The 72,089-nt window shown below is 39.2% G+C and overlaps 1 protein-coding gene across 4 annotated transcripts; it reads right to left on the reverse strand.

Annotated features, from left to right (window-relative positions):
- Positions 1–14,585: 14,585 nt before the first annotated feature.
- WDR11 (WD repeat domain 11) lies at positions 14,586–53,247 on the reverse strand. Of its 4 annotated transcripts, none has more exons than XM_064663641.1 (29): positions 53,043–53,247; positions 51,274–51,385; positions 47,447–47,600; positions 45,461–45,634; positions 44,353–44,539; positions 42,396–42,561; positions 41,914–42,028; positions 40,806–41,001; positions 39,679–39,782; positions 38,397–38,576; positions 37,045–37,129; positions 32,335–32,441; positions 30,471–30,546; positions 28,955–29,063; positions 28,522–28,646; positions 27,975–28,122; positions 27,059–27,165; positions 26,493–26,607; positions 25,432–25,603; positions 23,874–23,982; positions 23,057–23,119; positions 22,101–22,166; positions 21,228–21,399; positions 20,869–20,964; positions 20,354–20,519; positions 19,288–19,385; positions 18,267–18,412; positions 17,758–17,837; positions 14,586–16,726 (listed from the first exon to the last, which is right to left on the reverse strand). In XM_064663641.1, exons 1-29 carry the CDS (start codon positions 53,126–53,128, stop codon positions 16,569–16,571), a joined length of 3,672 nt encoding a protein of 1,223 aa, XP_064519711.1. In that variant the 5' UTR covers positions 53,129–53,247; the 3' UTR covers positions 14,586–16,568. The 4 variants fall into 4 exon arrangements, with proteins under 4 accessions (XP_064519711.1, XP_064519713.1, XP_064519712.1 ...); XM_064663643.1 differs by having other exon boundaries at positions 38,397–38,573; positions 53,043–53,226; XM_064663642.1 differs by having other exon boundaries at positions 16,485–16,723; positions 17,755–17,837; positions 38,397–38,573; positions 53,043–53,226.
- Between the last annotated feature and the right edge of the window lie 18,842 nt (positions 53,248–72,089).

Genomic DNA, 72,089 nt, shown 5'->3' on the forward strand with positions numbered 1-72,089 from the left:
GGTCCTTAGTTAATGATTGCAGATAACAGAGATCTCCATACTGTATCTAAATGGTTGTTGCCAAAATCACCTAACTCACAATGGTTGCATCTTTTGGAAGAGTCCCAGCACAGGAAGGACATGGACCTGCTGGAGCCAGTCCAGAGGAGACCACAAAGGTGCTCAAAGGGCTGAAACATCTTTGCTGTGGAGACACTCTGAGAGAGCTGGGGTCGTCCAACCTGGAGAAGAGAAGGTTTTGGGGAGACCTTAGAGCCCCTTCCAGAGCCTAAAGGGGCTCCAAGAGAGCTGGAGAGGGACTTTGGACAAGGGCCTGCGGGGACAGGACACGGGGGAATGGCTTCAAATAAAACAAGAGTAGATTTAGTTTAGATATTAGGGAGAAGTTCTTCCCTGTGAGGGTGAGGAGGCCCTGGCACAGGTTGCCCAGAGAAGCTGTGGCTGCCCCAGCCCTGGAAGTGTCCAAGGCCAGGTTGGATGGGGCTTGGAGCAACCTGGGCTAGTGGGAGGTGTCCCTGCCCATGGCAGGGAGTGGGACTGGTTTGTCTTTCAGGTCCCTTCCAACCCAAACCATTTTGTGATTTTAAGATTTCACCTGAGAGGAACAACCACAATGGGGACCAAACAACTCCTCTCAAAATCTCCTCGGCCACAGCCCTGACTGCCTCCCCCTTTCCTTTTAGCTGCAGGAGGTTTGTGCTCCTGGCTGCACAATAATTCACCTTCCACAGGAGAGATGGATGAAACCTCAGCACAGAAAAGCCAAGAGCCTGGAGGGACCTGCACAATTCTGGGAGAGCATGGAAGTGTGCAGGAAAGAAAGCCTGGCTCACCTCCCTCTCACCTGGTGCAGTGATGATGAGTCAGCCATGGAAAAGATGAGTGTTGGTGACACTGGTCACAGCTTTAGGAGACACAGTGCCATCCCAGGAGGAGGGAAGAGCTCCATGGAGACAGCCTGGACAGTTAATTTTCAGAACCTGAGCAAAGGCACAATAGACAGGAACATGCTATCCAATCCCTTTCTTGGTACAGGTGTCTAATTTCCAGGGATATGCCATTTTAAGTATCTAAATTTCCCCCTAAATATTGCCTTCAAGAGTCTTCAAAATGACTTCTTGGAAATACAGTCATAAACATATTAGAAGCCATTTCATTGCTCAGACTAAACTTCAGTATTTTTTATTTTACATTTTGTCTTGAGACCTTAGCCTTCTCTTGATGATGAAAGACATTGAAAAATTTGGGGGTTGTTTTTATTTTTTTTTTTAAAGAATATACTCTAACCTATGGTTACTTCACCTGACAGTGTTCAAAGGAAGTGGAAAGTATCTGTTATACAGTGGGTTATTACAAGCTAGGGTAAGTATGCTTCAAATACTACCAATAGAGAAAGAAAAATAAGCTGAGAACAGCAAACATTTCCAGTAAATTATAAATATACTTTAGGATGTCTTGAATAACATTTCAAAGTACTCAGAATATTCTCCCACTAAATCAAGTATTTACTCTGGATCCAGTCTTGCAACCTTCAGTCATATGAGAGGTCTCACCCATAGTAACTGGTCTGTGAAGGTAAAGACCACTCAGTTGAATACACATTTTTAGAGGCTGATGTTATTCCCCTTAATGATTTAAAATTAAAATTTTCCATTTACAATAGCATTTCGTATGAAAAACAGGTTTTAAAACATCAGTATCCATCATAAATCCAGCTTTTACCCCTGGTAAATATTTAGCTTTTTCAACAGTCTTTCTTAAAGTGTTTGAAAAAAGAAATTGTGCTTTGTGTAATAAATAATAAAAATCAGGTTTTTTGTAAGAAATAATAAAAATCATTATATACTATGCATAGAGAAGAGCATAAAAATAAGCCATCACATTGCAACACTTTATATTCAGAATACCTCCTCAAATAATTTATTAGAGAGCCATAAAATCTAATCACTGTTAGGTATTAAAAAGAAAATATTATTTTGGATACATAGATGCTACTTCTAAAGACCCCAAAGATGTCAGTAACAGCAAGTAAATAAACTCAAAACTTCTCCCTCCTACATTCCCACGGACAAATAAACATTGATATTTGTATACAGTCTGTTAAACTGAATTCTAAGAGAAGCATAAACAAAGGAAAAAAAGAAAACCCCGGGGGACTTATCAACACAGCTCAAATTACTTCCAGATATCCAGTATTAATAACACACACACGTATTTTAACAGGTATCAACAGGAGATGTGGTTATACAATATGCAGAGTTCTTGGCTTTGGTCAGCCACATGGTTAAATAGATGCTTAAATGGAGTGTGTGAGGAGTGGTGCTGGAACGCTCTGTGTGCCAAAGACTCGAGCTCTACAGGCTGCTGCTCCAGATCACAACTTTCATAAAATCATGGAATCCCAGAATCAGCTGGGTTGGAAGGGACCTCTGATATCATCAAGTCCAACCCTTGATCCAACCCCACTGTGGTTCCCAGCCCATGGCACTGATGCCACATCCAGTCTGTCCTTAAACACCTCCAGGGATGGAGAATCCACCCCTTCCCTGGGCAGCCCATTCCAATGGCTCAGCACCCTCTCTGCAAAGAAATTCTTCCTGATATCCAACCTAAACCTCCCCTGGCACAGCTGCAGACCCAGCCCTCTTGTCTTGCTGATGGTTCCTGGGAAAAGAGACCAACCCCCCCTGGCTCCCCCCTCCTGTCAGGGAGTTGCAGAGAGTGAGGAGGTCTCCCCTGAGCCTCCTCTTCTCCAGGCTGAACAGCCCCAGCTCCCTCAGCCTCTCCTCATAGGACTTGTGCTCAAGTCCCTTCACCAGCCTTGTTGCCCTCCTCTGGACCTGCTCTTCAGCTGTTCTCAGGGTTTAAAGTTGAAACCTGGGCACAGTTTCCATCCTTTGCTGCATCTTTGTAGCACAGGGAGGTGAAACAAAGAGGGAACCTCTCCTCTGTTGTGCCCTGTGGGCTCCAAGACCCAGCCCCAAAACTCCCAGCTGGTAGCTCATGGAAAGCCCAGGCTTAGAGCCTTTAACACCCTGATCAGCTGCTCTGTGGTCCTGAAGGCACCTGACACCCTTGAGTCCTTGAGCTCCTTGAGTCTAGACAGGAACCAGACTGTGAAAGCTCCATCTGGCACCATGAGCCAGCTCCTCTTTGTCCCTGCCCTACCTGCTGGGCTCCATCCAACAAGCAGTAGCCCCCCTCCCAGGTGAGATACCACGTGGGATATTGCAAAGAAAAACACCAGCAAGAATTCCTGCCTGCTGCCTTCCTACAGGGGTCCAACCAACAGAACCCTGCTTGCTTTACCACCCACATCAGCTGGAGTAGCTCCACTGGGACAGGTGGGATAAATACTCTCCCAAAACAGTGTGGTCTAGTGACAAAGTTCTGCCCCCAAAAACCAAAGGTGTACATTCCTCTTTTCACAGGAAGGGAATTGTCTCAAAGGCCACTACTGGTCACATTGTCTCGTGATTTCAAATACCCAGACTCGAGTGGCTTCACATGCTGGCAGAAATCCTTCCCTCGTGGGGCCAGTGGAGCAGGTTGCCCCAAGAGGCTGCAAGTCTCCATCCTTTGAGGTTTCCAAGACCAGACCAGGAAGCCCTGCACAACCTGGTGTGATCCCAGAGCTGACCCTCTCAGAGCAGAAGGTTGGACTAGAGCTCTACTAAGGTCCCTCCCAGCCAGAATTACCCTGCAGAGCTAAGAAATCATTCTCCCTCCCTCCCTTGTACTCCTTCTGCCCCCCCAAATCAAGCTTTCTCCAGAAATATTTTCATTTGTGCCTTAATATTTTCTTCAGAAAGCTGCTGACACTAAATTAAAAGTTCAGTTTAGAGAGAATCACATCTTTATGAATACTGCCAGCCATCTCACACATCCACTGCTGCTTCACTACTGTCAAAGCCACAACCATTCTCCCCCCCAAAGTGAGAGCTGCCAGCTGCAGCTTCCAAGTGACCATTGTGATGAAACATTTGATTTTCAAACGTGTTATTTATAGAAGCAGGAAATGTTTTGTCACCTCCTGAACTTTCCAATAGCTCAGGAGCATATTTTTTTTCCCCCTCTTAACAAAAGCTTTTAATAGTTCAGATGTGTGATCTGTGTGGAGGAGTTCGTGGCTGGAATACCTGGATGCCAATTGAAACTCAAAAGGCAACGTCTCTTAAGATAAACTGGAGAGTGTAATTTATGCAGGCAGTGAAAATATATTTTGCAGACATAAAACCAGAGTGTAAGAGATCATGAGATGCCAGTCACTTAACCTTCTGCCCTTGGACAATCAATCTGTGCTGTTCTCAGCACACGTGTACCTTAGTTTCCTTAAAAATAAAACATCTCTGATATAGATTCAAAAAATCTCTCTTAGCAATTTTTGATTCAAGATGTTAAATGACAAGGACATTATAACATGCTCTGATGGTTTGGGCTTTTGTTATTTGATGTGTGTCTTGGTTTTGCTCTAATTTTTAGGTTTTTTCTGTCACGTGCTTGGACACCAACCAACCCTGTGCTAAATAAATGTGTTTACACATCACCTCACTGGCCCAGAGGTGTGAGGAAACCTATTCTCTGACAGCCTGGCAGTTGTTGTCTCTTGACCACTAAGAGCTGAACATTCATTTAGCAGGAGATCACTAGCACTGACAAGTAGGGGCAAGTAATCAGCCACAGACACAAAAATGCACCCAACTTGTTGAAGCACGAGTTACTGTTGCTCTAGGACTGCATTAGCTCACACATTCCTCTCTTGAAAGCTTCTTTTTAATAAATACACACTGTGGATGCCCTGAAGTCAGCACTCCCTTTTTGGCTTCCTCCGATTTGGAGCAGGAATAAACCACTTGAGAGAGAACTTTTTTTGGAGATGATAAAGCAGTATTGGCCAATGCCTTGTGCTCTCTACCTTAACCTGCTGGCCCAGTGCTAGCTCAGAGTCTGGTGACCTGGTTGCCTTATTGCATGACATATATATATATATTATATATAACCAGACGTTGCAAAGGTCTCTTGTGAGATACTGAGTCAGCAACTGAATTGAGCTGTATTATAACCACTGATACCCATTAAAAATAAGAGATGAAGCTGCTGTTTCTGTATAGAAATGCCACTGAAATGTGTGGCCAAAGACATGTTAGTGATCACTCTTTATCCATCAGCAGCATGGGAAATATTTTTAGCATATCCATGTCTGGATTTTTTCTACTTTGGGCAGGTAACTTGCCTGATATTGTAAAATGATTAAACTGTGTGTGCAGGGGGGACAGCAGTGACAACCCTGGGGTGTGGGTCCGTCCTGCTGTGCCCACGTGATGTGTCCTCTCTGCCAGGGAGCTGGGGGACCCTGGCAGTGCCAGGCACTGTCCCACTCAATCCCCCTGGCCCAGGGGCTGGACCTGGCTGGCACCCAGCAGCTCCCCCCTGGCTTTGGCACACAGAACACCCCCAGCCTGCCTTCATGGCTAAAAGCTGAATTTGGGTCAATTCAGTCTGGAAATACAGCACATGGATTTTTAGCAGAAGTTGAAATTTTAAATGAGGCTCTAAATCTGGAGAGGGCATCTAAGAGCTGACCTCCTGCCTTACCAGAGACCATGGGGCACATCACATGGCATCTCGGGAGACAAGCTGGCTTTTCTGCCTTAAGAATTCATGTATATCAAATATGAACTTCATTTTTATCCTCTCCCACTGTCCAGAGATGTCAGAAATCAGGATAATTGCACAGACTGTCAAGACTCCCTGGGAATTATGTGTATTTTCTCTCTCTCACACAGAGAATCCATCTTTTTTCCCTGAATAATTCCTGCCAGAGCTGAATCAGAACCTGCCAAACTCGCAGAAAAGAATCCAACCCTTTTCTACAAACTTTCAAAGGAAATATGACTTCTCTTTGCTGACTTTTTTTTTTTTTTTTACATCCACTGCCATTTGATTCTTTTTGAATAACTTGGATGAATTTAGGGAAGGCGTGGTACACAAGGAATCTTTGGGCAGCCCCTCAGCTGGTGTGCAATTGGAAAGCTCTGCTCAGTCACATCCTAAAGATGCATCACAGAGAATTTGAAAAGCTCTCTTGGAGATTATTCACCTCGTGTGAATGCAACTGTTCCCATCAGCTATGTCATTTTAAGGATTTTAACTATTAGGTCAGAGGACAGACAATAGGATGGGATAGAGCCCAAGCAATTAACTCTTCACTTGGTTTTGTTACTGAATCCTGACCTGGACTCCCACAGGGAACCTGTGACACTGCTAGTAGAAGAGAAAAGAGCAAAACTTCAAATAATTAAAAGTTTGGAAGACAAAATTAAACAGCAGCCCACGATTTGCACACAGAAACTTAAAACAAACAAAAAAAAACCCAACAAAAAAACCAAACCAAAAGGACATTAATTGAAATCATTAATCCCAACAAAGTATTCATTCTGAGATAATTGCTGCCATGAAACTCTCTGCCACAGAGACAGTGACAAGAAAACTGTCTTCAACAGTGACATACATAAGCAGCATGGAACTTGAGAGAAGAGCTGGCAAGGCTGAAATCCTACAGAGACATGAAAAGAAGGAAAGATTTTGGAGGGAATCGAGCCTTTCAGTGTAAGTCATTCCTCTGGGAAAACATGTTATCATTTCTAAGGGACTGAAAGAGGAAAAGGCTGGGGAAGATCTGCCAGGAGAAAGCCAGTTCCTCTTATTCATAAGAAACCAGTGAGTAAAAAAAAAAAATCAATAGCAACCAAGTGGATCTCGAAAAGCAGTTGAGATACTTGTCAGCAATAAGGTGATTAAAACTGAAATCACACATTCTGAATACTGAGAGTCAGAAAAATGGGGGGAAAAATCATCTATATTGTCAGGTTTTTCTTGCCTTAGTAGAGTATTTTTCAGAGTAACTAAATGTAACTTTTAGAGAACTACCCCTCTGTATGTGACTGTTGAAAAAGAGAAATAAAAAAAATTTGGTGGGTTTTTTTCCTTTTTTTTTTTTTTTGTCATCAAGTCTAATTTTATACTTTAGAAGTCACATAAATATTTGATATACGGAGGGGTAGTTCTCTAAAAGTTACATTTGGTTACTCTGAAAAATACTCTACTAAGGCAAAAAAATACTGACACTGTCCCACCATGCTCATGCATCAGACACAGTGCTCAAGCAGCTCCATGCATCCAGCATTAGCTATGGTGTTCCAGCTTGGTTTAATTGGTTCTGTGGAAGTGTCAGGAACTGATTTTTAATCAGGCTGCTTGTCTTCATGAGCATTCTGGCCTTTCCAGCACTCAAGGATGAACAGTGACATTTTTGCTTACCTGTGAATAAATCTACCAAAAAGGCCTCTTTAGAAGTGCCCACCAACAGAGCAGGAAACCACGAGAGATACTTTAAAAAGAAAATTAAATGGACACTTTCAGAACAGATATTCCTGATTCACATGAGGATAAACAACAAAACCCCAGAAAGAGCCAGACCTATAAGCACAGAGCAGGGAAACTGGTGTAGCCCTGCCCTGTGGCCCAACTTTGCTTTTGGGAGAGGGAAAATCACCTCTCAGACCTCTTGGAACAGGAGAGTTGAGCAAAGGCTGCATTAGTGAACCCAGAATTGCTTTTGGGAGGGAGCTCCCCTGGCATTGCCAGTGCTTGCATCATCTTTATTTATGTAAGCAATTTATCCCTGTCCTGGGGTGCAGCTGCTGTCAGGCTGAGCTGCCTTCAAGGCTCAGTAACCCTCATCACCCAGAGCACCTTTCTACCTGCTCAGACTCCTGGGAAAACAAGCCCAAGGCAAGAACAGCTCCCAGGAGCTGAGACAAAGCAGCCCCCAAACCCATGGGCACGGGGGCATCTTTTGGGGCAGCTCCAGCCAACAGCCACAGAAGCCCAGAACTCCCAGCACTGCCCCCTGCCACCCCCCAGCCCTGGGGCAGACACCAAACAGGAGCCCAGAGCCAAATACAAACTGGGAGGGGGCCAATTCAATAAGGACTGTGAGCTCCTTATATATATAATCACTTTTTAAATCCCTAGGTTCAGGCTGTGAGCACGAGCAGGCCTGTGCTTTAAAATAAAATTATTTGCTTCATAAAATACATCACCTGTATCTGAAGAAAGCATCAGCCAATATTCACCTTCCTGTTTGTCACAAACCCTTCTTTTGTAAAGACACTGCACAATGTGTGTCCTCAGGGGTTTTGGTGCATCTTCTTCCTGACAAGCTGTGCTCTTTTTTTGAGAAATGATGTCAGTGATGTTCAAGGTACAAACATACCTTCCTGGTCCACAAACCCATATAATTCATGAGCCTGCAATACAGAAAGAGTAAGGAAATTAGGAAGTTCAGGAGAGGTGGGAGGATCAGAGAATCATAAAATGGTTTGGGTTAGAAGGGACCTTAAACATCAAACAACCTTTTTCTGTGTTTGTTTTCCAGCTGAAAATGCAGAGATTTCTTCCTGCTAAACTGAAACCGCTCTGGGCTCAGAGTTATCTCAAGTAGGGCTTTAAGCACCATGACAAATATAAACTGAAAAAGAAATTGTTCAGTTTGGTATCCCCTCAGAGGGGATGCTGTGAAGCTGATAGGAGAGTTTCATGTGTCAATCAAGAGTTAGAAGCTTTAATAACAATAATAAAAGATTATTCCAGCATATCTGTTGTCCCAACACCAGTGCCTCTGGCCAGTTGTGCTCCCAGTGCTTTTTAGTTTACTTAAATATGCTAAAATCATACTAAAATTCACAAACAATTTGCTGCTCACCAGGAACAGCCATACCAGCAAGTGCTGAGGGATGTGTCTTCAAAAACCATCAGAGAGATCTTCTCCTGTCTTAAATTTTCTCTGCTCATTTCTTCTTCCTACACATAAACACAAAGAACAAGGTCCTGTGATCACTGAAAAGCTGCCAGCAAGTTACTGGGGATTATGGGCACAACCATCCTCTGATCCTCCAGGTAACTGCAGGAACAGTTCACTTCTGCTGCTTGAACATAGGACACACTTTGAAATTTCTGTGTGTGCATTAAATCTTCTCTCAGTACTTTCTAGGAAGAAAATCTCCCCTTTACTGTAAATAATTGAGAGGAAATCCTTCAGCATAAAAATAAACTGAACAAGACTTGACCACAACAAGCCACCAAGCAAAAAAAAAGCAAACCCTACCCTTCAGGCATTAGATGCAAAATAATGTTTTAACTCATACTTATTAATGCATTTTCAAGCATTTCTTACTTGCTAAATCAGACCAGATTTCAAGTGGTTGTGTTTAATAACGACCTGAACTCCTACTTATAAGAAAACTGGACAACCTCAATGCCCTTCTTTCCTTTCCCAACAGTCTGCAGCTATTTACAGCTGCCACTAAAATCTATATCTGCTTGTTTCTGCTTGGCTGGAGCCTGGAAGCTTCCACTCCTTAAGGACTGAATAGAAGGAAAGGAAAAACTCGAGCCCTTGGTTCAGTTTGTTTCCCTGTGCAAGTGGCCCCAAACCTCTCCATTTGCTGATCTCTGCTGCCCTCTCCTGCAGGAGCTGGAAACTCTCCTTCCAGGATTTTAATGGAATAACACGTTATTAGGGCTGTTAATGGTGAGTTTAAAGCCAGAGGGGATGGGGAAGGAGTCTTAGGACAAGGGAAAACTGAAGCTGTAGAGGGAAGCTGCTCGTGACAGATTACTGAGGGCAGTAAGGGGGAAATAATGATAAAACAATAATGTTAATAACAATAATAATTATATCAATAATAATAATAATAATAATAATAATGATAATAATGGTAATAAATTAAATAATCATGGAATCATTAAGGTTGAGAAAATACCTTCAAGATCAAGTCCACCCTTCGACCTGACACCACCATGCCCACTAAACCATATTGTGAAGTGCCACATCCACTTGTTTTTTGAAGCCTTCCAGGGATGGTGACTCCTCCACTTCACTGAGGAGACTCTTCCAGTGAACAAATTTTTCCTGCTATCCAACCTGAACCTTCCCTGTTGCAACGTGAGGTTGTTTTCCCTTGTCCTATCACTTGTTACCTGGGAGAAGAGCCCAAACCCCACCTGGCCACAACCCCCTCTCAGGGAGTTGCAGAGGGTCACAAGGTCTCCCCTGAGCCTTCTTTTCTTCAGACAGAACAACCTCAGCTCCCTCAGCTGCTCCTCACAGGACTTATGTTCCTGAAGTCACACCAGATATCACCACAAAGCACTGGAATTTCACAGAAACACAAACACTTCAAAAGCCCATCAAACGTGAAAATGTAGTGGAACGGGAAAGAGAAAAACATACTTTGCAAACACTCTTGTGGCTGAGGAATTTGCCTGCAAAGCAGTCAGAAAGGATAAACAGATGATTTCAGTTCAGTTCAAAGAATGTGTCTTGGCTTTTTGATGAGATGGTTGTGGCACAGAATAATAATAAACTCCCCACACACTGGCTTAGTCCTACAGGGAGAAAAAGCTGCTACCAGAAAACATCACATCCAGGACCAGGTGATCTCTGACAAATTACCTTCCTGCTCTCTTTTCCTATTAGCAAGGCTGCTTTTCCTTGCAATGCATTAATCTGCCTTTCAGCTGGCTTTTAATCAAAGCCAGGCTTAGCTTTGCAGTGGAAAAAGAAAGCAGATGCTGAGGTAAACCACAGAGTAGAACTGGAAGAAACAGTCAGAAAGAAAAGTCTCCGTGGCTTGATAAGCATTTAAGAACTATTTTTCTAGGGGTAAGAGAGAAAGAAAATACTCCACTTTGCTCCAGTTTGGAAAAATGGCTATGCCTGCCTTCTTTTCCCAAATGTAGCTGGTTTGTATAGTATTTTGTAGGCATTTTTTGTATAGTATTTTGCAGGTGTTATTTGTATAGTATTTTGCAGGTGTTATTTGTATAGTATTTTGCAGTTATTTGTATAGTATTTTGCAGTGTTATTTGTATTGTATTTTGCAATATTTAGCTGTGCAACAGAGAAAAAGCAAAAAAACCCGACACTGATAATTTGCAAATCAATCCTCTCAGACTGTGGAAAGAGAATTTCTGGTCTGTCAGGAACTAAGAAACAAGCAAACAAGTACTGCAAACCAATCAGTTGTGCCAGGGAAAGATGGTATGCAAGCAAGAAGATATCAAGATACAGTATTGCCATGACTAGAGATACCAATTAAAATTTCAGGGGCAAGAAATTACTGAACTAGAACATGGCAGGATAGAAAAGACTCAGATATTTGCAATTTGCACTTTGGGTATTTTTATTGTTGCTGTTGTTTGGTTGGTTGGGTTGGATTTTGTGTGTGTGTGTGTTTTGGGATTGTCTTTTCCCTTTTAATGATTTCCTGCTGCTGATGACTCTGCCACACAAGCACCAGCACCACGTGAGTGGGGATGTTGGAGAGGAGTGTGGGTGTGAGGGAGGTGAAGGAGGGCAGGAGAGCACATCCCACATGGATCAAGCTCCAGAGGGGCTGGAGGAGCCCTGTGCAACTACAGAGGTCCTAGCTGAGAGATGGACAGTACACACTCCCTTATTCAAAAAAAGACATTAGGGACAGCAAAAAAGCTGCAAAAATGTGCCAGGTTATTCGAAGAATTAAGAGCAGAAAAGGCATTTGGGGGAATTCTCCTATGAGTCAAGGGTAAAAGATAATTAATACTGCTGATATCTGAGAGGAGAACTGGCTTACCTTAACTTGTTTAGAAGAAGCTGCAGAGTAATGACAGGGATGATCTTGGCTCAGCAGTGATGTGGATGCTCAGAGAAACCTTCCTTCAGCACGTGGCTTTGGCTGCAGGTGGAAACCCTTCCAGCCAGAGCAGTCCAGCCAAGTCTCCTCTCTCCAGCCACAAACCTCTCCAGCCAGGACCTCTTTAATTAGAAAACCCCTGCCTGGTCCTCCTGAGAGGCCAAGAAAAGGCTTTCTGATTTTGTTCTCAGTCAACACAGGCCAAAAATAACTCAGAAGTCCTTCTGATTATGAAGAAAGATCAAATTATTCTTAAAATACAAGCTTATGTTCATATGGCTTTCAACACTCATAATTCTCTGGTTACAAAGACACTTTATCTGGCAGAAAAAGAAGTAGAATTCTTGTGCAACAAGAATCCAAACTGCTGTATTAATGGCTGTATACTAGTGCCCAGGATGCTCTTATCCCCCAGAAATTCATTTGGAATAGCTACTTTGCAAGGACTTTCTAAGGCAAATGAAATTCTATTAAAGAGGACCATTATTATTATTATTATTGTTATTGTTATTATTACCGTATTTTCCACCCCAAGGATCCCCAGTTGTTCTCCAAACATTGGGTCCATTGCTTCAACACGTGTTCCCTTGGTCCCAAGGCAATTCTGTTCTGCAAAAAGAGCTGGTTACCAAGCATCAGGAAAAATTCATTTGGGAGACAAGAAGAACAAAAGCTGGTCTTGGAAAACGACACCTGCAGCAGCAATCTTGCTAGTTTTCCCTAACACAAGAAAATGCTAGAGCTGAAGCAATAGAAAAGAATTGCATAGTAAATCCAGATGGGATACAGAGTCTGGAGAAGATGCATTCTATGGAAACTATCACCAAAACTTTCTGACATAGTTTGGATATAAAGAATACATGCCAGTTCTGCAAGGTACATAAAACACCAGGTGAATTTGCTGCTGGTATAAAGTATTACCAGAGACAGAAATCAAGAGGAGGAAAAAAAAAGGTATGTCTAAAAGTGGCAGGTGTAGAAACTTTGAGAAGGAGAACATGAGTATTTGCTGATTGCTGTTATCTGGCATATTAAAAAAAAAATAAATCTGTCTCAGTTGTACAACACTCTGATGTAGCTGGGGAGGCTCAGAGACTCCCTGACAGGAGGTTGTAGCCAGGTGGGGTCAGGCTCTTCTCCCAGGATGAGAGGAAATGGCCTCAAGCTGGGATAGGAGAGGTTTAGTTTGGATATTAAGGAATATTTCTTCAGTGAAAGGGCTGTCCAGCCCTGGCACAGCTGCCCAGGGCAGTGGTGGAGTCCCCATCCCTGGAGGGATTTAAAACCTGTGTGGATGTGTCACTTGGGGACATGGGTTAGGGGTGGCCTTGGCAGTGCTGGGGGAACAGTGGGACTCAATGGTCTTAGAGGGCTTTCCCAACCTAAATAATGCTATGATTCACCAAGAGGGAATTCTGAATATTTTATATCAGACCACCAAGGAACTCTGACCTGTGAACACATACACTGGGCATGGTTTTTTTTCTGAGTAACAGTCTCTGACTCTCACAAGCTGTTGTAAAAAATCATTCACAAACAATGCTGGAAAAAATATCCCAGAATCACAGAATATGCCAAGTTGGAAAGGACCCGTGAGGATCATCAAGTCCAACTCCTGGCCCTGCACAGCATCATCCCCAAGAGTCACACCCTGTGTCTGAGAGGATCATCCAAACCAGGGGCTGTGATAATTTCCAAAGGGTCACCTAAATACACTATTACTCATGAATCTGTGGTTGGATTCAAAAAGCAGGCTCAGAGTAAAAAAAGACTGACTCACGAGGCCCATAATACAAAACAAGTGTTTGAAAAAAGTGACCATTCACAAAAAAAAAAGCACAAAGATGACCTCCTTCTTCTTCTTGCAACTGAGATTTGTTGCCTATAGCTTTTTATTAGTTACAGCAAGTGAAATAGGAGCCAGGCAAGTGTAATATAACTCTATTAATCTCCTGCCACACGGGGGTGAAAAGTAATAACACTGCCTTTCTTTTTTAAAAACACCTGTTGGCATCTGGTTTGAACAATGCAGAATATTATCACTCCATAACCCTCTGGAAAGCAGCCACTGAAAGGGAGTTTGTCAGTGGGAACTGCACTGACCTGGAGGAGCATTTGCTCAATGAAGTAGCAGTGACAATGACACGGGAAAAAAAGGTAATTTCAACTTGGGGATGTGATTCCCAAAAAGAAAACCATTAAGTTGGGCCAATAAATAAGTATTTGACAACTTTGCCTTTACCATCTGCTGAGTTTGTCTGACAGACAACCCTGGCTTTCCCTGCTCAGGTGCTGCTCCTCTCCCATCATCCTGGATCCCACATTCTGCTGGTGCAGTCACAGGGAAGGAGAAAACAGAAAAGTGGAAGGGGAATTTTAACCTACAAAAGGGGACCAACAATTTCAACGAATAGCATGGAAATAAACCTAATATCACATAATCATAATCACTCACCTAAGATTTTCAAGACTGAAATAAAACCTCAACTTGCCTTCCTTTCTAAGACTCTTTATGGGGCAGCATAAAAACAGAAAGGGAGGGATTTTCTTTCACTTATTTCCGTGCTTCTCAAAAATCCGGATGTGCAGCCCATGTCCTGCTCTAATTTAACCCACACAAAGTTTATGTTTGCTAGTAAAGCTTGGGAATTAATACTACACAAACACAATGTTTCATTAGTACTAATATGGAAAATGTGACTCAGTTGTACAATCACTTCCCCTGTTAAACCCAGCCCTGAGCATTGTTCCTGTCCTGAAGGCACAATGACAACAGTTACACAATCAACATTCAATCCCAGGGCAGCAGATGATGGTGTTGTGTTAAATCAAGACACACAGAGATTTTAAAAATCTTTTTATTATTGTAGCGAGACTGCAACATTATCTAAATAAACTTTTCAATCACTTTTACACTCCATTTTCATCATCAAGGGGATGGCACACAGTATTCTGCAGCCTGCACACTTTATAGCAACAATCAGTATTAAAAGGCCTTTGAAATGTGTTTCTTTAAAAACATTAATTACAAATCCAAGTGTATATTAAAGCAGATTTATTCCAGAGACTCACTGACAAACAATTGAACGTGATCTGTCACAGAACAAGCCTGTGTGTGCTCACAGTAACTCTGGAGTCACCCTGTCCATGAGCACTGCTGGGAAAAATAAGAGCAGGGATTGAGGAGTACTGGAGTAGTCAATGTGAGACAGAATTTAGGCCACTGGTAATGACAGTCAAATTTTACTTAATTCTGTTTCTCACCAGTTAATACTTAAGGCAAATTTTCTTGTGTACTTATTTTCCCAAGCTACAGTAAGTATATAACACAGTTCACCATACACTGAACAAAGAATTTTATAATCTATGTAAGATGTGGCAGGAGAAAAGAAGATACATTGCCATTATAACTCTCACTTTTCTACTCAGAATGATGAAACTCACATTTTCAATTTATATTCCACAAGATTATTGACAAGTCCAACCTTTCCAGTTTTATTGGAAACGTTATTTTAGATTTGAACCAAAAAGTTTGTGCAGTTAGAGATGTCCCAAAGCTGAAGCTCCTCCAGGAAGAAGTGTAGAACACATACCCACAAATACTCAAACATAAGAAGAATCCAAAGTAGATTGGATTAGATAAGTAGACAAGCCACCAATTACATTCAAAAGAGAGACATTTTACAGTATTTTTTTCACTACAACATATTAAACTTCAGTAGCTCCAAAAAGGTGGAAAAAAGAACTTAATTTTTTAGCCCAGACTATTCTTCCCACGCCACAGTCTTCAATTTGCAAGGGCAATGTCACTTTTACAGCTCCCCAGCTGTAAAATTCCTCATCAGTAACACACAGAAAAGATACATCTGACACAAGAAACAATAATGCAAGCAAGTACTTAAATACTGAAATGCTGGCACACAAATGGGAGAATATGATTTTGCTGGCATCCTTAGGGTTAGAAGGATCTAATGGAAAAGCCAGAATTTTGGCTTTTTGGACTATATTGTTCATCATTCAAATAACAAACAAAACAGTGACAGGGACAGCACCAGCAGTGTCCTGCCTGTCCTGCAGGAGCCCACCCTGCTGCTCCTGGGATACTTCTCCCAGCCTTTGATCCATGAGCCAGGCAACACAAGGCAGAATTTAGTTCCCAAGCTGTGCAGGGAGTGCACACTTCAAAATGACATGGAACAGAACAACACCTTAATTGAAAAAAAAGGACATTTCATGGATTTTTGGAATGTCAGGAGAGTAACATTTGTAAGTGAACCTGTTACAGATTCCATTCCAGACAGTTATGAAATGACATTACAGTGAACTGATCTAAAATAACAGGAATTTTAAACTGAAAAACTGGACTGAGAAAACACAATGTTCCAGGGAAGAACTGTGTGCTTTGTGATCTGTGTTTATTTTTAAATATATTTATAATTTTATAGTACAGGCTCAATCATTTATACATATAAATACAACAGTACTGAAGTACTATAAAGGTTTGATTTTTAGAAGTAAATGGACTGGACTTTTACACAGGTATGCAACTCTTTCAGCACACTTTAAAATCTGATTCCTGCTACAGCTGAAGAAGTTGAAATATTCTTGTATAATTTTATCACAGGCTTCTTTCCCCTCTTGTGAAAGTGGAGACAATTTTATCAAAAAGAAAGAATATCACAGTTCTTAATTCTGACTTCAAACACATTTAACAGTATTGGCTCAAATCACACAAATCAGCTGTTAGAGTGATCCAAGAGAAAGATGTATTTTCACACAGTGGAATCTCAGTGTGACAACCCAGATCAGCTGATAAACATGAAATTCTTACTCCTGTGTCACCTCCTCCTTGGGCTGTTTGAGTTCAGTCAGTAACTCTTTCCCAGCTTCTCCTGCTTTGGAGGCAAAGAGAACAGCTCCCTGTTTGAAGCCCAGCAGCTTCAAGCTTCTGGCATAATCTGCATACACAGCATGGATCAATTTATGTAAATGAAGCATTAAGGAAAACACAAATTAACAGCACAATGAAAAAACTCAGAATCCTTTTTTTTCCTTCTTACTCCCTTGCTCTCCCAGTGTGAAATGCCTGTCAATTCTGTTAATCCAATATTTTTCAGCACAAATAAAGAGAACAAAGTTGCTTTAAATCCTACTGTTGAATGATTATCAAGCAATGTGTAGAGTGATATAAACTACAACAGATACATTTCAGATATGCATAAATACCTACCATGACACAACAGCATAACTTGGAATAGAAATTAAAAAATAAATTAAGGTCAGATTACAGGATTTCTTTGCTAATTAGACTCTGAGTTATCTACATGACTTATTAGTGGCTTTTTTTATTTACAAGCTGACATCAGTGATGACTCCACAAACCAGGATCAGGTATCACATATGTAATATTATTATGCATTATTATTTATTGCATACAGAAAAAAATTTCAGACACTGCTCAGTGTTTCCAGAACACCAGGTCAGATGTGCAGATTTTAGTGAGCAATTCTTCAGACACCTTTTATGATACTTATTGCATTTTCAGCTCATTGATAGTGACCTTTAATTTCTTTGTTTGCACTGTCTCAGAACTGACTCCTTCAGAAAGGATGTCAATCACTGAAACAATATGATGGTGTACAAAGGGGTTCAATAAAGGGTTTTTTTTTTCCTGACATAAAATGTTGAAAAGGTAACTGAACCACTGATTGCACTATACAGGCTGCAGCAATTATTTCCAAGAACATTTTATCATCCCCTCTTTCCTCTCCTATCACTGTATTTTTTTCAGTTTTAGTTTGTATTCCAGACCTCAGACCCCACAGACCATCAGACAAGGTAATAATGGAAATTACACCTTTTTACTTGTTTCTTTATACTTCCCTCAAGCTGCACAACCTGGAAAATAAAAGCTGGAACTCCTATTTCTGGGCAGACTAGTTCATCTAACATTGGCTCACACATACTCACTGTGTATGACCACACAGATGCAGACAGGATTTCAAATAAAGGATATTTGTATCATCATTAACTTCAAATGCCCCGTACTTCAGACAAGCTTCTACAAATAAAGCTGCTCTATCAAAGTACCTCATGCTGAGAAATGGGAAGAAAAAGAGAGAATCATTTGTTAGGATACAAAGCAGGAAAGTATTCCAGGACATTGCACCAAAACACTTGCACAGAGTGCAACTTTCTTACATCTTCCCTTGCACTCAAATAACTTGCATTTGATGCAGTTTGAAAGATCAAGGCTCCAGTTACTCAGAAAAAATCACAGTTACTACAAATCCTTGCTGCTTGGTCAGTGGGTGCTTGCAATCTTAAAGCCTGCAGTAAATTTAAAAATGTATCAGTTGCAGCCTACAGAAATGATGCACTGCTGAGGTTGAAGTTAATTCCAGAAAATCATGCTGAAGGAGAAACAAATGTCAGGAACTGCAGAGCCCCCCTTGATGTCTGAGTCACTACATCTTGTCTGATTTTGGACAAAATTAAATACAGGTTGTGCTGTGTCATCTTTACCTGTGCAACATCTCTGCCACTCTGGTAAAGCATCCAAGTGACAGGAGGACAAGAATGGCCTTGGACTTGTGGTTGACTTGTGGAGAGCAAAGGTGATCCACCCACCGCTTCAGCACGTCAGCACATTCCTCTGAGTTCAAACGGACCTTGGGGAGATGGGAAAGCCAAGGTGTCAGAAGGAAAAGCTGCTGAAACTATCAGTTATTATTAATAGAAAGCACAACTATCCCTTGAATTAATACAACATAAAGGAAGTTGAGAAATATCTAGGTATAAAAGTACTCCCCTCGAGTCACTGAATTTTTACATGTGATTAACATTATTTTTACCCCAAGCTTTTTAAAGTCCCAAGTGTGAAGAAGTTAGAAATCTTCACCCCTTATTGCAGACTTAAGGACAAAACACCTTTATTTTTCTTAAAAGCAGGATTCACTCATTTAGAAAATCTAAGCACAAATTTGCCACGCTTTCTTCAGGAAACATAACAGAAACTTCATCAGAGATAATGAAAAATCCTTACTGACTCCTGCCCATTATAACGTGGGGAGGTAATGCTGTGTCTAGGCAGTCTTACTGTAATTATGTCTGCAAACCAAAACAGGTGGTGATGCAAATTGATGAGTGGTGCTAAGTTTGAAATGAGCACACATCACATGGAGCTCAGCACAAATCCACTGCCTAGTTACTTACTGACTTCCAGAGGTGGATTTGTAGATCATTACAAACTTTGTACTACTGCAGCTATGTGCAGCTTCACAAACCATTGCTCAAAAATTAGAAAATTGAGTATTCCAACCCTTTTTAAGCCCTTTTTGTGGAGTCAAAAGGCTGAAGAACCTGCCAAAGCTGATTCGATGGATTGGCTTGTTGGCACTTAAGACATGGGAAGAACTGATGATGATATTTCAAACCGATTTAACTTTTCAGTTATTTAACTTTGGAGCACTTCAGCACCCTCATCAGCCTTCATCCATATGCTGAGGAGGTAGTTTGGCAAACTGGAAGCTGGGGAATGACACACCTTTGCCAGCCAAGCTGCACGATTCCACTCGCCGTAGGTCTGCAGGTAGCGGCAGGCGTCAGCAGCCTTGTCAATGAGACACAGCAGCTGGACACCCTCTGGAGAACAAAAACCACTCCAGAGAGTAAGTTAGGGGGAAAAAAGTGTGATCAGATCGTTCATCCCCCCCAAAAAAGCATCTCTGTATCCTTATCAGCACACAAAGATGTTGAAAACTCCTAATTTCTGGGTGTTGGCACAGCAGCTGGACACCCTCTGGAGAACAAAAACCACTCCAGAGAGTAAGTTAGGGGGAAAAAAGTGTGATCAGGTCATTCATCCCCCCCAAAAAAGCATCTCTGTATCCTTATCAGAACACAAAGATGTTGAAAACTCCTAATTTCTGGGTGTCAGCTACTGGATCTTTTCACACACAAAGCTCTCATTTGTATTTGCTCTAAACAAAAATGACAAGGGGTTCACAGGATTTCTCATCATAAAGAGATAATGGTCTTTAAATTAAAATAAAGGATTAGCCATGAAATGTATTTACTTAATTTACAATGTTGTCCACAATGTACTGACAGTGAAGTGTTACTTGTCTACTGAGTGGAAAGTATTTTTCCAGACAAGTACAGACATTTGTACTTTCCCTGCATGTCTTTGAGCACTTCAGTCAATTGTTATATGGTGAACAGCTCTTGTTTTGAAACAAGGTCTGAACCAAAAAGGAAATCAAGTCCATATTTCATCTTTGTAACAGGACACCAAATTTTAATCAATGCTTTAACTGGAAAAGTGGAAAATACACACCTTGATGTGCTCAGCCTCTTTTCTGCAAACAACTGCCACAAGATTTACCCCAGAAGTAACTTTTCCAATGAAAATGAATCAAAACCAGTTGAACTTTATAACTGAGTTACTATTTTTGGGCTAACTTGTGTTAACTCAAAAAGGTAGCACAAGCTGTAACATGTGCAGCATATAGATCTACTACAATAAGATTCTCTGCTCTCCTGTTTCTATTGGCAACCTTAATAATGATCAGAATTACCAGTTTATAAGCAAATACAAAGTGATATTTTACCTGCAAGCTTTCCATTGGCTATCATGTTGGTTGCTACCAGTTTAATGGTGCTTTGAGAGGGACCTGATGAGGTGACAGTTGTGACCAAACAAGCTTTGAGTGAATCACAGTAATAATGTGCATTCTCTGAACTGGTTTCTAACAACAGTTGCACTGCTCTGTCAGTCTGGCAAGAGAAAAAACAGAACTTTGACCACAACATATTCACTTCTGTTTAAAAGTCTGTCTACTTTTACCCTTTTTAAGACATTGGAGCTAATGAAAGTTATTCTAAACCAGGCTATAAAAATATCTACTGGTGTAGCAATAATTAAGATTCTATTTCAACAAAGCATCCATAGTAAGGGTAGCACTTAAAACCCATCATGAATATACTGTAAATTAATATTTGGAATTAATTTTTATTTATAGCCATTTATTTCCTTGTTTACTTTTGTAGAGTTATAAAAGAAAGAGGAACATTTAAACAGATAGGGGAAGAAGAAGAATAAAAAATTCAAATATTACCCACAAACCTGGCCCAAGAGGAGAAGTTGATCAGCACATTTCCTGGTATGATCATACGTTGATCTCTTCACTTCCTGGAGATTTACTCTTTCCAGTTGGAATTTCTGGATGAAGGAGGAAAAATATTTTAAATGTAAGTCTACTGTAAGAAATAAAAAAAGCATTTAAAAGACATGTAAGTATTTTGAGAGTTTTTGGAACACTTCCTGTTTTTAAGTAACAGGGAATGACTTAATCTAGAGTGGTATGTCACTAAAAAAACTGAAATATGTCCAGGAAATGCTCTAGGATAAGAGGGTTACAACGCTGAGTGTTTATTGTGCTGATGACATTCTTAATAAATTTGTTTTTGAACTCTTTGAAATACCTGGAAGTAGGAATTTTCACACAGTATGTCATAGCAGATATCCAAAGGATTAACCAGCTGTTCCTGAGGGACTGCTGTGTCTCTTGGTTTCTCAGGTTTTTCCTGGCACAGGCTGTGCAAATAGTGGGCAGCAATAGTCCAGAAATGCAGCTCAGATTCATCCCCATACAGCCTGAGAAGACACAAATCAGGATGTCAAATAGGTTTGTATTTTTTTCATATGTCACATAAAAATACGACACATTTAATTTTTTACAAAAACAGTGCATTCTTGTGGAGATCACAAGTACTTTGCATTAATGGGACAAACTACAAGAGAAGAACAAAGAAAGTTAGAATAGCAATTAAACTCAGGGAATGTTCAGCATAGAAATATGTGGAAAATGATATTTATTATTATTTTATACCTAATCACCAGTATCCTCTTTCAACCAAAAGTTACTAAGTTTGAAAAACATCTTTGAATACAGACAGACTAAAATTAGTTCAGTTTAGGCAGAAGAACCACAGGGAACAAACATATTTGAAATAAAAACCAGGCCTTCCTCTGTTTGCATATAATCTATTGTGAAAGTTCTGACTGACATTTTTAGGCCTTCCACAACTAAATGTAACACAGTTGGCAAAACTCCATTTGTAAAAGTACCAAGACTGAGGGAAGTTCTCTGTATCCATTAAGTAAATAAAATTATGTTTCAGAAAGGTAAAATCTCCATTCTTGGTCCTAAAAACACTCTAATCCATGGGTGACAAAGCAGTTTAGGAGTTAAAGAAGAACTGGTTGAGTATCTAAAATTTAGCTCATTCATATGCATTAAGAGCATCAAGATTTTACCAGGAAACATTTGGTAAAATTATCTGAATCTCTACTACCTGGCAACCAGGAGACATCTTTGCAAGAGAGTGAAATCTGGATCAAGCAGAAGTTTCTTTATGTCACTGCAAAAGAGAAGGCCACAAATAATCAATAAAATGCTGTGCAAGTTTTTTTGGCTGGTTGGTTTCAACACAAACAGGTTATATCACACACAAACTGAAAAAAATCAAACCTCAATTTCCTTTCTGAATTAAAATCTATGAAAACAGTAATATATAATTTGAGATACAACTGATGTCAAGGAGCAAAGTCCAATGAGTCCATGAGGAACTCCCTATCCTTGCAATAAAGGGAAACACCACAAGGATGTATAAAAAGCTATAAATTAGTCTGCAGTAATTCTACCAATTCCAGTATTAATTCAATTACTAATAATTCATAAAGGATACATATGCATGAATTTAGGTTTCCTACATATGCTTCAGACTGGGTAGAAATATGCTGTTACCTTTTCTCTCCTACTAAAGGAAACTTTAACTCCAATTTTCATGGTTTAAATGGATTGTCAAAATCTGTTTGCTGTGCAAGCAGAGCAATGTGCATGAATATTATTCTGAAATATATCTTCAATAAAGGATTTTTAGAATTGTTTGTCTTTTCTTCCTCAGAGAAGAATCAAATATCCTAACAAACCTTGAAGCATTTAAGTAGCAGTGCCTGGACCAACATCAAAGAGCCACACATCCCTGGGAAGCACTGCTTAAAAAATTCCAAATGCTCACTGGTCAGCTCCAAATATATATTGACACTAATCAGCATCTTTAAAGCACCAATTTTAAGAGTTATATAAAAATTAACTTTGTTTAAAATAAAAGCTGTCATGACTCAAGCTTATCTTCAGAGAGGCAAAAAGCATTCTTTCTCCTTAAAGCTCTGAATTGCCACAAACTTCAGGTTTTTTGCTTTCTTAGAATTCTGGACATTACTCAAGTAATAATAGGAAAATTCTTACTTGGACAATGAATTCAACTGCTCTTGAAGAAGGTTTTTAATATTTTCATTCTCTGGATAATCTCTGGATTAAAAAAACAAGAAAAAAAAAGAAAGCAAAAAGGTTTCTTATATTACCAAAATGACAGAATTATCTGAAATGGAAGTAGTAGAAAAAACACAAGAACATATAAGGAAACAATCTTTCACATTTTTATGGTAAGCCACTCATGAAAGATTCTTTGGTTCCTAGTTCCAAAACAGTAATGCAAGATTGGTTTTGCTTTCTCTCAACCTCAGAGCCAGTGCCAATCTTTCTTTTCCCATTTTTCTTTTATTCATTAACCTTAAAATTAATGAAAATGTCAATGCCTGGAGCACCATTCTGTGCCCACAAGCAGTACCCAAACACAATATAGGATACAAAATGTGCTCCTGTGAAGATGTACAGACAGGCCTATCAGATTATCAGAGTATCAATTCCAGTTACACTTCAGGAACCAACTCTGACCACTATATTAACTTCTAGAACAAAGAGAACACACAGGTATTAAAATAATCTGTAAATGACCTAAAAATATTGCCAGTACCTTAATGCAGAGGGCAGTTTTCTACAGCTACTGAGGCAGTTTTCAAGTGCTACTGGAAAGCCAAAATAAATAAAATAATTGACCTTAAAGCCTTTTCTATTTATTACTTTTAGCAATAAATATTGAACCTATTATCTTTTTGACTGTCCTGAAGATTGAGAAAACTTATATACCTGACAGTTATTTGCACAGAAAGACCAATAAAATATGTAGGATTTAAAAAATAATAAGACAAGTATTTCTTCTTACACATCCATTATATCCAGAGAATATTTCTCATCCCATGGCTGATGCAACAGGAATGCTTTTAAAGCTAATGAAGCCCTTGGAACAAGCAGATAGGGACACCAGGCAGGTTCTGAAACAAAAGGAAAAGATTCATTTTGGAGTGGTTAATGTGCAATAACACTGTGTTCAGGAAACAGAAAATGTCCCACCTTGTTTGCCTGCAGAAGAAAATCATAAATAACAGTCTTTTCATATAGCCAGCCCAGGTTACTAGATACAAAAGCTTATCTCTACACTCAGGCAAAAACATTTCATAGAAAGAACAGGGTTATCAACCGTCCTCTAATGAGAATTTCAGGACATTCCATATTGGATTTAGCCCCAGACTCCTGGAATACATTACAGTGGCATGAAGTAGAGCTGTATACAATGATTATTGCTACTACAGGGGCAAGCTGGAAAACAAGGAAAGCTGTACCCAAATGCATGGTTAGTTTTGCTTTGCCCCTCTGGTTTCTAAGGATGTTGGGAAGTTTAATACCTGTCTGTCTTAGCAGAGAAATAAGATGAAAATTATAGGATTAACTGCTGTCCCACAAATTTAAAAGTCAGTAACTCTGTATTCAGCACAAGGTTTGGGTAAGGAGTTTGACTGAGGAGTAAAACAAGCACCAACCAGCTACATTATTAAATATTCAGAAATTCCCTGCACTTTGTATGCACTGAGTGGTGTAGGAATCCAGTAAATGTGATTCTGTAATTAAAAGATCACCAGAGTATAGAGGCAGGACAGCTAAATCACAGGCAACCTTACAGCTGGCACATCCTAACTGAAGTGTGCTTGGTTTTACAACATTAATCTTTACAACTTAATATTACAGAACATTCATTTGATTGCAAAAATAGCTGTGATAAATTACATGTTCTCTCAAGCATTCCACACCACAGCTCACCACATCACAATTTTCCAAATATGTCTTAGAATCTACATTAAGGGAATTCTAATGTTTTAAGGAAATTCTATGAGTAAAGGTAGGATTGACTCAAAAGACAACAACAAAAGCAGTTATTTGGAACATTAGTAATAAAAAAAAAAATGTAGCTTAGTTAACTAGTTAAATATTTAATTTCCCTTCTTAAACATATGGCAAAAAAGCAAAAGAGCAATGTGAGAAATGCAACGGCTCAGTCTACAAACTGCCTTTGATACCTGAAAAAAATTCAGAAAAGACATTTTCACACATCACAAATGTTTCAGAATCATGTCATGAATGTCAGTGATGTAGATACTGATAACTAAGTGATGTACCAATGTTTTTTAAGTCACCTTTCCAGACTTTCTGCACAAAAAGCTCTTATTATTCATTCTAATTCAGATAGTCAAAAGTGTGGATGTTTTTTTAAACAACTCACATGACCTAAGCCTAAAACATTTATCTGTATCTTCAAAAACCACTAGAGAGGCATCAAAATCTCTACATGTGATAATTTTTTGTTCTAACAGAAATGCTGAACGTTTTTATTACAAATTACAAGTGCATTTTACCTACCAGCTGACAGCAAAATGAAATCACCATACCTATGAGGTCCTGTTCATCCATCCTGAAGCAGGAGGGTTTCATGGACAAGTCCAGGACTCGGATACATCCATCATCTGATGCCAGGACCACCTTGTCAGACGTGCACCAGTCCACATCCAGGATCCGGAAATTCACGTTCCTTCCACTCCTCAAACTGCTCACCATTTGTACCTGGGGAAGTTATTTGTCATTTTTAGTAGGCTCTCCATCACCCAGTCTAAGGCTGTGTCACACACCCACGAGGCACAGCTCAAAATTCACATTAAAAGGTGAAGTGAGTTGTAAATCATTTTAATAACGGTCCTTTCTGGAGAGCAGGGAATTTAGAAACCTTGCAGTAGGTCACGTGGTTGCCCTGAAACAATACTTTTCCCAATTTAGAGGTGAGACAAAAGATCCTTTCGAGCACAGCTGTACAGCTAGCTGCCTTTTTGTTATCTTTTCTGACCTAAAATTTCCATGGTGAACTGGTGGGAATCTACATTCCCTCTTTAATTCCAGTCCCCTGATCCAGCACATGTGCATCAAGGCCAGAGTGAGGTTCTCATTAATTAACTCACGCTCTTCATTAACATACACCTTTTTGGTAAATGCTGAACCTGTCTAGAAATACATTTAGACACAGCATTAACAGAACTTTATGGGAATGGGATGGTTCATTGTCCACAAACAAAAGAGAGAGAAACAAAACACTCTAAATTGTGCTTTTAACTGGTCAGTAGTTGGACATTTTGTAACCCTTCTGTAATCACTTGTCCACAGATTAAACTCTAAAACTGGGGACTCCCCATTAAATTTTCAAGGTCTGCCTCAAACCCATTCCAAGAGGGTGACAAAGAGGAACTCAGACACATTGTCAGCTTTATGAGTGAAAGGTACTTTTCATTGATGGCAGCTTAGAAACATTTTATAGGAAATAAAAGTCTTCTGAGAAAAGTTGTAGGACTTCATCATACAACTGTCAGCAAGAAATCATGAATCTGTAAAACTTAACCCCTGATTTTCAGAAGTAAGAGGTGTGCTTTGAAAATAAGTGCAAATCAAACCCCCAGGCACCCACCTCTTTGGAATCCCAAATTTCTGCCCCGTCATTGTACATGGCAAGAAGTTTTTGATTTCCTTTCCCTGGAGCAAATCGGATTTTCTTCACCCAACTCCTGTGTGTGGGGATCCCCCTGAGAAAAGGGAAGTGTAATATTAGCATTAATCACTCTCCACCTCATACTGTGGGCAATTAAATCCTTCCCATGAACTCTGCAGATCCTGATATTGCACAGGCTGAGGAGGAGAACAATCTCTCTACCTGTATGTGCACACACAAATAGCTACACAGATTATTAAAACTAAGATGATTAAATGCTTGAAATAAATACTACAATACTTCATGTAAAAAAAGATACCTAGCTGGTTTTAAAACTTTCAATAAATGTTACTTCTTCTGAAAACACAAAAGCTGGAATGCAGAGAACTGTAACACAGTAGGAATTTTCTGAATTTTTATTTCAAAATGTTTGAAATTTTCCCCTCAAACACCTCCTGCAGTGAAGAAAAATGAGGAAGGATGAAAGAAGCCCAAATTCTAACACTCATTACATCATGTTTGACAGACTTGATTTGCATTCATACCTGGACACTCTAGCTTTCAAATCCCAGAAGTTTAAGTTTCCATCAACATCTCCAAGAACCAGTATATCCCCTTTCCAAGCAATACATGTAATGCTACCCATACTTCCCTGAAAATATTTAAGAAGCAGAACAAAATCTTGTGGTTAATAGAGACAGACATATGAATAAACACTTCAACATTGGTTTCAGCATTTAAAAAAAAAAAATGACACAAAAGTCCAAATTCTACTCAGTTAAAACAGAAACAGTTCTATCAAATATAAACATTTATCATGTCAGTCATATTGGCTTCAAAATGCTTCAAAAGAGATTTCCTTGTAAAAAATTTTGGGATTATAGCAACAAAAATCACTTCTCTGTCTCTTGTTGCAAGGAAGCACCAACATGGCAGACCTCATTCATCAAAATAGTAGCATACACTAAAGAAGGAAATAAAAATAAAAGAACACCTATTTCTAAGCATCAAAGCATTCAAGAAAAATTTAAAAGAGAAAGAATTCTTCAGAGTAACTGGGAAAAGAACAAACTTAAAACTCACAGTTTTAAGTCCTCCTTATGACACAAGACAAAATCCATTAACAGAACAGAATCATGTTTCAATAAGTGTCTCTGTTATTCAACATTTTGTACAAGTTTTACTAAATATGTCAAGTAATTTATTCAGAAAGCAAGTCGGGACCTGTGAAGATTCCAACTTGTAAAAAAAATCATTTATTTCTATAACGTTTTCAAAAAAAAAAATAAGATTGTGAAAACAGAATTGTTACAGTTTTGAAGTTGGAATTTGTATTTCAGATTTCAAATTACTGCATTAGTGATCACTTGCTGCTACAAGGAATATCCTTGATTTTTTTTTCGAGCACTCATAGCTAAGAAAAAAATTAAAGCATCAATGATACAGAAAATTTGGACTCACATCAGGAGGAATTCTTGCACTGTCCTTTACTGAGTTCCCTTCTACTGTGAGGTGATAAACCTGCCCATCAGCACCTGTAAACACAAAGTGCTCTCTGGCAGAAATGTTCTGGCTCAGCTCTGATTTACTTTCAGCTTCCTGTAACAAGCTTTAAAAGGAACACAATGAGACATAATTATTTCTTTCTCGAGATGAGAAATGCAAGGCAAATTCTATTTAGTGCAGACAGGTAGCACAAAAAAATCCCATATATCCCTTAAAGCAAATTATCTAGAAGCAAGAGTGAAAATGTCTGGAGTCAAATAACAGTTTTACTTCAAGAACCAGGTAACCAAGGGGCTACAGACACACCTGAGAGCCACTTCAAAGCACATCAAAGTCCCACATATAAAATCTGAAGGGAGGACCATAAAGTTGTTTTGCCTGTTACATACTCAAGAATCAGTTCAAAAATATTCTGTTCCCTGGCTCAGGGAACAGAAACAGTTTTTCTCAGGGTGGAAAAACAACCAGTGCTGTAAAAGAGCATCAGATGAGAGAGAGAGACCTGATGACAGAGGATTCCACGCTGGTCACTTCGGTGTCTGATGCCACTGTCTGCCGGGCCATGGCCTCCCGGGCTGCCAACTGCTTCTTCCTCAGGCTTTTTAGGTTATGGGAGGGTGACCATTCCTGTGAAAAATTGTCCAGGAAAACAGAAAAGACAAAAGTTTATTCCCTCAACTTACTGCAGATTTATAACAATTTGTTTTCTATGATCCCTCCCTCCACCACCCGAGGGACAGACCAGGTTTTTCACCAGTGCCTCCCTTTTGCCTCTTTATGATGAGAGATGAAAATGGTGACAGATGAAATGGTAAAGCACTTTATATATATATATGATACAGATACAGTAACATTTTGCCACAGAATTGTTCAAAGATTTTTATACTATCTCAACTTACCACACTTGATAAGCAGTAACAGAATTTATTCCTTACCAAAGCAGTTGCTGTGGGGAAGTTTTTAGACATCTCTCGGAGCAGAGTGCAGGTTCTGACATCCCAGATCTCCAGTGGTTTGTCTTTAAATACCACAGCCAGATACTGCCTAAAACAAATGAGAATTTACTACAGCAAAAGTAATCATTCCATTTTAGTTTGAGCACTTTACTGCACACGTACTGTTCATATCAGCACTCTGGAAACCCTCAAAAACCAGGAGGAAACAGAGCAAACCAATTCAGCTCAAATCCCCCTCTGAAGCTTGTGATTCCCCTGAGCTACTGAAGAGCTAAAGAATGTCTGAAAAAGAGTCCTCCTCAAAGCTAATACACAAATTTCTGTCAGGTGGTTCTGCTCAGTTACTGTGAAGGAGACCAGGGAAGCAGTTCAGAGAAAGCAGCAGCACCTCTGATTTGGCCATGAGGCCTCTTCCTAATCCAGGAATAAATGAACATTAAACCACCTTCCACTTGTCAGTTATGTCTTCAGACTGTTCATCTGTGGAGTTACACAAGTATAATACCTTTAATCTACCACTTTTCACATTTAACTTGAAAATAGAGAGGCTGTGCAGAATATGTACTTTCTGCCACTGCAATTACCTCTATTCAAATGAATTATCTCTATTCTTTCTTGTTCTCACTCAGCACTCTCTGCTCTCTTCATCTAAGCCCGTGGCTGCTCTTAATTTTTAATGTGTTAATAAGACCATTACATGCTTGAACTCTTCCAAATTCTCTGAAATGTACACATACTTCTGAAAATATTCCTATGCAAGCTAGAGGACATTAATTTTTTTCCTCCACTGTAAAGAAAAAAAAAACTTCTAAGATTTAGAAACAACACCTTATTAAATTCAACACCACTTGAATTTCATTTAGACAGGAAAGGGAAGTAATCTCCCAGAGTACTACTATTATTATTTTTGATACTATGAAGACCAGGGTCTCCTGTTACAGGCCTGAGCTAAAAATAATGAGGACTTGATAATAAACAATTTGGTCATTTATCAGCTGACTTTTCAAACAACTATATCTCACATCTGGTCTTCCAGTAAACAATTATTATAAAGGTGTGAAATAATCAGAAAAACTAATAAAACTGAAAAATCATCCAATTTTTAATACAAAACTTCCTAGTTTTAAGTTAGGCTTAAGTTACAGAAAAGAGAATTAACTCATAACAAAATCAAAGTCGACAAAAAGTGTTCAGCACTTTTATTCTCCCTAATATTATCAAAATGCCTGTTTAGTCAACACAATTTTTATAAGAAATAAAATATTAAAGACTGATCTGGCAGTGTGATTGGATCCTGAAGTTACAGAGTCAACCACAGAAACACTCACAGCTTTTGCACTCGGAATTAATATTGTGAAGTATTTTTCTCTTGATGCTGTTGTACATTTTTCTATTCACCCTGAAGTGGTTTTTTTTCCTAGAATCTCTATGGTGTCATGAGGATCCTCATGGAGCAGAATAAAAAATATAAACCTCCCAGGGCTGCTGCACTCACTTCAAATGAGACACCTTTATCATTTCGATGGCCGGCTCGTCATTGCCTCGCTCGCCACGAAAGGCAACGCTCCTGCCTGGAACACAAACACAGCAGAGGGAAAAGAGAAACAGTTACCAAACTAGATATAAACATGGAAATAGTTCATCAACAATTCTGTTTGCAAACAGAAATAGTTTATAAACCAAGCCAGAACATCCCCAAGTAACCTGACGGCTCTTACATTGCTCTTGTCGTTGTCGACGTTTTCCTTCTCTTTCTTTCCAGCTAAAAGAACAAACCCTAAGAATTTATAATCTTATCCCCATAAGAATTCATAATCTTACTCCCAAAAAAATCTTCACCCACTTGCACAAAGTGTTGCAGAATTACAGATGTTACACATATCATTAAAAGGAATAATGACCTACAAACACAGGGGTATCAGAGCATCTCCTCTGCAGGTTTCATTCTCTTCAGCTTTCAAGGAAAATTCAAGCTTTTCAACTTTAGCTACTCTTGTGGCTGCCTGTAGCCAAGTTATTTATACTAATTAAAATGAATAAATCTATATACTAATTCTAATGAATAAATCTAGTTATCAAGAATGCTGGTTAGAGCTCTCATGTCAGAGGCCAGGCTACAGAAAATCTTCCAGCTCCTTCTCATTAGTGATGAAGCACTTGAGGAATTTTCTTTCATTTTTTTGGTTCAGAAATGTAAATGTGAATTTTGTCTTAGTGTTTGTAAAGTAAACACAAATCAGCACAGTTTTCTTAGCCCTAAAATAAAAGGCTGGGCACACAAGTGATAAAAGAAGCAACAAGTAAACAGTTAAATTGCTATGCCTTCCTTGAAAGCTTTAAAGAGGAAATGTAACATTTTTAAGCAAACCACATGCTAAGGTCTCACTTCTGTTTATAAATGTTCAATACTGATTTACAAGCTGAGTGCCCAGGCAAAATCCCATTCTACATGAGATTAATATCACAATGTGTGTATCTTTTTGGTTTGGGTTTTAAACAGATGAACAAAAGACATTATATGGGAAAAAATTAAAATAATGTCATGTTACAAGAATAAATTCTTTCTGCAGCATCCTGGAAATATAACAATTGAGTTTTTTCCATCAGTTTAAAAAACCCCACTAAAAAAATTTGCTTTATTCTACATAAAGTAATTCAGAATTAGCCATGTATTACAAGATTCAGGCTCTTCAATTAGAAATTAAATGGCTCCAGGTTTTCACATTCAAAAATAACTTAAAATTATTGAAGTGCTTCCTATTTTGGGCTAATTTCCCAAGTTACACCTCCTAGTATTGTGCAAATACTGAGTTCAATCACAAATATGTTTGTCATCTATTTTGAGGCCAGAATAGTTGAAAAACACACACAATCTGTTCATTTTGCTATCAACAGTATCTTTTCAAAAGTTATTTATTTTTAACCTTACCAGTTCTTTCTGAAAGTATCAGATTTTATCACTGAAATACTTATTTTACACACATTCACACAGTCAAATTCTGGCCATGGGCCTGATCTACCTGGAAAAATTATCTGTTGCCAACAGAAAGCACAATAAATGGTTCAACATGATTTCAGGTGCACGTGAAGCAGCACATTTGGAAATACATGCATCTTGTGAACAAAATCCACCACTACTACTGGTACTCTGTGACTCCTTCTAAACCCCCTGCTGACACTTATTCATATTTTTTTTTAATCAGTCCAAGGCACAGATGTTTCTGCAAACGTGCTGGTTCAGGTCTGTCTGTGGAGCACCAGACAAAACACAAGGACAGAAGAGCAAAAACAGTTAAAACTCTTCTTTATTGTTTCATTTTTTCATGACAACTGGAAGAATAAAAAAAGGAAACACTCACCTGTTGGGAGGTCAACCAGCTGCAGCTCATTCCTGACCAGGCCCAGATTGTTGGGTGTTGATGTGGCAAAGGAAATGAAGCCAGTCAAGCTTATCCACTCAATCCCCCTGGGATCAGAAGGGAGTACATGGAGCACGTCAGCCAAAATATTTCAATGGCCAGAAAATAACCTGAAGTACAATTAATCTTTTTTTTGTGCATATTCTTCAAAGCAAACAGCACAGAAGTGATTTTCTGCACTTTGTGGAAACATCATATTTAAGTATAATAATAAGGTATGAGTTTTACAAGTATGATGGAAATATAAAGTTACTGAATTAAATTAAAGAGCAGCTTTCTTTTCAGACCACACTAGTTCTTCTTTGGTTAAAGCAAAAATTTCAGCTAAAAGCACTGTCAACTTTTGCAGAAATCCCTCACACATAGTCAGCCCTAGAGGGGACTAAAAGCACTGCTCTGATTAAGTCAGTGGTTACTATCAGACAACTCAAATTGGCCAACATACAGAGAAATATTTATATGGATAGCAGGGCAGGAGGATTTCATTCCTTCAGTCCACAGAGAGGAGAGACAAAGATGATAAAAAATAGAAAGGCCCTGAAGAGATTTTAAAGGCTATCATTAAAAAAATGAAAACCTGGTGATTTTTTTTATTCTTTTTTCTCACTCCAAGGCAGCTCCCAACCAAATTACCTCGGAGTGCTGCAAGGATGTGAAGTTACACTATGGAATCCACAATATCTTAGAATAATAGCCCAGAGCAAAGAGGACAGAAAGTGGCACTAGGTGGTACTGTTCCAAAAGGAGATCATCCTCCATCCCCATTTCACTCACACACCTTGTGCCTGCAAAAACTGCTTGAGTGCTTTATCATTTTGACATTACATTGACATAAATCAAGGAACTAATCTAAAAGAAAATTGAGACTGTTCTTAACACATACATATGCCCAACTTAATTTTAACATGGATAAAAGGATTTAGGTTTTCCTCAAATCCTTCAAACACAGATCATTTAAGAAATGTTTCCAGGACAACCAAGTCTTCTGTTACTTCAATTGTAAAATCATGGTGTGCTTTGCTAGAATATATGTGAGATAAATACCAGTATTTATGATTTAATGCCAGTAAATCCAATTCACATTGTATTAACTAGAAGTTCCTCAAATGTAGTGTAGAGGGGTGAAAACAAAAAGCACTCCCATAATATTTTGTACATATAATTTATGGCCATATTTATTATTTTAGTCCAAGCTTTAAAAATATGGGAAGCTTTATCCCTAAGCCCTCAAGAAAAATTTAAAATTTAAGACCCAGCCTTTTTCCCAGCAGGACCTATGAAAGTTCAACCAATAATTTCAATCCAAATGAGAAGTACTCGATGATTAATTGAAACATTACAGGAATGACTGAACAGGAATCTACAACTGTGGTAACGTGTGACATTGCAGGTCTCCAAAGGGTCATAAATACAGGGAGCTTTCTGAAATGGAAGAAATGGGAATTCTGACACCTTTCCATTTTTTATCTGCTGCTCCACTATGTTTTTTGGAAAAAGCCCAGGAACTCCTAATGCCTTGTTACTGCTGGTAGTTATTCACTCTTCTCCTTCAAAGACCTGAAGCATTTTCTATAGTTTTCATCAGCTCGGGTTTAACGGGGCAAGTCCTTTTTCTCTGCTGCTGCCTGGCCATCTGTCAATACTAATAAAAACCTACAGAAACCCCAGACACTCATCAGCAAGAGGAAACCTTAGCTTGGCTAACTGCTTGCACCTGAAACAATATCATCTTTGTCACTGTCAGACAGGCAAACTGAGAAGGTGAAGACAGTGGTTTAAACTCTACTGAAGGACACCAGTAATGCCTTCCCTATTGAAACAGCTCCATTTCCTCAAAAAAGACATCTTTGCCCTCCAGAATTAAGGGTTACAGACAGCTGTCAACTGTTGCTCAGACTGAATCCACTCTTTAAAATTCTAAAATTCAGGGATTCTATATATTCAGCTTGTCTCAGTTACTTCAGAAGTGAGACTCAGTTGTTCTGATTAATGTTTCCAAAGCAAACAAATTACAGAGGGTACTGAAGGGGATAAAAACACAAATTACTTTTCTAGTTGGGAATGGATTGCTGTGACTTTATGTCATGGCAGCTGCTACTTAAATCTAAGGATTATAAGAAAAAGAGCAAGATAAAATTGGAAATAAAACCATATATGGGACCAAAGTGACAGTAGTATTTTTCATTCTAATTTCTCTATTCAAGGAAAGTTTTTTTTAAGGAGGTGTAGAATGTTTGCAAAGCAGTTTCCCAAAGGGCACTCAGCTTAAATTCAAATGTTGAAGCAACTTCAATTCAACTGCTAAAACTTGGATGTAATGCCATAATTCCCACGTTTTGCCTGCAGGCAATAAACATCCCTGTTACAATCAGTGAGATTTTAAATTTAAAAATAAAAGCTGTTGCAGCCTTGAACTTGCTGAGCTTCAGTGCAAAAGAATGAGCAGCACTGCTCCAGTCACAGCAATCTCTCTATCAGGACAAGGAAAAGCAGCACTGAGAGCTGCAAATGTGCCACTGGACCAGAAGAACATTGGAGGCATTTTATTTCCATGTCCCAAATATATTCTCTGCATTGAAGATGGATTATCATCTCCTGTTTTGCCACAATAGCTTAGACTGGTCCATGGAGAACAGGGATCAGACTTTGGTATTTCATAGTTCTTCTAATTCCCTTCAATAATAAGAATTATTGGAATTCTCTCTAGTATTTACTTACATAGCTCTAAACAAGCAGTGAAACAGCCAAGCAATAATCATGGATAAAATAAATATTCAAGGTTACTCCTAACTATGAACTATCTTTAAAGGACAGAAAGACAATTCTTCCTCCTCCTAATCACACCATAGAATTTCAAAGTTTAAATGAAAACAAAAAAATCAGCCTGTGAATACCTATGTAGCTTCTACAAAAGAACACTTTAATCTCAAAAAAATTCTAATTGCTAACACCCAAACAACTCATTACTTTAGCATACTTGGTTTGTAAAGGACAATTGCCTTATTTTTATTACATTCTCAAACTACAGAGCACTGAAAACTCTGCTGGCCTGGAGTTACAATTCCAGAGTATTCTCAATTACATACTAAAATAATGATGTTCCCTGAAGGTATATTTTCAGATACAGAGGCATTATCCAATCTATCTGCATTTTAGAGGTAAAGTAAGAATTCCCACTGGAAGAAAAACTGTTGCACTCCATGAAAATTAATTAAAATCAGAAAGGATCCCTGTGCCTCAGACTACATTGCTTGAAGCATTCCCTTAAACTTGTAAAAATTCTGTGGAAAGTCATTCAGACTATTAAGGCTGGGATTGAGGAAATTAGAACAAATATTTAGAAGACTTACCCAGATACCAGCTTATGGTTAAATAGAATTCACAAACATTATATTTTACTTCTAAAAATACCACTTGTTGAAGACAGTTGCTAGAAAGACAATGTAGTCCTGAAGTTTCTCAAAAACTGCAAACTTCTGACAAACTGAAAGGCCCAAACTAACAATACTTCTAATAATACACAAAGCTTTTTTTTCAGAAGTGTATTTATTTCCTCCCCTCTATCTTAATTTTTTCAATCTGTGAAATGTCAGTAGCAGTTTTTATTTTGAATTCTATAATCACTTTAATAAAGAAAGGACTATCCTCCTGTGCTGCAGAACAGAAAATAAAATGAAAATATTTGCATAAGTAGTTGATGAGATGAAACCATAAAGATTCAAATGGTTCAGAACAGAAAGGGGAATTCTTTTCTTACAGTGCCAGCTAATCACACCACAAACATAAATAAACTTATCTAATTTTTGTGGCAGATTCCAAGCAGGTTTCCTTAAGAAACTCTCAGTAACTATTCTCAGTTACCTCTATTTTTCTTACCTTTTGGAGAGTACACAGTAAAATGCAGCCCTTAACCAGATAAAGACTTCATGACACAATTGTGAGATAAATTTTTACTAATATCAGTACTAGAAATATTTCATTTTTCATGCTTAATTCTGTCTGGAAATACGTATCCTGTTGGGGAAATATGTATCCAGTAAGCACTATTTTTAGTATCTTTGCCATTAGTTATCCAGAAACTTCTGTCATGGTGTGCACAACGTGTACACAAACACACAATACAACAGCCTTAAAACTTACTCTGTTCCTTCTTAGGATGGATAAATACTGATTCCTCTATTCAGTCTTTAAAATCTTTCAACAATACAATTATTTTGACTTCAGTCAGGACTAGATCTGTCTCAACAGCTATTTCAGCCCCAGGGGGACAAAGCAAATAAACCCTGAGACACAAATCAGAATTATTTCAAAGGACACAATCCATGAGTCCTGACTGTTACACTGAAAAAAGGTTTCTCGTCCTAAAAAGACTCCTTTGTACTCCAGTGACTAAAGAGGCTGGAAGGAGCTGATATGCATCCTAGATCAGCAGCATGTATTTGTTTCAATGTCATTTTTATTCCAATTTTGTCAGTGTTTTGCAGCTTATACACAGCAAAGACACTGTTGGGGTAAAGACTTGACAGGAGATTTCCTTGAGTGTCATGAACAGCAAGGCAGGACACCCACACTGCTGCTGGAACACCAGTCAGAGGGTTTAGGATTTGTTTCCTAGAAGGATTATAGTAGGAATTAAAATGAAAACCTTACTTGACTTCACAGGAGTGGATGCTTAACTCCTTGTGTAAGACTCCACTTGTAAGGTGAAACACCAGGACAGAGCCGTTACTTGTACCTATAAAAAGGGATTAAAAAAATACAGACACACATTTTATTCTTCTCTTCTATACTTTAGTGAAAATGCAGGGTTTACAGCTATTTCTCTCTCTCTGTTTTTTAAAATTCCTGTAACTATTACAATTTTAGAAAAGGCACTTTGATTTCTAGCACTAAAATCCCAAATATTAAAGCCATCCAGTGATATCCACTTGGATCAAGACTTTTCTTGAACCTATTTATAGAGCCTGGAGAAAATCTGCTCACTCTTTATGCATATCCACCCAGCTGCAGAGGAAAGGAGTGTTTCTATTTGTTTTGATTCCTGGAGATGAGTAAATCCCTCTAGGAATTTTATTAATTGTTATCCACCAATAATGCCAGGGGAGAACCATGGACAGATTTTATTGAATCATTACAGCAATTCTGCTTTCTCATTCCTGAAATAATGACCTCTTCCAAATCAGAAATCAATAACTTGGTAGCTATTAGCTTCAACTACATCAAAAACCTTCAGAAACACTGAAAGTTATAATTTTCTATTAGGCACTTCTTTATACTCAGATCACTTCACAAAATACAACAATGGATACCTAAAGAGCAATTCAGGTACCTTAAGTCAAGAAAGATCTTGCTATAAATGCACTTTATACCTACCTGTTTCCTAATCTTTGTATTTCACTTGTTTTAAGAATTACAGCTTATAAAAATCCAATTTTAGCAGCATCACATCATGTCATGAGAGCCTGTCTATGTTTTAGAAAACACACTAGAAAAATCAGATTTAAACAGGGACAACTCAGAGTTAATAAATCAGGTGCTCACTGGCAAATATTCTCATACCCAGATGAGTTTAACTACATTTGGAATAAGACAGAATAATATGCTTCAAGTGTATTTTTAGATATTCAAATCAGAACAAAAATAAAGTCTCTGTAAAGTTCATTTCCTTATTCCAGGAATGCAGGACTGCAGAAATCTGTATTTCTTGATGTTTAGAAGGAAGTGAGAGCAGCATATAAAATGCTGAGTGTATCAACAGACCAGCAGCATAGTAAATGAAAGGATAAATACAAACTTGCTACTGTATTGCAATTTTTCAGGTAGCATTGCTGAAACTCAAGGCAGGCAAGAAGAATCCAAGGACTATCACAGCTGAAAAAGGGTCGATATCTTTAATTACTCACATGGGATCAAAAGACAGATTTTTCTCTTCTGTATTAGCAACTATATTTGCATTTAATATCTACTCTTCAGAGCAATGAATAAGCTATTCAAGGCCTTACCAACAGCCAGGATTGGCTCATACTGTTTGATGTTCTTTGTTGTAAGGGGTGGGCACATGCGGATGGCAAAGGGAGGCAGAGGGAGCCCTGAGAGGAGGCCAGTCAGCAGGAACTTCAGGTGCACTTCTTGCAGAAATGAGCTCCTTAACTGCTCTTCTCCAGCACCTGCACCTTGCCCTGCTTAAAAATTAAAGCTCTTGTTAGGATTGTTTTAATCAGAGATGTTATCAGACACAGGAATTTATATCATTAAAAATTACGAATAAGGCACAAACACGTTCCTTCCTGTTTAGCTCTGTGTGAGGAAACTTTTTGGAAGGCTGCACTTCTACTAATTCTCCAGTACTAACTTTCTCTCCTAACACTAAGAAGGACATAAAAGAAAAGTAAGAAAAGAAAGCAAGTGCAATAATTCCAGGCTTCTTCCAGAATTCAAGCCCAGACAGTAAAGTGCAATCTACCTCCCGAAATACAGTGAATTGTCTCGGGCACAGCAATAAAGACAGGCCCAAAAAGGATGTAATTCCAGTGCTGTGCACCTTCTGCAGTCAGCTGAACAAGTCCAAATGTTGTAAGGAACAAAACCAACGTTAGCTGGGATGTCAATGACTACAGGAAATGCAGGTAACAAGAAAAATTCATGGAATCACAGGATGGTTTGGGTTGGAAGGGACTTCAAAGCTCATCTCATTCCAGCTCCCTGCCATGGACAGAGACACCTTCCACTACACCAGGTTGCTCAGAGCTTTTCCAGGCTGGACTTAAAAATTCATGCCCTAAATAGCATCTTTAAACACATGAGACAAAGTGAAAATGTGTTAAGGTACCTACACCAGCTCATCCAGACACCTCTCAGCAAATGCAGCTCCAAAGCTGCACCTTTGTATCTCTGAGCAGCATGAGTCGCTTTTCCAGCAGAAATTAGTTTTAAAACATAAACCTAAGCATCTTAATGGGAAATTTCTCAATCCTGAAGTAGATTTCAAATAGCTGGGATGTGTCACATAAATTGGCTTCATCCATTTGAGATTAATATCAAAAAAATGAAAGTGTTTTGGCCAAATTCCATTTTAAAACACTTTTTCTTTTCCTCAGAGAAAATGAACTTGAAGCACTGGTCCTCAAATGGATTCACTTGATAATTTCTTTAGCAAACAGGAGTTCTTTAATTTCAGAGTTACTATTTAAATTGCACAGAAAACAACTCTAACAAATGCAGTTCTCAAGCTAAAATGCACAACCATTTAAAAAACCCTGTAATATTAATGAAAGCAATTCTTACCAATCATGCTGTCTAATGAGAGGTCTGGAAGTTTATTTTGGAATGGTGCTACAGGAATTCCACAGAAGGAGACTGGGGAATACAAAGGTGATGCACTTGAACTGCTGTAAAAGAAATTAAAACAAAATGTTAAAATCTCACTGCAAAATACTTTGTGTTCACATTTTCATGATGACCATCAAATCCAGCAGGATCAAGAGCTAATGAAGGAAGACTCCTTCAAAATCCATTAAAGACTCTGTGCCAATTCCAAATATCCTTTATATCCACAATCCTCAAGGCTCAGTGGCTCTCATAATGTTATTACATTTTTGAGGGGTTATATAATTATGACAAAGATCAATGTTTTGGAAATTACTCGTAAGGACACAAGAAGTAAAACCCAGGAACACATGGATTCTAAACAGCTTTCCTGGTTATGCAGCACAAGGAATCCAACCAGCAGTATTTTTGAGAACACCAAGAATAAAAATATTAAATCACTGATGAGCAACAAAAGGGTCTAAGTTGAAAATCTGGTACTACTGACACTTGAAAGTGCACTGACAATTCTATTTCTTTTATGGCAGTAAGTCATTTATTTTATTTATTTATTGTATTTATTTATGTTATTCAACAGTACTTTCAATTGCAGCAGAACAACCTTAACACACTGAATGTTCAAAGAACTACATTCCTTCACACAGTATTTGTAGACTGCTCAAAATCTAAAATTCTAGAGGCTTTGTACACAAAAACATTGTTTATACCACCATATTCCAGTCACCTGCTGGGCAGCTTCATATTGTTCAGTGTCAAATTCACACAAATAAAGCAGAAAACCCTTCCCCTCCTGGAAATGTAGTTCTTTAAAGACTCAGGTGATGTCCCCCTAAAATAATGTGAACATTCATTCTATCTTTTGTTTTCTTACTCCAACCACTTAGGATGGAATTATCTCTTAAAGAAAAAGAGGAAATACAGTTCCTTCACTTCCCCAAGGAAAGGGAACTAATCTTTTTGGATGACACATTTTGTTCCTCTTCCTTTCATTCCCACATGTCACAACACCAAAAAAACCCACTGAAGGACATCACAGCAAATGTAACAGATTGAAACTGTGGTAAGAAAAAAATAAATCCCGTTACCTGTTCCGAATATTTCTGCCAGAAACACTGGATTTTAATTCCCAGATCATCACCCTGCCATCACTGACTATGAGAGCTGCAGAGTTCTCATTCACTGGGCAGCACACCATGCTGAAGGGTCGCACTGTTTTGGTCACCCTGATGGCATCACACTGACTTCTTAAATCATAAACCAGCTCCTGAACTGGCTCTGGATCTGGAACATCAATGGCCCACAGAGGACAAATAATCAGAGTGAAAAACACGGGATGAGATCAATCACCAGAGGCACATTTGAAGCTCTCTGACTGAAATCCATGTTTGGGAAAAGCAATTAAAAACTACTGATCTTGCTGTACACAATACAGATCTGGAAAGTTCTCCAAAATGTAACTTTGTCTTTAAAATATCTTATTCCAAATGAATCTTGCAAAACCTAAAAAATAACTGTTTAATAGCTGGGCACAAAGTGCATCTGCTCTCCACAATCCAAAATTCCAGGTTTTTCTGGCAGACCTGGAAGCCAGTATTGTAGCTCACTAGAAATTAGCAAACTGCCCAAACCAAAACAACCACAAAAAAATCACTTATTTACATTTACAGAACTATGTTTTCCCTTTTTTCCAATCTGCTCCATTACATTTAAAAGACCCTTCTTAGTAACATCTCATAAAAGAGACAGAAGTTTAATAATTTAGATATTAATCTAAAGCCCATATCTTAGTTCTAAAATCAGTTCTTCCAATTGATCAAATGACTTCCAAAACCTTGTGTCTGCCTGAAAAATATGTCCATTCTTAAAGATAAAAAGAACACACTACTCATCTTTTATGTATAACATTCTTGTATCTGTGACTGCTAAGCAGGTTTATAATTAAAGTATTATTTAGTGCTAAAAGGATTTTCAGGATATTAAGATAATCTATTTTGCACTTAACATCAGAGAAGTCAAAAACCACTTTGGGAAAAAGCAGCACAAATTTAAATTCAATGCACAGGGAGAAAAACACTAGAAGGGCTGTAATTCACCATATGAGGCATGATGGTTAATACTGGTGTTAAATTATTAATTAAAAGGCATCAAAGGACATTAAAAGGCATTTCAGGACGTTTTTGACACAAAACTTACCTGGCTCTTCACTTGGAGTTCCAGTTATGCTGCAGCTGGATCTGCGAACCCTCAGAGTTATGCAACCATTTTCATGGAGGCAAAACAACCCATCCCTCTGGAAACAAGGAATTACCTGCCCAGAGAGACAGACATTATATCACATTATCAAAATTTCAACCTTTGCAAAGGGCACTGGCAAATACAACACACTGACTGCTGATGTATGAGTGAGTCATAAAAAATGTTACCATTAATGCAAGGTTTCCATGATTATTTTTTTTTTAGCTACAGGACTTGTGACTGAGGAAGTCAATTAATGTGAAAAATTAATTGCAAGGTTTTGTTTGAATTGTTTGCTGGTTCAGAGGACGTTTTTCCCCCCATGAACTAACTTATTTTCATTCTCTAGAACTAACCAAACAACTCTCAGCGGATCACCAACTTATCTATGATCTTAATAAATTATTTCAATGATTAAAAACCCATCAAATCTTCATTACCTGAATGAAAGGCACGCCTGTTCTCTCAATTGCAATCACACCCACTGTCTGATTCACTTCCAGGTCAAGAATCAGAATTTCTCTGGGGTACAATAACAGCATGTAGTTTCTCTTGGAAGGCAAATATGACAACTGGAGACAGTCATTGAGTGTCACAGACTCAGCACTGTAAAATGTCAGACACAAACATTTATCAGGTTGTGTCAAAATAAAATTAACAGCAGGATTTCTCCTGCAGCTGCATTTGTTTCAAGTAACCCCTGTTTTGATCACGAGGCAACTGCAGGTTTCCACTGAACTGTTACTGCAGTGCAGAGCATCACTGAGCACCAAAAACACACCCTGTTGGCTTTTGTCTAAATAAGATTAGAGAGTCATTTTAAAAACAGCATTTCATTCAAATGGAACAAGTGTAATTCTTGCACACCTCACATACAAAGCAATTCACTTAGGAAGAGTGCTGGCTGCCCTGACATTTACTGACATTCATGGGAAATTACCCTTAAACATATTGCTTACTCCAATTTTTATATTGTTATGCATACTACTTTATTTGGAAATGAACTGAACCAGTGTAGCAAGAATCCCAGTGTTCAAAATTCAGAGAAAGCAGCAAAGAGAGGAAAGTTTATGGTTTTATGAAAGGTGATCAGGAGATTAGCTGCAAGATAAAGGGGTTCCTTAGGGACATGGAATCCAAGGAACTTGGGTCATGGTGAAGAAAATCATCCTCATCCTGTGCTCAGTTTTCAAAGCCTCTGAACTCATTTAATAGATGATCCCTTTGAGGGGTTTTGTTTGTTTTTAATCTCATTCCACCACACATTAAACCTCTTCACACACTTCCTGCACCTCATTCCTTGCTTTGGGGCTCTGAGTCCCCTTTTGTCTGCACCTTCCTGACAATCTCCTGCTCCTCTTTCCTCAGAGTTTCCTTAAACTCATATAAAACCCCACAAATCATTGCTGCTACAATTTTTCTTCCTTTTTTTTTTCTCATTCTAGTCTTTCTATTTTGGATTGAAAAGGAGGGAGAAAAGAGAAGCTGGTCATTCCTTTGCCAGTATTCATATTTAAATTAAAATGCAACCAAGAGAAAGCATAAAAATGGTATCTCTGATGGTTTGCTGCTAATGCAGAGCACAAACAAGGCTGCAGCAGCCTATGTATTGCCTCAATATTTGCAAATCAGGCATCATAGAACACAAAATGACAAGATCATGCCCATTAACTTCATATAAAAATCTTCTCCTCAGTCAAGTCTTCTCCTCAGTTTGCAATTTAAACTCCCTATTATAACAGAGTATAAGTTGCTAACTGATACAGCCTGATTAGTGGGTTCTCACATTTGCCAGAGGTTTGAGAAATATTTTTAATGCTCAAATAGAAAATAGAAAAGGAAGAAAGTGGCCTAGAGAATTTCTAATAAAAAAATATAATCTCAAAATGCAACAACTTAAGTTTTAGAAGGGCAGAAAATACACCAATAGGAATGAAATCATAAAATTCTACTTTTATTTATGCACTAATCATTCAGAAAATGCCTCCTGCTGCAGTATCATGTACAACATTAGAATGACAACTCTTCTTAGGTATCTGCATAATTTTTATTCTCTAGTTATATCACTCCTCAATCCACAATCAAAATGAATTATGGGAGCTCATTTTCATCTTTTTTTTTTCCACTAAGAAAGCTGTTTCTGAATTTACACCTGCATAAAAATCTGTCAGCAAAAGGAGAAAATTATGTCATTAGAGTTATATAAAATGTGCTGAGATAATATAGTGGTTTTTATGAGCAGAACTGGATGTCAATGTTATATTCCTAAATATTACCTTCACATCTGCCTACCCCAGTGAATCTTCTTTTATTAAACTAATTACCTTATAGGCTATTATACCTATAAGATGTACAGGTACACAAAACATTATCTGAGAAGAAATATTTGCAACCTACCTGGGTTTTTCATTACTGATTAAGATTTTTACTTTATCAAGGGCCTTTTTGGCCCCTGTAGCAGCAGCCAGCTTGTTGTGAGAAGGGCTGGAATGGGGACTAGAGATGTAAACTTTCTTCCCTGAGCTGGCAGGAGCTTTGGAAGGAGAGAAGTCAGAGATGAACACTATTCCTTCACTGGTGAGCACTGTGCCAAGAAAAAAAATAAAGAAGCAAAATTCAATGTGCAATTTGATTGGGGCATTCCAGTTTAATGACATCTCAGTGAGGAGAAATGCTAATAACTTTAATAATACTCTATCAGGGAGAAAACTCATCATTCTAGACCACCAGCACGTTCTACTGAAAAAGCAGCAGATGGCACATTACAATTAATTAATATCCACAAAACTCACCTTTCAAAATTAAGTTTATATTAAAAAAATACTGTACTACTGGCAGAAACCCAGTTATTCTCTCCCATAAACTGTTTTTCTTTAAGCTTCACAATGCAAATAGAAGAGTTGTGTGCACATTGCCTGTGACACCATTTTTTGTTCTCATGCAGAGCACAGTTCAAAGAATTATTAACTCATGTTATTTATGCTGCAGGATAAAGTTTTGGCTCAGCTGCATAACTAAGATGTCTACAGAAGGCTGAATGGTATTGCAGATAAACCCCCCCCAAAATTACAAAGCCTCAAACCCTGCTGTCTCATTAGAGATCAGGACTGATGGAGCTGAATTCCAGAAGAAAATGGTGACTCTCTTATTTCTCTCACTTTCTTTCTGCTAAAATGAATAAATCTTCCCTCCATCCTCCCTGATATCTGAATTGCTTCTGAAGCTGATGCTCACACTGTATTCCTTAAAAAAAAATCCTTTCTGTTGAAAATAACATTTATTCTTGGTCTACTTATTGGAGTCTCCCTCAGCAGCCATCCTTTTGTACTTTTTACATTTCACATTGGCCAAAGACTTCTCTGTCTTTGCTTCGAGACTCCTTCATGGCATTTATGACATTATTCTCTCCAATCCACTACATTTAATCTCAATATTAACGTTCTAGCTTAACATTTTTCCTGGTCACATGTAACCAGGTCACCCTATTTTATATAGATCGACTTACAAGCTAAGTGTGATGGATCAAAGGGGTCAAATGAGAAAGACAGGATGTTTTCAGCATAACTTTTCTTCCAAAGTTTGGTGCCTGTGTCTGCATTCCACAGTACAATATAGTTAGGAGGGTGAACTGCAAGCAGCAAATCTCTAGAAGCATCTTGATTCCACAGCCACTGCATGTCTGTCAAAAGAAAAGAAGGAACAACAGTGAAATTCATTTAAAAAATAAAGTTGTTCTATTTTAAAACTACTCTGCTTCTATGCCTCATCTTTAATGGAATTAATAGTGGCTTGTTAGCAACAAGATGTTTCTGTTTCACAATTCTAAAACCTAAGTTCCTATTATAGCCTGACTTTATGTTTTTAACAATCAGCAACAAACTGGGTTGCACATGTCTACACACATGCACAAATCCATGTCCTACCTGAAGAAGTCATGTTTCCAGCCACTGAATTTCTATCTGAAACAACCCATTGTACTGTACAGAACCACTGCAGAGTCCAAATTAAAAGAACCATACACCATCCCAATTAATATCTGAGAAGACATTATGAGCCATAACACCACCTAAAATTAATATTTGAGATGGTATCAGTATTGGACCTGGAAACAAATGTCTTCTCCACTTCAAACACTTTTTCAGAGCTGGTAAGTGCTTTTCCCTGGGTTTCACAGAGAAGAAAAGAGGAAAAAAAAGCAGCCACGTGTGTCCAGATGTGTCACACTGGAAGTTAACAAAAGGTTTGACTCCTTCTCAGCTGAATGCAAAGTTTGCATCAAACAAAAGGAGAGTGCCTTACACCCATGCACCACTTTTCACCTCCCTGAAACAGTGAGGAGAAAAGTGTGAGGCTTTTTTCCTGAGGCCCCAGCTGTCATCCCACAAAGCTCTTGCAGATAACCCAGAGAACCAGATCACTGCTGCTCAATCTCTGTATTTGCACCACTTTCTACAGCTTGGAGAAAGTCAGAGGTCCCAGAAACACATGGAAAGGAAGGGAAAAGAAGCTGCTTTTGTTAGAGGTTATTGCTGAATCAAATCAGCGACTGAGGACAAACCAGAATTTTAATTCTGTTGCTTATTAGCCTTTTTCCTTGCCCAGAAGCTTGGAAAGCCTTCACTGGGTTTGAAAAAATGGACAAAGCTCCAAATTTCTCCACCCAAACTCCACCAAATATTCAGTGAATCGGTGTCAGGAGTAAATAAAACCCAACTCTTAATGCACACACAAACAAAAAAGTAATAAAACTAATAAATTTAACTGCAGTCAATGGAAAAAATTTTCAGTGACTCACTGTCAGACTTACAATGTTATATCTTCTTTCACAGGATTTATAAAACCAGAATAACAAAAACCAAACAACTTATTTTCATAAGCAGGCTTTCATATAATAGGAGTTTAAAAAAACCACCAGGTATCACATAAGCATCAACACAAGTTTTTGAAATAATTGAAAGGCTCAAAAAAACCTTCTCTCTCTGCTTACATTGCAAATGTATGTTATCATACTAATATATTTGTTCAGAAGTAGCTACATAATGAGCTATCTAAATAACTGTCAAAATATATGTGCCCAATCAAACCCTTTAATTTCTATAAATGTAATGCTGTTAAAGCACTGCACCCCCTCAGATGGCAGCAGCACTCAGGTGCAATTCAAACTGCACCACAACCCCAGCTGAAAAGCAGGAAGATGTACTTGACACTGTAAATGTTATTGCTGCAATCAATAATATCCATAAAAGTGGATGCTAACTTTTTGTCTTGGAAAACATCACCATAATGAATTAAATCTCAGGGCATTCCTCTGGGAGACAGTAAATCTTACATTTCCTCATAAAAACAGCAAGCAAATACACAGAAGGCTGGCAATGCCAACAGCAGAATTCACTGTCAGAACAGAGAACAGTTTATAAAACACAGGTGATGGATTTGTACACCAAATGCTCCATAAAATACCTTCCATAGAAAACCCATCCACTCTCGTTACCTTGAATTGGTTTGGAATGTTCCTGTATTTCACAGCGAGCTGTTCCTGTTGCCACATCCCACACGATGATTTTCCCTGTGGCATCAGCAGAGGCCAAACGTAAGGAATAGGGGGAGCCAACGTTGTGATGGTAATTCTCTTTAGCCCATTTAACCTGAACATACAGAGGGAAAGTGGTCAAAGGAGACAAACCCATACAACACACACACTTCATGTTTTTCAGATGGATAAGCAAAGAATAATGAGCTCAATAAAAAGCATTGTAATGGTTAATGTCAACAGCACCTGTGTAAAACACCTTTAAGCCTCCATGACTTGTGCAAATTTAAGGTAGGTCCCAACTTTGCTGCATGACTGCATGGCTGATATTCTCCAACTACATAAATCAACAGTCCCTGTTCCTGAAGGAACAGCAACCCAAACATACACCTTATGTATATAAACAGTTTACTCAAATATTTAGAGGAAACTAAGTGGCAATATTTAGGGTTCTGTGGGCATCCACAAACCTGTACCCGCTGATTTCCAAACACATGGAAGTGGAAAAATTATCATCCAATTTTTATATACGCCCTAAAACATGTCATTTTTGTAATCTGACAAATATAGGTATATTATGGTACTGGGGAGGAAGGAAGGCTAAGTCTTTCATCTCTGTGTTGTCTCATAGCTAAATAATCAAATAAAGAAGCTATTATTGACATTTGCTAACTCTTCACTCCTTTTCAGCCCACTGATTTCCACACACCACTTTCTGGTTTGGGATTTCAAGCTTCATGGGCTTGCAAGTTGGCAACACCTGTGAAAACTCCGTGTCTTGAAATCTGAAATATTTTGTCTACAAGTCTTCCCAGGTTAAAGGGGCATAGACAACACTGATTTCTCCCTTATCTTTTTAATATGGAGTTGTTTTGCTACCTGCTTTTAAGGTGAACTTCTGTCCCTAGGAGAGACTGAAGACACTGACAGAATAAAGAAACCTTAATGCAAAGCTAATATAAAAATTCCACTACAGCTACCTGTGTGCTGTCACATCACCTGACAGTGAAAGGGGGAGGCCAAAGACAGAACTTTTTTAGTTATAAACTCAAAGCATGTTTCTACCTGAAACACAAAGAATTCTAGAGAGACTCTTCTCTACCTACAAATTTCATTTTTGCAATTCCTGCTTCCCTGCTGTTTAAAAAAGAATCACCCATGAGGATATCTGCAATTACTGTAATTGTAAAAATCTACAAAGCCATTTATTCCTCAGTTAAAGACTTATTACTTCAAAGCAAATTCCAAGTCTGGAAGACATTATTTCTCAAGGGAGGAATTGTCACCAAGTTATGAACAACAAAAAGGAGATCTTTACTAACCAGAGCCCACACGGTGCTCTCACAACATAAATCTCTTTTCCCTCTGCAGTCACACTGCTCCAACAAGGTCCAACACAGGACCCGACCCTCTGCTAAAAGAAATTATTTTCTTATGATATTGGTCACTGCCTGTCTACCCTGACTTCAAAATACAGCAGCATCAGTCAGAAACAGGAACCAGAGGTGACTTTTTTTGATGTTCACAGTCTACCTCATCTCATTTATAATGCCTTATTATCTCTGTTTATTAATGCATCAAAAAGGATACAAATGTAATGTCAATCCTCTCATTCTAGTGACAGATCAAAACCCTTCTCTTGTAATTAGATTTTCCTCTGTAGAAGCACGCTTTCAAGTGCTCTTTCTAAAGGTAAAATCAGATATAATCCACTCTGTACAAGGCCATCAGTCTCCTACAAACACCTTTTGTACAGATGGGCAACTAACACAGCTCAATCCTCAGTGAATCCATTACCTATTCCAGACACAGTTATGACAACCAAAAGCCAGGAAGTATTTAAAGTAAACCAGTAAAATGCACTGCAGAAGGATTATGAACCAATTGGTTTATTCTTTGCTTTTTAAATTACAGATGTGTTGTGTTTTGACATTTTTCAGCACTGAAGCACAGGTTCTTGAGGAGAAGATCCCTGGAACACTCAGTTTGCTGGTGTGAGCCTCTGCTACAAAGAGTTTGTCAGACATACACTGCAGACTTCTGTCAGATCCCCTCCAGCTTATTTACACTCTTAGCACTTATAGACTCTTAAAAAAAATTAGGAATTTAAGAAAATTTCTTACAGGTGTAAAGGTATCTGCAGTGATCATGACCTCATAATAATTTCCTATATAATGCCTATTTCTTAAAGTAGAAGGGAATTTCTTTTCATTCTTGCACCTCATGAATTAGCCATTTTCTTACAGCATGTTTCTGTTCCTAGAGCTTCAGGAAGCGGTTTTGAAAAATTATCTTAAAAATTAATGGACTTCAGCATTTGGTTTCCTACTGAAATGATGTTACTCCTCAATGCCAGTGAATGTAACCAAAACACATTAAGATGCATGGATAAAAAAAACTAACTGTGCTACAATTTATTATCTAAGTCTCAAAAAATGACATAAAGGATCTGTTTTGAAACCTAACCCTTATAACTTCCTTTTTTTGCCAGTCAGTTAAAAATTCTCTCTAATCAAGCAAAACCAATTCCTGAACTTTACAATCATTTTTAAAAGCTACAGTGTCATTATCTGTATGACTCTTGGCCAAGACCTTGTATGGACCTGTATCAGTTTTGCCCTACCCAAAATTTTCAGTCAGGATTTGAGCAGTCCATTTATTATTATTCAAAAGCTCACTTGACTGAACTCTGTAGCACAAAAATATACATTATACCATATAAAGATACATAAACAATATCCACTACTGAATATCCTGAAATTTCAAAGGCATTCACCAAAAAAATGGCAAATCTTTTTCTGCACACTAAATTACTTTAGTGTGCAGAAAGAAATCATCATAACATGATACCTCAGAAGTCAGTAAATTATCAAACCTAAAGACAAAATAATTGTGTTTAATTTTAAAATACCAGAGTGGCCATGTCTGATATAGTACTAATGTATCTATATGGAAATAGATATTAAAGAAAATTCCATGTGGGAAAAAATAGTGTGTGATTTGCAGAAGGCACATTCAACCTTTTACTACAAAAAAACCCCACTAAAATCCCCCATCTAAGAACTTATTATTCTTCATACATTACTGACTGCCTTCTAAAACAGCACTTGTGCCAAGGAGTGTTAAACATTATATGTGCCAGCCAAACATTCCTCTAAACCCCAACTGAATCTGTCATTGTCCACAATCAAAGAAATGATGTATCAAAGAAACACATCCTGTTCCACACTTGACTCAAACTCTGCAATTTCAAGTCAAGGACCTTCAAAGGAAAGTTCAGGTGCCCTATACTTGAACTTAAATTTTAGCCAGTTTATATCACTAAAATAAATGTTCAGTTTTGTCTGCTATTGTTCCTGTTCTCTAGGCAGGAACAGAAGAAAAAGCTAAAAAGTAACTTTCTAGACAAATGGTGCACTTCCCACCATAGGGGAGATCAGAAAGGGCATCAACAAAGAGCTTCCTTTGATATTTTGTAATATCCATTTGAAATTCTCTCATGTTAAAAGCTTTCCTAAAAACATTTCTGTGTTCTGTAACACTAAGAGATTTTTCTAGATATTCAATGACCTCTATATATTCTATAAAGATAGACCATCAACCTCAGCTCAAATTTCAGCATGTATGGTTTGACTCAGCTGTAACAGAGATCTTGTAAAATATGGGTATTTTACAACACATTTTATCTGAAAATCGAGTGCAGTATCATGTCAAGTATTTACAGTGATTTAGAAAAATAACATATTCAACAGAATCAAGTAATATACCTTAAAACATGCACATCTCACCTTGACAACACTAGCTTTGTGTCTTTCCAGAACCTGTAAAGTCTGAGCAGTGTTGGCATCCACTATCAGCACAAGGGAATGACATCCATATGCAATCAAACCTTGCCAGCCCCTGGAAAAGCACAAATCATCATCAACAAGCAAAAAAAACCCAAAAGCTCTGCACATCAAGTACGAGACTTTTTTTTTGCTGAGTTGAATGTATGCTACTGGACACAATATTTGATGTTTATCAGCTTTTATGAACATAAAAGCACTACAAAATGCATGTCTGCTGAACCACTTGCTGAGAGAACCCTCAGCCACCACAAAGCATTTCTTTGTGCTCATCTGTAAAAACCCTCTTCTGTAAATTTAAGACATTGTACAGGAATTCATGAAGAGCATTCCCAAATTTTACATGTAAGAACACAGGTAAGAAATATATTTGCCACCATATAATTAATTGCATTTCTTTTATTTATTCATTTAGTCTGAGACTAAAAAGTAGCATGCAAAACATTTATTACCCTAACAGTGAAAATCTGCTGAGGCCTGTGTGACTTTAGAAGTTTATCACACAATCAGAGAATGGTTTGGGCTGGAAGGGACCCTGAAGACCATCTCATTCCACTCCTTGCCACAGACAACTTCCACTAGCCCAGGTTGCTCCAAGCCCCATCCAACCTGGCCTTGGACACTTCTAGGGATGGGGCAGCCACAGCTTCTCTGGGCAACCTGTGCCAGGGCCTCCCTACCCTCACAGGGAAGAATTTCTTCTAATATCTAATCCAGTCCTATTTCCTTTCTGTTTAAAGGCACTCCCCCTTGCCCTGTCACTACCTGCTTTTGTACAAAGTCCCTCTCCAGCTCTCTTACAGGCTCCCTTCAGGTAACTAATGACACCTACGAGCTTTGGTGAACACCAGGCAACTGGCAACAGTCAAAGCAGAAAAAGTTTCAAACTAAGCACTTCTGAGCACTTTGATGTTCACCGCTTTGCAAGCTGACCAACCTAAACGCTACAGTTTTAAACCATGCCTTGGTCCAGCTCATTCATTGTCGCTGCCTGGCGTTCAGCAGTGTTGGGGCAACGAGTTACAGCCCAGCTGAGAACTCACTGCTCAGAGAAATCATTACAAGAGTACAGGTACTGGCTTTGTACACCAAGTCTCGAAGGCAACAGGAACAGAAACCAGGAGCTGCTCTGATCTCCACAGTTCAGGAAGAGAAACCAGAAGAAGCTGCTCTGATCTCTACAGGTCACCGCACCGGCAAGATCTCCGCCCAGAGAAAGGAATCACAGAGCGGTTTGGGTTACAAGGCACCTTGAAGACAATCTCGTTCCAACCCTCTGCCATGGGCAGGGACACCTTCCTCTATCCCAGGTTACTCCAAACCCCGGCCTTGGACACTTCCAGAGATGGAGCATCCACAACCTCCCTGGGCAACCTGTGCCAGGGCCTCTCCACCCTCAAAAGGAAGAATTTCTTCCTAATATCTAACCTAAACCTCCTCTCTTTCAGTCCGAACCCGGAAAGGCCTGGGCCGTGTTCGCCCATGGCTTTGTTCTTGCACAGCGCTGCACAGCAGCAGCTCCCCGGGCTCCCGCCCGCGGCCTCTCCCGGGGATCCATCGCTATCCCCGCGCTCCGGCCGCCAGCGGGGGCCGCGGGGACACCCCGGTGCCGGCGGACAGCGGGCGGGGGCAGTGCCGGGGCAGAGCCGAGCCCGACCCGCGGCTGAGGCGACGGACCGGGACCCCCCTCCCGCCCGCCCGCGGCCCCTCACCAGTCCGCAGCCCCCCGGTTGGGCGCGCTGAGGGCGCCCGTCAGGGTCCGCGCCGGCAGCTTGATGTTGACGGTGAAGCGCTGCATGGCGAGCCCCGGCAGCGCCGAGCCCCCAGCGGAGCCCGGCGGGGAGCGGAGCCCGGCGGGGCGGCCCCAGCCCCGGTTGCCGCTGCCGAGCGGCCCCTGCCCGGCACCGCCCCGCAGGAAGCGCCGCCTCGGCTCCGCCGCCGCTCCGGCCTCCGCCGGGGCCCCGCGGCTCGGGAACGGCCGTTCCGGGGCCGCCACCGCCCCTGCCCCGGCCGGGTGTTGGTGTGAGGGGTGTGAGGGGTGCGGCGTGCCTGGGGTGTGTGGGTGTGTGGTTCCAGCCTGCCCACCCCGGTTACAGAATCACAGCGTAATTAGGGTTGGAAGGCACCTCCGCAGATCACCCAGTCCGACCCCCCTGCCAAGGCAGGGTCGCCTGGAGCAGGTGACACAGGAATGCGGCCGGTTGGAATGTCTCCAGACAGGGAGACTCCACGACCTCCCTGGGCAGCTGTTCCAGCGCTCTGCCACCCTCACCCTAAAGTTCTTCCTCGTGTTGAGGTGGAACTTCTTGTGTTGTAGTTTGTGGTTGTTGCTCCTTGTCCTGTCACAGGTCACCACCAAAAAAGAGTCTGGCACCATCCTCTTGGCACCTGCCTTTGAGATATTTAAGTGCATTAATGAGATCCCTTCTCAGTCTTTTCTCTAAACTAAGCTCTGTAGCAGTCTCTCCTCATAACAGAGATGCTCCAGACCTCTCATCATCTTTGTGGCCTCTGCTGAACCCTCTCCAGCAGCTCCTTTTCTTTCTTGTACTGAGCAGCCCAAAACTGGACACAGCAGGGACATCCCAGAACAGCCACCAGGGCTGGGGACAGGATGCTGTGTTGGTTGTACATCACACAGATGGGAAGGGAAAGGCTCCGTGGGGATGCCAGAGATCCTGTGAGCCTTGGCAGAGCAGCTCCAGGGACAGCTGTGCACCTGAGACACCTCAGCAGGAACAGGGTTCCCCGTCCCATCTCCCGGTGCTTGGACAGTGAAGGTTTTCCTCATCAGTCCTCGTTGTGTTGCAGCACCACAAGGCACCAAGCCCTACCTAAGCAACCTGTCCTCCAGCTGGCCCCAAGCTGTCACTAGTTCCAGGAAAAGCCACCTGGGATAACATATCCCTGAGCAAGAACACTGGGCACTTGCACTGGGCACACCAGGCTGCAGAGCATTGAGGTTGCACTCGATGATCTCAGAGGCCTTTTCCAACCTAATTGATTCTGTGAGGCTTCCAAAATAATTTTCTGTACCACAACATTAATAAGATGAGCAGGATCACGTAGCTCCAGGTGTATTATTTAACATGCATGTACTGTTGGGGGATTTGTTTCTCTTCAAAGTAATAATAATTGTTTGCTTGTTATATTTCATAGAGAAAAAGATGCCACTAGATGGCCAAAGATGGCAAGAAGGTAATGCCAGCCACACGTTTTTACCATGCTGCAGTGTCACTTTGTCACAGAAGATCCAGTAATGCTGATCCTCTTTTTTCCTCTTTTCATTCTAATCACAGTTGAATTTGTGCAAGTGGGAACTCAAGAAACAACCTGCAGCTGACACCTTTTCCAACTCTCTTCTAAAGAAAGCTGCTCTTGAGACACAATACATTGCTCAGTACCATTTTTCAGGTCACTTTAACATTGGAACTAATTTCTCAAACCATCTCAAAGATCTCTCTTTACTCTTAAAACTGGAAATTCACTGTTTGGAGAAGTAAAGGGCTTTTTTGTTCCCTTTCCTTTGTTATCATTTCAGGACATGATCTACACCTCCAGAGATCAATTTTGTGAAAGCCCAAGCAGGCACTATCTTCATTAATTTTAGTTATTTTTTGCTAATTGTGTGGTTTTATTCAGTGTCCTTGGCCAACCTGCTGCTCCTCATATTTTTGGAGGATTTGGAGATCTTGCTTTGTTGGATTGGGGTTTTTTTTGAGAATGGTCCTTTGAAACTTTCATTGCACAATAGAACCAGAGGATCTTCTCATCAGTTTTCTGTTCATTTTCTTGACATGACCAAGAGATACATGAAATGCTTAAAAGAAATAGATACTTTCAGGTAGGTGAAGATAAGGACAGATACCAGAAAAAAGGGGGGAGGGGAGAGAAAATGAGGGCTGTGTCACCAAATTTGTTGAAAAATTAAGAATCTAAGATTGGTTTTCAGGCTCAGACAGCGGGGTGAAAATAAGGGCTGTAAGCCAGAGAAATGCAGACTGAAGATTCATCAGAGGGATGGAGAGGACATGAGAAAGAATGCAAAATGCATCAAGGCACTTAGTCCTCTCACTCATCTGTAAATACAGGGATAAATTTTTGGCTGTTGCACGAAAAATAAATATCAAGCTTACAGCTGTTTAACTGCATAGTCAGTAATGCCATTAAACCCACGAAAACCTCTGAGACTAGCAGGGGTACAAGATATGAAATCCAGTGGGAGAGACTTCATTCCAGACAGCTTGAGCTCCAGTGGTCCTGAGAAAGTACACATGGAGAATAAAGTTGTGGGTGATCATGTAAAAAAACATGTCAATAATCTAATGATTAAATAAATGAGAACTGTGATTTCGCATAGCTTTGGGCTCATGACTGTAAATAATTTTTCTGTGAGTTTGAACAAGAAGTGGAACCAAAATAGAGAGATGTGTACAGTCTCCCTCTTTTAGGTTTCTTTTTTTATGTGATGATTACTGCAGGAATAATCCTGTGAAAGCTTCTGGGACCTCTATAATTTCCATGGCCTTAAGTCAATGCTCCAGGAGCTCCTGGGATCCACTGGTGAACCACCACATTCTGGGACTGTGCAGTGTTGCATTCCATTATTCCATTCAAACCCCAGTTTGAAATCAGGGTGTATAACCAATTCATACCTGCTATGGGGCCTGGTTATATTTGCAAAGGGGGTGTATCTAAAGTACAGATTCATTTAATCCCAGTCTAACTTTAAAATCCTAATAGGGATCTTTAAATTCCATGTTGTATTTTCAGATAAGGATTAAATAAGTGGATTTGATGAAAGAGCTTCTATTTCTGAGACTTCAGAGTTCTGCTAAAATTAACAGAAAAATAAAACCAATATATGAATTTCAGAGTGTGGAATATTTAGCACCTAGAACTCTATCAGCTTGATGCAAAACCAGATGGCTTTAATCAAAGACTCAAATACTTGTTTCCCTTCCCAAATGTTTTCAACTCAAAAGTTTAAAATTATCCAGAAACTCTTCTCCAAGTGAGCATAATCCAGTTCCACTTAACTTGCTGGTCATGTAAATTTAGACTCTCAGAGGTGGTGGAGCAAACTATGAAGAGAGATCTGATGATTTGCCTGCAGGCTCATTTTGTTTTGAACAAGTGTCACCAAAGGAAATCCTTCTCAAGTGGTCTGTTGTTCTGTTTTTCTTTTTTTCTGGAAATATTTTCCTTAGCCCTAAGCATTTCTCTTTTTTTCAAAGGTCCAAAAAGATGATGAAACTTAGAACAAATTAATGTTTAATTCACATGTTAGACTTACTTTCTATGGTACCAGTTTTGTGCCATTGCTTTCTGATTTCATCCATGACTGCTTGAACACAATCACTGAGAGGCTCTGGCCCTTTTATTTCTTTATGGTCCTTTCCATAAATATTTCTTCTGATGAACATTTACCTCCCTCCCTGAAATACATGAGTGTAATTGAGTTCACAGCTGCATTAGATTTGCAGCCTGCCATTGTTAAAGAGAATTTTCATCGAATTTAACCCGTTGGGTTTCAGGTGTGATTTCAGGGAACCTCATTTAGGGACAGCTGTTAAGGGAAGAGTCGTTTGATGCTCCAGGAGTTGGAACTATATAGTGTAATGATGCTGGGCCAAATACTAGGGTGGCTTAATCCTCTGAATCAGGGATGAAGTAAATCATACAAGCTGTAAAACTTTTGTAAAGAGAGAAGGGGATTATTCTGTTACCCAGGCAACATCTCTTCCAAGTACTGATGCCATGAAATAATTAGCTAATGATCTTGAACAGGTAAATTACTGCTACATCAACCTTGACTGACATAATAGTTTGTCAAATACCTTGAAATAGAAGCTTTACATGACCCAGCAGTGTGTTTTTGCAGCCCAGAAAGCCAAATGTGTCCTGGGCTGCATCAAAAGCTGTGTGACCAGCAGGTAAAGGAAGGTGATTCTCCCCCTCCACTCCACTTCTGTGAGACCCCACCTCCAGTGGTGCATCCAACTCTGGGGTCTCCAACACAAAAAGAACATGGAACTGTTGGAAAGAGTCCAGAGATGTTCACAAAGATGATCACAGGGCTGGAGCACCTCTGCTGTGAACACAGGCTGAGGTTGTTCAGCCTGGGGAAGAGAAGGTTTGGGGGAGACTTAGAGCCCCTTCCTGTGCATAAAGGGGCTACAAGACAGCATGGAGAGGATCTCTTTCCAAGGGCAAGAGGGGAATGGCTTCACACTGGCAGAGGCCAGGTTTAGGTTGGATATTGGGAAGGAATTCTTCCCTGTGAGTGTGGGGAGGCCCTGGCACAGGTTGCCCAGAGAAGCTGTGGCTGCCCCATCCCTGGAAGTGTCCAAGGCAAAGTGTTCATGGCAGAGGGTTGGAGCTACCTGGTGTCTTCCAACCCGAACTATTCTATAATTTAGTGAAACAGTACCAGAGAAGACTTAAACAAAACAAAGAGAGGGCTGATGAGTACGACAGAGAGCTCAGTCCAGCTGTACCAACTACTTGCCACCGATGCAGTGCCATGCATTAAACAGTGCCCAGGGAGAGTGAGTTTATGGAATCTACATCTCTTTGTTTCATGTCCCACCCAGTATGAGATAAGGAAGCACTTTTTTCTTCCCCTTTTCTCTTACTTGTTCACTTTATGAGGTCTCGAGACAGGGTTACTCAGTCCCTCTGCAGCTGTACAGCATCTGGTGCTCAGAACTCAGGGAAGCTCTGAGTTTAACTGCAACCTAGAGGCCCTGTGTGAATATAGTAAGGCAAAGGAATAACAGTGTACCCATCAATCCTGTGGTATCCTGTACAAAAACCCCTTGAGAGACACAACAGATAAACAGACATAGACCTGAAATACGTGTGATCTCTCACAGACACAAAGAGGGAACAAGAATGCTGATCCCAAATAGCCACATCAGTGCCCAGTTGATTGATTTGGCTTCAAAAATTGGTTTTTTTTGCTGAGAAGGGAAATAAAAATTTCCACTAACAGAACCCTGAGCTTTTTTTGGTGGTGACTATTGCTAGAGCTCAGCCCCTGGCTCTGCTCTAGGTAAGTGTGGAGGGGTGCTGGACACCGTGCAGTAAATACCCACACCACTAAATAATCCAAGAAATGAGTTAAAGGAGACAAGCTTGAAGTTTTTCAGAGCTTTGAAAGTGTCCTAGCAACCTGAGGAAGCATTTGTTTATTATTTTATTAGGTATGTAATGAAGTAGTATTTTTTTGTAGCTAATAAGTAATTTATCAGCGTCAGCACATTCTGCTCTAAGATACAGGATAAGAGTGACAGTGATGTGAAGCTGGGATTTGAAATTTATGTGAAACAATGCAGTATACTCAACACTAATAAATCAATCAGTGTTCCTGACAACCTGGGTCTCCATGACATAAATGTTTAAGGAGGAAGAAGTCTCTAAGAAGACATGCTTAATGAAAAAATAATGGGAAATGAAGTAAAGACTGATTTTAAGAGCCATCTACAACTTCATGACTACAGCTAATGAAATTGTGAACACAGTCATTTACTGAATTTGATAAAGTGCATATTAAGAAATAGAAGTATCCTCATATATATATTGCATAATAAATGGAAGGGAAAAGTTTTAATCCATGTTATTAATGTTTTGGGTTGTGCAGGTTATTTTAAACTAAATTCAAAAATTTAAATGTCAAGAAACCATGGTAACCATGAATACCCAGTGAAGTGTTATTAATATCTGCATGTAATATATCCTACACATTAATATTTAATGTTGGATACAGCCCAAAAATTATTCTTATGAGAGCACAAACCTTAATTATTTCATAATGTATAGTGTTTTCTTTAAAGAGTTTTCACATTCTTTGGAAAATTATATATTAGGACTTGTTTAATTCCAATGTCCAGTGAAGTTTGGCAGCCAATGACAAAGTGTGGCCCTGCTTCAAGGCTTTAGATGGATAAGATCCATGGAAAATAGCTGTTTGTAATCCAATATGTGGCAGTACAATCTACATGTGCCAAGGAATAAAACAGCCTGGCAGCACAGCTACTTGAACCATGATGATTCCTTCACCAGTGGATTCTCCCCAAAATGGGGTGTGAATTCTGTGCTCTAATGGTTTATGACTGAGACTGTGGAGCTTTGAGCCTCTTATAAGCTCGAGGGGAACTAGAGGTGTTAAATGTTGCTCTGATTTATAAAGAATCAAATACATTTTTAAATCTTTATAAATTTTAGGAAGAACCTTTATAAATTTTTATTTATAAAGAATCAAATAAAAGGCCGAGGCGACCTGTGAAAGTCCCTGTGTAAACACAGAACATTAACACACAGATAGTGACACTAAAATAAGATTTTGTTCCTCACCTTTGGTGTTCCTCCTGGCAGTTCCTTGGCTGGATACAGTGGGTGACCTCTACTATTCCAGGTTATGGATATATTCCCACCAGTCCCTGTGAGAGGTGTCAACAGCTTCAGGTAGTAGTTTCTGATAAGCCATTACATACTCAGTGCCAAAAGCAGCTTCATAATTGCTCTTTTTTCCTAAAAAAATAAATTTTGAGAGTGTTACAAAATGTCTTGCCGTGGGATTTGGGTTCTTTGGTAAATCTTACTGCTCTTTTTTTTCAAAGTGTCCCAGAAATTGCTCTGATCTCTTTGATACACTGATAAATATTAGGTGGAGAAGCAAGACAGAAATTCCAGGAAAATTCAAGGAAAGTGATGCACAGAGCTTGCTTTTCCTCTTAGCACAGTGATGACCTGTGACTCCCCTCTAGCTGTGTATGGATTTTTTTCCTCTGGAGTTATTATAAATTGATCACAGGAAGGAAAGATGCGATTTTTGGAACACAAGGTTTAAGTGCACCAGAGTTGCCAGTCAATTCCATTTGGGATTTTCCACTTTTCCACTTTGGATGAAACAAAAAATGATCACTGAGGAACCAGTCTTTAAGAACCAGAAAATCCTGCAGCAGTCTGGCAGAACAAAATTATCATCTATGCAATCTGTATGTTGGCAGCAGAAAAAAAATATACAGATTCGTGTCAGAGAGAGAGTGATTCTACAGAGCTGCTGGAACCCAAATATTAAATACAAATATTTTAAAAATCAGCTTCTGAAGTTGGTTCACTCGTGGTGCTTTACAGGTTGTGGCTCTTGGGCGTGCAGGGGAAGGACATTGGTGCATCCTGGAGGAAAGAATAACAAATGGCCTTTGAGATTTGGTTAAAGGATGACAGATGACTCTGGAAAAGGCTCTGAAAGCAAACCAGTTTGGAGAAGAGTCCAGAACCTGGGAACCAGGGGAAAGAGAAAAATATGTGGTCAGTGAACTCACCAGGGCTTCTTGTTCAGTAAAGCTGGCTCCTGCCAGGGCTGTTTTTCACACTTTAAACTGCTTCCTTAAGGAAAGAAATCAAATAAGTCTTAATACTTTTTCTGTGGTGGTGTGTTACTGTTGAGATTTCAGGTTTTAAAGAGCTTATGTAAATGTTTCCCATAAGTACAATAAATATTTGATCTGCCTTTGAAATAGTGCTGAAAAAGCAAATTTTATGATCACTGATAAAGGTAAGATAGAGGTAAAAATCCTCCTAAGACCCATCATATTTGACACATTAAGTGTCCTGTTCTTGTAAGTGGCTGCAGGGTAGGAAATGACTTGGCTGAAATACTGCATCTATTAACAGACAAATGCCATGAACCCATAGAGATGAAAATCATCCTCTGAAGAGTCCATTTAAAAAAAAAATATATATGTTCTAGCAGAGATCAGACCCTGCCTCACCAACCATGAATAAAAGCTATTTCTTTAAAGTCCTGTCTGAGCTGTATATGTTGGTTTATGTTCTGTAACATCAGCAGTATCCATTTGGGTTTTTCCCTTTCAGTGAAAATATTGCAGAGAGGTGTAGCTTTACTGCTGATTTTCTAAAATCACATCCTTTTCTTTAAGGAAGATTCTTTAAAATGTGAAACTGCTCTTGCAACATGCAGTGGATGTCAGAGAGATAATAATAGCTGCTGTTTTAGTTCATTCTCGTGTTTTCAAGAGAGAGTTTGACTGGCTTCAGCCATGTGATACATTGACTTTAAGGCCCTCCACACTGTGGCAATATTCCCATACTTGATTTTATGTACTTTTTATTTACCTTTCCGTTTTTGATTTTCCTCTCTTCACCACAAGAAAAACAAAGGCAGACTAGAAAACCAACAACAACAACAGCAAGCCATCAAAACCTACACACAGAAACAGAAACAAAAAAAAAAAAAAATCCCAACAAAAACAGGCCTTCAGGAGTTGACATGAAATTCTTTTTAGGAGTCTGATTAGTGAAAGACATCTCATGCCTCAGAAATATGATTTCTGTTCAAGTGGGAATTATAACAAAATGCAGGACTAAGACATCTCTGAAATCCAGGACTTCTACAGGGATACACTGTTTTCTTCCAGGCCTGAAACGACCCAATGAGTCCTGAAAAAATTCAGAAATTATAAAATACTGGAGAATTTATACATTTTTTTAACTTCACTCATCATGGGGTCACAGAGCAGAACTATAAGAAATGCATCTGTGAACTTAAATTTACAGGAACACACAAATGTGTGGTGGTTTTTCACAGAAATAATATTTGAAAGCGCCTGACCACGACTTTCTCGAGACAAGATTATATGAAAATAACCTTTAAAAACAACACTGTACAAGGTAATTTAAGAAGGCAGATTTTTCCAGTGTGCAATGGGGGCTGGGGAATTTAAAATCTGCGGCGTTAAGCTGGATTTTCTTCCTCAAGAAAACGTAACTCCGTCTCTGTCCTGCAAAACATTTTCGGATTCTTCCCCTGAAACTCTGCCATAAAGGAACCTCTGGATTCCTGTACTGCAGGCACTGGGGATGATTTCAGTTTTCCATTTTTTCTCCTCTCCAGAGTAGGACTCCTGGGAGATGAGGCAGGATGAAATATATTCACTTTGAAGCCAGTTCAGGGTGTATTTACAATAATAAACTTCATGACCTGCATTCTTAACAGGACATAAACTGTGAGAGTGAGAAAACTTTATTTCAAAATATTGTCATATGTAACCAGTTTGCTTTTTTTTTTCCCCTTATGAAACAATTAAACAAATTCCCCTTTAAGCCAAATCTTCAATTCTAACAGAAGTACTTCATTCCACTAAAATTACAGCTGAACTTTTGGTCTGTTTTGATAATTTCTGTACCTCCATCCCAGAGCAAGTGCTCTTTGTGCTGCATCCCACAGCTTCCAGGTGGTTTTCTTAAATTATGAACATGCTGACAGCAGGTTGAATACAAAGCAAATCTGTTTCTCTTCCTCTGAAGAGCAAGGATATATTTCTCTACTTCAACAAATGCAAAGTTCACTTTGTGATGCATTTGTCTGCAAACTTTACTAGACCTGGCAAGTCTACATATAATATTTCTGTTCCTCATTATGCTAAAAGCCCCCAGATCCCTGATAATAGGATTTTCCCAGTATCTTACCTATGGGGAGCAATAATATTCTTTTACTAGGGAAGTGACATTCATCTTCTCTTGAGAAGGCACTAATTGAAAAAAATGACTGCTCCAAAAGTTGTGTAATTTAAGGACAATCTATTCCTTAATTCTTAATGGATATCATTTGATAAGTGTCTATTGATGACCATGTGGATATTTGAGGCTTTCAGTATAGGAGAAATTACTTTTCTAAGACTGTTAGTGCTTTTGATGGATGTTGGCAGAAGAATATTTCTTGAATTTGCTTTGGGAAAAAACCAGAGTTTCAAGGCTTAAATATCTGTATTAAAAGCACAGTGTCTGCTGTCACCAAAGCTCCCACCTTCAAAAATTTCATGCACAGCAGCTGTAAACAGGTGGCTGCTTGTGGCAGCAAATGAGAGAAATTCAAGAGATGAAGGACTGTGAGATGACAATGAAGATCAGCCTGGAGCTCATCAACATGACCAAGAGCTCAGCTGCTGCCAACCAGGGAAACAGGAGCCTGTGCTAAACACAAATTTCACAGGCTAAGTGTTCAGCTACTCTTTAAAGGCTTCCTTCATTTTATTTTCTATTCCCTTGCAAGCTGTTTCTTCCAGCAATTTTGCAAGTTTTGCTGTGAGAAGGATCTTATATTCAGTTTTAATACAAATTAAACAGCCACTTTTTTGCTGACAAGAGCAACAGATCTCAAACTGTGAGCCCAAAGCACCTTTTCCCTGCTTAGCAATTCTGTTCCATCTTCTTCCTTACGTTTTCATGTTCCTTCTCTTTTTCTCTCATTGCTACATTTTGCACATACTGGGGAATAGAGATGTTTTTCATGTACTGGGTTATTGTAGATGAGTTTTCCATAAAAAAACAGTTTTCAAGCTCCTTATTCTCCACAGAATTTTAAATAAAATATCCCTGATTTGAAGACAGAATGATCAGTCTGAACCAGATCCCAGACATGCAAACTTCAGAGCAGAAAACATAAAAAAAATTAAATATTTAGCATGAGTTGTACAATATTAAAACCAAAGGAGACTCAAATTCAGAGGGGTGATAGTTACAAAGCATTCTTGATTTGACACCAAAAAATGTTTAACCTGCTAACAAAAAACTTCTCAAAGAAAACCACCAGTTCCTAACTTTCTAACTGTTTGCAAATGTATCATTAAAATATCAATATGTACTACTCAAAGCTTCTGATATGCATTTTTAATAATAAATAATATAATAATAAAGTTGCAGGGCCGTTTTCAGCCCAGTGGGAGCCCCAGGAAAGGAGGAGAAACTTTCCAGAAGGAGAGAACATAACACCCCAAATTAATCCTCTTCTTACTTGTCCTGAATATAAGAACCTTCTGCACACACTATATATGCAAAATATAGCTCACTAAGTGAGCTGTAGAAATTAGGCACAGATTCATGAGGTTTTGTATTTTTAAAAATTGTTTTAAGCATGAAGACTTAAATTTCAGAAGATTTGAAGTCCCCCAACTTTCAAGGGATTAGAAATGCTGACTGGCGTGTAAAAGTCAACAAATTGGATAGATGCAGATGATGTACATGGCCAGCAGTCATTGTTTCCTGCATATTTTTAAGGAAAAAAAAGGCAGTTTTGGAACATAATCTTGTAGTTCATAATATTTTGTAGTCCTTTGTAAAGTAATTTAAACACAAGAAATCTCAAGGGCTTGATTTTTCCATGGTATTGACAAGCATATCTAATCCATTGTGCCACAATTTACTGAGGGATAATTGCTCATTTACTGAAATTTAGAAAAAAAGCCACCAAATAACACCATCAAAGCAAAAAAAACCACCTTGGTCATTTCCCCCCTCTAAATTATATCACATTTCTTCCAGTTTTTGTTAAATTTTCCATGTTTTAAAAACTTGGAAGGACAACTTATGTGACTTCCAGGGAAGTATTTTTATAACAGATCAGACTATGTCAGCACTGTGAATATTTGCACTGTTTTAGCCCTCTTCATGTCCTTATTTATGCATTAAATGTTGGACAGTAATTTAAAAATTATTGTAGCAAGATTTGAATTACACAAAGAAAGCGACAGGGAGGAATAAGAAGAGAACCAAATAGAAACCTGATTGCTTCAGGTATTACCGTTGGGATTGTTGTAATTAAGTGCATTCCTCATTTCATTACCAAATTCCACGGAAAGTGTAACTGCATTATTTCTAACTGCTGATCTCCTGAGCTCCCTGAAGGGCTACTGGGCAAAACGAGTTCTTGTATCTTTGATCAGGTTGAACACAACCTGATTTGCAATATTTCAATATTTTTTCTGTTCAGTTCAGTGAGTCGCTGTCTGAGACACCTCAGAGCACAAAAAGATTTAGCACAAAAAGGTTTAGCAGCACTGTCAGGTTGCAGACACCACAAAATGCTGGTAACTCCGTGGGGGTGGGAAAATTATGGGTTTATTCATAAGCAGCTCTGAAGTAGGAATAGAAAAAACTGTGTTACCCATACACAGTGACATAAAGAAAGCCTTTACTGGTCAAAACTCAGCGGTACCCAAGACACCAGGAAGTTTTCCTTTATTAATCGTGATTCCTCACATGATATCATGTGGTAACCTCGGTGGTAATTAATCCTGTTAAGCGTTTTTTGCTGATATTCATCAGCGTTAATGGCCCGGCAAAGGCATTCACAGCAGGGCATCAACGATGGACATCTGCTTTTAAAAATAATTTTAAAGGAATTTTAAAAATTCCTTCTATCTGGAATAAGAACACTTACGTGTTGTAGGGCACTGAACGTTCCTCGCCTTCTAAAAGGGAAAAAAAAGCACCACGGCGCTTATTTTGCTGTAGGAAAAACTGCCCCAGAGGGACATGAAGAGGCTCCCGACAAATGGGTGGCACAGCCAGGGAAAATCTGAGTCTCTGATGTGCCGTGTTCCCTCAAAGAAAAGGGTTCACAGGGCAGGAGGCTGCGTGGCAAAACCTCCTCATTAACTGACCCATTGTGGATCTCACTTCGACTCTTTGAAAATCAGTGTTTAGCTGGGAGTAACCCCGGTGTTTCCCATGAAAGTGCTTGCTGGGGTACAAATCACATCTGTCAAAAGAAAATCCTCATTAATGAAGGATGAGAATTCTGGCTCTCTGTGACAATGTGACACCAAACCATTCTCCCTGCTCGTGATAATTTTGCCTTTGAGGAGAATGAGGCGTTCCAAGGTGAGCTCACACCCCTGGAGTTACCGCCAGGAGGAATTTGATCCCTTCTTTTCTCTCAGCAGCGATGAAGAAAGCAGGGGCACTGAGAAGAAATAGTTGCAAAAGGCACGTGAAAGCAGAGAAGCTGCTGCAGCTCTTCTGGTGTTTTGCACACAGGGTGGAAGTGGTGCTGATGCTGATATTTGATTCATTAGCTCATGGCTTACCAAAATACATGTTAATATTTATCATATTAAATAACCTTGATATGCTGCCACAAAACGGCAGCAAATGAATTGTTTCAGTGAAAAATTTTTGCCTCTTCAAGCAAAGCTTCCAAATTCCACAACAGCAACTGGTATGAAACTCGATGCATTTCCATTTTTAATTTCCCCTCGCCGTGGTTTTAATTAACAAAAATTACGGGTGGCAATGACTGGCACAGATAGATGCTGGAACTAAATTACTAAGATGGCACGAGTTAAGATTTAAAATGTAGATTTAATTTCGGAAGAGAACAATATATTAAAAAAAAAAAACAACCAACCCTAAAGCCTCTGTAAAGATTACAAATTGCACCAGTGAGCTGACCTGGCTCTTACAGAAAAGTGGATTTTATCAGGATATTTGCATTCAGTGCTCTGCCATATTTACTGAAGCCTTTCCCAAAGGCAATAGCTCATACATTTGTAATTCCTATCCATCTCTTTGATTAAACAATTGAACCCCCTTGTAGCTTTTATATTTTTACATATTTTGATCCATTTAGTCACTGTAGGGATATATTTTTCAAAGCTGTCTTGAATCATGCAAAGACTTTTGATTGTACCTCCTGGAATCCTCAAAGGCAATGACATATTCTAATTAACAAACAGCTCTGAGTATATTAAAAATGTATCCCACAGTTTCATGGTTGAGGAAAAATAAAAGATTTTGAAATGAGCTTGACTTGGGTTTTGTTATGTTTTATTGCTCTTGGGCTTTTGTATGGTAAGTTTTTTCTAAAAGTCAAAGAGGGAAAGAAATATCTGGAAGAACTGGAAGCAAAGTGGAAATGAAAATAAAAAGAAGGAGAAAAGACTAGAGAATGAGATTTCAGGCCCATCTAGTAGTGCTAAATCAAAGGTTTTGTCAAAATTTAGGGCAAATATGTCTGTTGTTTTCTCCTGCTCTATTTTACACATAAAGTCAGTAAGCAGCTGATCATTTTTCTGTGTAATCAGTGGAAATTATTTGGGTAAAACTCTTGTTTTGTGGACTAACTGTTACCATTTCTTAACATCTTAGAGTTACACCATTTGGATATTGGAAGTCTCTTCTTTTTGTTGAGTTTCAGTGTATATTCTGCTCACACATGCACGTTAATTTTATATTCATGACTTTTAATTAATTTCCTGTGTTCTGTAAGTAACTTCTTTGGTAACGCCCCTTTTAACTTAGTCTTTGAAAGAGGTGCTTTTTTAAAAGGCAAGTAGCAGTTTCTCCAAACTTCTCCTGTTCCTACCACAGGTTTAAAGTCCAAGAGAGGCCACACAGGCCCAAATCAGAAGAGTGGAGACTCCAGACTTCATTTTGAATGCATCTCTCAGCAAATCAGAACAGAGTATTATATTATTATATTATATGTTATATGCCTTATTATATTAATACATATTAATTATACTATATGTTATTATAATATCATTAATAATATTGATATTATAATAACGCATATAATAGGTCTTTTCAACCAGAGAGCATTTGAGGGACTGATGCTTACAGAGTGTAAAATGATGCTCCTCTGCTGCAATGAATGCAGCTGTGCTGAGCCATGTAAAGCATAAATTAGCTGGTTATTGTGAAAATGGAAAAGAGAAACTCTGGTGGGGTTTTGGCAGACAGAAGAGAAACTGCAGTTCAGGCACTCATGCTTGTTTTGTTATTCATTAAACAGCTGTAACAAGAGCAGACATCATCTGGATTATATTTTGAGATAAGCCTTACTTAAATCCTGATGTTTACTCTAAATTACAGATTAGATTATGGAATTGTCCTTCCTTACTGGCTCTTTTAAGGGATACAGGTGTGCTCACCTGTGCAAACACTGCCATTATCTTCACTTACATTGTGTAAAAGGTTTTAAATTTCACCAAAGAGCTGAAAAACATGTCTGTCTGTCAAATTTGGTTGAAACATCCCAGTTTTCTTCCAAGAACCTGCCTCTCTCCTCAGATTAATGAAACTGGATTACAGTGAGGAATAATTTATAGAAGGTGTAAGAGCTGCCAACAGCCAAAACCTTACCAGCCTCTTGTCTTGCAAACAAAGAGCTGAAACTCCTCCAAAACAATAAATAAAACCAAGATTCCTACTGTAAATTTTAATAATTTCAGAAAACTGACTCATTTCAGGATTCTCAGAGGTGTTTTGCACTGCATTTACATTCATTTCTATACCTGAGGAGTAGATGCTCTCCAGTTGCCCTCTCTAAAAATCCACTCAGACACACTGTTGGCAGAATACAAAATTTTGGTTAAGAAACCGAGCTGACCTTAATTTAAATACCTTTCTATAGCTCATCGAATTCCTTTTAATATGCTAATAGAAATTCAGCTGGTGCACAATGCTTCTCTGTTGCTGTGAGTCTCAAACAAATTCAAGCAGAAAGTTTACAACAGCATATTAATTCCTGGTCCCTGTCACTCGATGAACTTAAAATTTGGAGGATGAAACTGTTCAGAGCTGCTGCTTTTCATTTCCAAACAGGTCTCCTGTCAGACCAGAGTTTTGTCCAGATCAGGATTGTCAGTCCTGGCAGCAATTCCAGCCCAAGGAAACCTTGCAGGTGAGGATGAACATTCCCACTGGTGTTTGTGCTGGGACAGGGTGTACACAGGTGAGTTTGTTCCTCTGTCACCTTTTCCTCCCCCCTTTTCTGCCAGCAACAACCAGATGTTCAAGCTGGTTTGCCCAGTTAAGTGCTCCAATCCACATCTGATTCCTGAGTTCAAATGGCCTGATTTTCCCTTGTATTAAGAGATACTGATTTGCTCACTGCCTTTGGGACACAGCCTGTTCTGTCTAAAGACAAACAGTGTGTATTTATAGGTCTTCGCTACACAAATCTGAAAAATGTTGGCTTCCTTCTTGGCTGAAAACTGGGTTAATTATGAGAAACATCTGCCAGTCTGGAGAGCACGATTCAGTAGTCCTGGCCATGTGGCACACTTTTCAATAAAGTCATAAAATCTAACAAGTTAGGAAGAACACCAGGAATAAAATTTATTTACTTCTAACAAGGCTGTCAGGAAAAATCCTCTGTTTTGTTTTTTTTTTTTTTTCCTGAGATGAGCTGCTGAAAGTCTCAGGACGTTATTTGTGAGGCCCAGAGGGTGATTCAGGTGAGCTGGCTTGTATTTCCTCTCTCTGTCACTGCCAGATTCCCACCAGCAAGTTGGATGAACAGCAGCCACTCTGAGCTGGCTGCCCCTGCACTGTGTGATGATCAAAGCAATGAGTGGCCCCACTTTTCCAGGTCCCAACTCCTGCACTGAGGGCAGGACACACTGAAAAAGCAGTGGCACAGGTGACAATGTACAGTTTCCCTCACTCAGGGCCTGTGCAGACAGGGAACACCATAGGAAGAGGTGATGCTGATAAATAAACAATAATTCCCACTCTACATAGTGGTCATGTGAACCCCCATCTCCATTTCCTCTCCTGCAAAGAGCTGGAACAGTTCAAGAAACACCTTTCTCAGCTGAAAACTCCAAACCCCCAGCATTAGGCTTTATATGGGATGAGCAAATACGTGCAAATAAATCTGTAATCACCCTAGAAATGTTTCATAACCTACCACAAAAGAAGAGCTGATCATCCCCAGGTAGCAGATGCTTCTTTCTCAAATTGCTTGGTAGAGGTTTTTGAAAAAAATCAGGCTATTCCTTCTGAAAGACTGCACTGACAATCTGGCAGTGACTTTCAAAGCTTCTCTGCTCTGTCCAGTCTCAACTTTGTGCTGGGAGCACTGGTAGAGATGGGAGAAATCTGTTTAAACTCGAACTAAGGACAGCCCATACTCAGACTGCATAGTGCCAGTTTCTTTGCTAAACAATCACCAAGGAGTCAATTTTAAAATGGTGAGTCAGAGTAATTTACGTATAAAGAGGATGAATTTAAAACCCTTGATTTCATTCCATGATGTCCAGCAGGTCCTAAATGCTCTCAAGGAAACTTATTTCCTGAAAAATTTTGCAAATGCTTTTAAAAGGTAGACTTTTTAGGACTTCATCCATAAATTTGAATCTAAAATCATGAACTATTTTGCAGAGGGGGCAACATCAGAAAAAAGACAGGTGATAATATCATTCAAAATATTGCCTTAAACCTGTGGGTGATGCATGTTTTAAGTTTGCATCCATTGTAATATCTCAACTTGAATATTCAAGAGGAGTCCATTCTGAAAATCAAACGGCAGATTTTGATTTCTGAAGCAATTCAGAGTCAGAGTGAGTTGCAACTTTATTGCTCAAGCATTTTATTTTATTCTACTGGCTCTGCAGAAGTTCCTGGGGTAGGCTGGGAGGGTTTACTACAGCTGACATTGCTTTGTGAGCCTGCCTGGGGGCATTTTGTGGTGCCTGACATGGTACAGACACGTAGGGGCTGCAGCTAATGCACAATATTTGCCAGGGACATTGTACCAGTGGCATTCTGTGCTGGTAACAAGCAGATCAAATGTTAACCAGTTCAGTGGGATTACCTTTCCTTTAAATAATGAAAGGAACTCTTACATGCACTGAAACAGTCCCAAGGAATGAGTCCAGGCAACTCTGCTTAATTAATTTGTGTCTTTTCCACTTGGAGTTATAACCTCCCTCTAATAAAATATAATAAGATTGAACTTCATTCTTTGATAAAAAATGTATAGTATTGGTAGGAAGATGCTAAATCTTCAGTTTGCAGAATCAGTTAATAGATTTTTTTTTAATCTGATACAGCTGCTGTTGAAATAAATTGTAGTCCCAAGGGGTTACAAAGTGAAAAATATAGTTCAAAATTAGCACTACAATTCCACTAGAGGGCTATCATAATTTAGATGCTTATTCCCTTTCTATTTAATTACCTCCATATCAGTGACATATGTTTAAACACACACCTTCCTGAAGTGTGGAAGGAGGAAGGGGTGGTATTGCAAGGGCAGTAAATCATTTAAAATAGAAAACTTCCTATCTCGATGCTCTGGGCAAAATTAGTGAGAAACAAACACCCAGATGGATAAAATCAAAACTCTTTCCCACCACCAAAAAGCCCCCATGCTGTTGGTCCACTGACAGGCACTTACAAAGCTCCCTCACAAAGATGATGACTTTGACAGCATTTTAATTGCATCTGTTACCCTTGGTCGTGTGTAGCCTAAGGAAACATATCCAAGAGCTGCTTGGATGTTTCTTCATTAACTGATGACATTAAGCTAATGATAAAATAATGATCTGTGCAGGGCTGATGTTTTTACTGTAATTTAATAACCCAAGGAGAGTGTGTTGTGGATTGCTTTGGTATTTCCTTTAAATAATTTCTAGAACTGTTTGATTTTTGCTGGGCTGTTTTCTTCTCCCAGAAAGTCCAACAGAAGCAAACACCACAGCATGTTGCCTTTGCAATGTGCAGTGCTTTGATAAATAGCTGCCTGTGATGACATTTAGGGCAGTAAACCTTGCCCATTTTTCAAAAGCCTGAGGCTCAAAGGGAACTTCCCACCCCAGTTAAGCCTGGACTTTACAGCTGCAGTGGAACTGGAGTCTGGGAGGTGCTGAATGTCAGAAATTCTGTGAGTGATGACAGAGGCACACCAGGGTGACACAAAGCTATCACAGCATCCTAGGCTGTGGATAGGCATGGAAAAATCCCAGTGCACTCCAGAAGCTTGAGAAAGTCACACCACCATAATCCTGAACCTGCCTCACCTCCATGTGCCCCCTTGATTCTGAACCTAAATCATTCCTGCCTACTTCCAAAATGAAGGAGGGCCAAGCAGCAAGGCAACTCAGGTTGCAGGGACTGAGACACGGCAACTACCCCAAATCTCCAGCAAGTTGTCAAGGAGTAAC

The sequence above is a fragment of the Pseudopipra pipra genome, chromosome 8 (genome assembly GCF_036250125.1).
Source record: "Pseudopipra pipra isolate bDixPip1 chromosome 8, bDixPip1.hap1, whole genome shotgun sequence".
NCBI classification, from domain to species: domain Eukaryota; kingdom Metazoa; phylum Chordata; class Aves; order Passeriformes; family Pipridae; genus Pseudopipra; species Pseudopipra pipra.

Excerpts from the sequence above, each read along its gene's own strand:
- WDR11 (XM_064663641.1), bottom strand. The coding sequence starts at position 53,128 with ATGCAGCGCTTCACCGTCAACATCAAGCTGCCGGCGCGGACCCTGACG. Across the intron at positions 32,442-37,044 it reads ATCCACTCCTGTGAAGTCAA|GGGGATTGAGTGGATAAGCT; the intron begins GTAAGGTTTTCA and ends TTCTGATCCCAG. Across the intron at positions 20,965-21,227 it reads GTGAAAATTCCTACTTCCAG|AAATTCCAACTGGAAAGAGT; the intron begins GTATTTCAAAGA and ends TCCTTCATCCAG.